At 37.2% G+C, this 53145-nt stretch overlaps 3 protein-coding genes, 1 non-coding gene and 1 pseudogene across 4 annotated transcripts; 3 read left to right on the top strand and 2 right to left on the bottom strand.

Annotated features, from left to right (window-relative positions):
• Nucleotides 1–2776: 2776 nt before the first annotated feature.
• On the bottom strand, nt 2777–12794 carry LOC131332072 (uncharacterized). The gene is made up of 12 exons (XM_058366129.1): nt 12410–12794; nt 11132–11216; nt 10308–10359; nt 10204–10224; nt 10057–10110; nt 9371–9421; nt 7501–7563; nt 6528–6593; nt 6312–6350; nt 4162–4284; nt 3926–4018; nt 2777–3344 (listed from the first exon to the last, which is right to left on the bottom strand). The coding sequence occupies exons 1-12, from the start codon at nt 12687–12689 to the stop codon at nt 3000–3002; spliced, it is 1272 nt and encodes a 423-aa protein (XP_058222112.1). The 5' UTR covers nt 12690–12794; the 3' UTR covers nt 2777–2999.
• A 14891-nt stretch (nt 12795–27685) lies between these two features.
• Nucleotides 27686–27796, top strand: LOC131334982 (U6 spliceosomal RNA; annotated as a pseudogene).
• A 4107-nt stretch (nt 27797–31903) lies between these two features.
• LOC131332073 (ethylene-responsive transcription factor ERF105-like) lies at nt 31904–33315 on the bottom strand. The gene has a single exon (XM_058366130.1). The coding sequence runs from the start codon at nt 33194–33196 to the stop codon at nt 32255–32257; it is 942 nt and encodes a 313-aa protein (XP_058222113.1). The 5' UTR covers nt 33197–33315; the 3' UTR covers nt 31904–32254.
• Nucleotides 33316–34568: 1253 nt separating this feature from the next.
• LOC131334922 (small nucleolar RNA snoR100) lies at nt 34569–34676 on the top strand. Its single transcript, XR_009202326.1, has one exon. It is a non-coding gene; the product is annotated as a small nucleolar RNA snoR100 (small nucleolar RNA).
• An 11508-nt stretch (nt 34677–46184) lies between these two features.
• LOC131332074 (ethylene-responsive transcription factor ERF105-like) lies at nt 46185–47452 on the top strand. The gene has a single exon (XM_058366131.1). It carries the CDS (start codon nt 46329–46331, stop codon nt 47256–47258), a length of 930 nt encoding a protein of 309 aa, XP_058222114.1. The 5' UTR covers nt 46185–46328; the 3' UTR covers nt 47259–47452.
• Nucleotides 47453–53145: the final 5693 nt, after the last annotated feature.

Here is a 53145-nt window from a genome sequence, read left to right on the forward strand (position 1 = left end):
AGATCAAAGTGGACCCAAAATTTGGGCACATCAGCGCGCTGCTGCCCCAAGGGGACAGCAGCCCCCCGCCTCCGAGAAACCAAACCCTAGCATAGCACTGTCGCAACTCCCTTGCTGCCGCCGCCCTTGAACACGAATGCCAATACCAAACTGCACCTCGCTGTCGTGGCCCCTAAATGCCGCGGTTGCAAACCACACCTTGCCGCGGCCCCAAACTGCACTTTGCTGCTGCCACACCTTGTCGCCGACGCCTATAGCCGCCCAAATCTCCCTAAGCAGCCGTGGCCGTGGCCGCCGCTGCCCCACTCAACCATAGTGTTCAGATTATGTGGACGAAAAAGTAATAATCAAAACATTAATGTTTGGGTGACCACATTGGGGTATTATTCCGACAATGCTGATCGAGTTCTAAAATGTGGAGCCCATTCAACTAATGTGCAGACATCATATGAAACGGTTTCCAAAATAAGATCATTGCAGTATTATTATTTTTACAAAAAATATTTAAACATCGTGCAATTTGGCTAACATAATCGAACGGATGGAGGTTCTCCTTTACAATCCTGTTAAGAAGCGGGTAGCCTGTTTCAAATTGATATTTCAAATTTGATGGATGCACTTTAAATTTGGAGCTTGATCGTATTCACCTTTACATGTACTGTAGCATGGAACTTGATGAGTATGAATTTTTACCACTAATACCGAGCACTACGGGTATGACACGTGGCTGGATGCTCGGTAAGACTTATGCTGGTAGACAGGCTCGCGATAACGAAACCTATAAAGCGGTTGGGTCATCCCACAAATCACGACACAACTCCCACTAAGTCAATATCCTACAACTCCCACGAATGTTGACGATCCCATGTCAACTCTCATGACCAATCCCATCTTTAACACGACCATGGGGAAGTGGCTCCATGTTGCACATCTGATGTTAGTATAAACGTAGGGAAGGTAAATGAAAAGGTAGGCATTCTGTTGCTTCTCAATTCTTACAGAGCACCTGCTCTCTCTTTTCCTTCTATTTGATCAATCTAACTTGATCGTCGGAGGATCCATGACCGGAAACACGACTGGTCCTCGGACTTATTTTGCAGGAGACCTCTTGGAGTGCTCAGCTGAGAACCTCTTGAAATGCTCGGATCAACCGTCCAGATTTTGGCATCAACAGAACTTATTTTTCCTCTCTCTCTCTCTCCCCTTTGAACATCGACATAAATTCTATGCATTTGAACGTGCCAAAGTATTTTTTTGTTACTTTGATGATGAATTCTACTACATAAAAAGAAAATGATGCGAGTGAATTACACGTCAAAAGAAAGCGGAAAGTTTGGGGCTATTAGTGAGTATGATACACAAATATAACTGTCACATCATAGCATAGAGTTCGTTCTTTATCGTTTTCTCTGGCCCTGTTTTTCCCCCTCTGTGGAGATGCATAACCTATGCGGCTATGCCTACTCCACTCCACCCTTGGCAAAGAAGAGACTCTTCAGTGGTAACTTGTTCCTGCTCTTCAATGGTAAGCTGTTTTGCTTCGTGAAAAAATCCATCAGAATGTATCCTTCTTCTCATGTCCCGAAGAAAAAGGGAAATTTATGGAAATGGTTCTCTTAGTTTCACCCGAGTCTCATTTTCGTCATCCAAGTATCAATTGCAACTTTTTTAATCTACAAGTTTGGTTATTGTACAAAGTTGGCCCAATTGATAATGTCTATCAGCCAAACTGGACGGAAAAAATTAGATTGTGAACAGACCTTATCAATTGGACCAACTTGGTACGAACTGCAATATCTAAACTGACATCAATATGATTTTTTCCGTCCAATTTGCTTGACAGAAGTTATCAATTGGACCAATTTGGTACGAAAACCAAACTTGAAGGCCAAAAGAGTTGGAATTGATACTTAGAGGACAAAAATGAGACTCGGATAAAACTAGGAGGACCATTTATATAAATTTTCCGAAGAAAAATGCTTCACGCGGGCAAACTACCTATGTGCACTGTAAAGCTAACTATGACATATCCTATCTGGCGAGTGATAGTTCAAGAAAGGCTTAAAAAATCAAGTATGATCAAAGAGTCTATGCGCGTTCAAAGCTTTCTTCATGTTGTACAGGTCAACACAAGCAGAAAAAACCGAAACCCGAGACTGCTTACGGCTATGTGAAATTCATTCGGGCCAGGGTGTTTTTTAGCCTCTTCTGAGTGGCAGGCATAGTTCGGGTCAATCTGGCAAGGGTTGTATCCTATTTTTTGAAATGGAGTGGTTCCCGGGACTCTTATAAATGATAGTTTGTCGAGAGTGTGTTCTAGTGCCACGAATTGAACTGGTTCTTCCAGTGATAAAATCATCATAGAACTGGATCCATTGGTTTTGACTGTTAGAACAGGCAATTAAGTGGCTTCATGTTATATTGTGATGGTAAATTAAATTTTGGAAGATTGCTTTGCTCGAATGTATTCAAGTTTAATTTTTTGTCCTGGCTTCGGTGCCAATCCCCGCAGTACAACATTTTCAGCGAGCAGATGCGTTTACAGAGCAGTTCCCCAATTACGGTCACCAATCCACTGGGAGTTCCAAGCATAGATATTCATGTTTTACTAAGACAAGGCATCTGCGTATGAACTGTATGCATGGTAAATTTCAACAGGTTTCAAACCCGGTTTTATATTTTCGACACTCGACCCGAAGCCTGATAAATAGATTTGTCCTTCCACATACAACACATTTGCACGAGTAAACCCTTGGAAACACAATAAAGACATAGATTTTGTTTTTCTTGTGCTTCACAACATGAAATATAAATATCTTTTGATATAAACAACAATCCTTTGAAATACTTGTCCGCTTGAAAAGCAATCCAATGACACAAACATCGCCACAGGATTATGCTACTATATTGCGAGGCCAACCTTCTACGTATTGTACAATCTATTCTGGCCGTGGAGTTCTAACTTTATTGTAGCCATCTCTGTATCAAAAGTGTGGAGATCACTTGTCATCAGCAAACCCAAGTAGTTCTCCAAAATAACTCGAAACCGATGCTGGCCAGCTGTGAGATGACCCATCGATTGCCATTTTCGCGGATTCTTTGTCATATATCTGATGAATATGTTGCTTTTCCTTGTAATGCCGTGAGACTCGGGGAACCCCAGAGTCACCAAACTTTCTATGGCTGTACTTCTCTGATGTATTATCCTCCAAGTAAGGAACAATGTACTTTTGGGCATTACTGCTTGAGATTCCAAGATGATTTCCTGGTACACTGACGTACTTGACCCTCCCGGCATCGTCCAAGCTTTTCAAACCAATCCAGTCTTCTAAATACAGTTTAGTCTGTAATAGAGCAAAATGCAAACAATAAACCTAAATACAAAGTGTTGTACATACTAAAATATGATTTGCATATTTGTGAATAGCGAGTTTTTATGCCTTCCGTGCATAGGTAAGACTGAGAATGCTCAGACTACATCTTGAGGCATTGCCTCAAGCAACGAGCTTGTGCCATTGTTTTGTCACTAGCTTGAGTCATGTTTCTTCCTCGCCTCCTTTGGAAGAATAAAGGTGCAAAGAAGAATAATAATGATTTGAATCTTTCAAAATCCCATTCATATGATTAGTCATGAAAAGAAGTTGATCATGCATTACCAAAAGCCTGAACTGAATTCTTCCAGGGTCAATGCTTGGGGACGAACTATAAATCTGTTGGCAATCTGCCATTGACTAGCTCTGAGAGTCCAGCAATGGTTTTTTAGGGATGGTTGCACCTAACGGTCATTGTCAACTGTCTGTGCTAGTGTCCATGTGAATTGAAACCAAAAATTTCCCCATGGACATCATTCCACCTATGTCTAATAAGATTAAGATCCTCTCCATCTTTGTTTCCTTTCCCCAAGTATTTGTAGTAGAGAATATACCTGTTGTGGAGGCAGAACCGGATCAAAGGCCCCCTCTGGATAATATCCAAACCAGGCGGTTTCTTTCGGAATCAGAACAGTGTCATGTTCAAACTGTTGATATAAGCAGAGACAGGATGGAGAACTAATAAGAGCGTGCATCACCAGCCAAATTAAGGAAGTTGCACATTGTATAAATAAAAAATACACACAAGTTAAAGAATCATCTCAAAAGTCATGTAACCATGCCAACTTACCATAATAAGCACCAGGTTCTGTAAGCTAGTGAACCGTTCCTTGTAAGTGGCATTTCTCTCATCAGGGAGTTCGTTGTTTAGCTTTGGGAGAAATCTACATTTCTCTAAATATGCAGGAATATTCTAGAAAATTGAAGTAGATTCAGAAGTCAACCAACCAAAGAAAGCACTTTAACGAGATGAATATATTGGATTTGGCTACCACCTAGAATACTGAAATGTAACATCACGATTCCAACAAGGTTGTTTTTAGTTATGCGCACTTAAATCCAGCCACCACAAATGCCAAGTATGATAAATCTTTCATACACAAAACAGCAAGGAGAAGCTATTGAGATCTACTCGGCTATATTATTATAAGAATGAAGCATTTATGCACAAAACAGGGTGGAAGAAGGAGCTATTGAATTCTACCCGGATATATTAGTTTCATTCACCCTAAAATATGAGCAGTTATAATCTAGCATCCTCAAGCCGTTGTCGCTCAGCTATCAGATTCTATTAAGTTGTTTAAAGAAACACTGACACTTGCACAAATCAGCAATGGGAGTGCACTCGGCCAAGAGGGCCATAAAATCACATTCTTCATCGAAATGCATAATGACATCCAACAAAATACTCCCAGCTATGATGAGGAATTCACAGATGGCCATATCTACGTTATGAAGAATATCTAATTCTGTTGCTTGCACAACTAAAATTCAATCTGTCAGATTTTGGTTGATGTTCTTTTGCTTAGTTGATAATCCAACCGATGGCCTATTGACTAAGTCGCCCTAAGTGCCAAGCATATTTCTACGAGAAGAGCTCAGGGATGAGTAGGCTCCCCCTTTTGAGTCACAGAATGTGAACTGGGCCACAATGTGAAGTGTGACAAGTTTCTCCAAACAAGTTAAATGACATCCGGCATTGTAGGCGCTTGAGTCCTTTGACTCCTTCTCATTCACTTCTAAAACATGGACTTTGGTTTTTGGTAACTCAAAAGAAAACTACATGCACAAGCATTGCTTATGAGTTATGATGTTCTGTAAGAGGCCTATACCTTCTTCCTTCATTTTTTCAATAAGCAAGAACAGTATTAGGAAATGAGCCGTGCTATTTACAGAGACTTGGTTGCACAGATATGTGCACAGATTTTTTTTTGGGACCCAAAAGCAATCTGATCATTAATTTGGAATTTTTTTTTGAGCAACTCATTAAAAAATCAGCTCAATAAGATACATGTAAGTGCTTGATCTGATCTTATAACTTTTCATTCCGAATTCCAGATTAAAATTATGAATGAAAAGTTGTAGGATTTGATCAAGCACTTATATGTATCTTATAGAGCAGATTTTTTACGGGGTCACTAAAAAAATATTTTTAAATTAATGAATGAATGGATCATTTGTGGGACCCAAAAGTGGACCCCACAAAAAATCTGTGCACAAATCTGTGCAACAAAGTCTGCGTTATCAGTGTTTTAAGCCATAAATGCCATGTTAACCATTTTGCACATTCGGATTACAAGCATGTACAGTGCTAAAATACACATGCTCTTTCTTCATTTCTTCAATATTCACAACATTTATTGGCAGTAGCAGATGTGCAGGACTCTCTGTCGCCGAAATGTATTTTTATCCTCAATATCAACATTGTGCTTGATGAGAAAAGTGTATGCTTGAACAATTTGACCCAGTTTTTGATTACTTGTGTTCATTGTTTGACCATTGTTTTGCTTGAGAGCCTCATGGTTTGAATGGAGACTAATTCTTTATTTAGCAACACTATTTCATTCTAATCATTTGTTCTGTAATCAAAACCCGAAGATTTCAGCATATCAACGGTCAAAATAAAATACATACAAGGCATGAAAAATTGGGTGATTCTTTGAATCAAATCCTGAAGCTTTTCGCAGCATTATCTTATTCATAGCACTTGTTTGCCAAGGACTATACTACTAGCAGCATTATCTTATAGATAGCACTTGTTCAACAATCAAATCCTGAAGTTCAAATCTTAGAAAGAAAATGAGCCAGATGCATGGAAAATGGGTTCAATGCTTTTAAGCCTCTACTTTTGTAATGAAACAATAAGCTGGTGTTGAGAACACAGCATTAGATCCTCAAAAAAAGGGCGGTGCACATACTATCTGCGTAAAGTTTACTCACATTTGGTAGTTTGAGATAACCACTGGGTGCCAAGTGAGCCTGCAAATTGCAATCCACAAAGTAAAATCCAGTATGTCAAGCCTCATAAAGGTAACAAAATAATGCTTAAAGTAACTATATGAAAAGAAGCATACAAAAAATTTGCTCTTCAAGACTTCCCATGTAAAGAAAACTTCCAACTAATAACTCTTATTAAGTTCGAGGAGAGATCTTTACTTGGATATAGTCACTGTAGATCTCTGATTTGATTAGGTTATCAACCAAAATGCAAAAGAGGCCAGACTGCACAAACAAACAAAGTAGACTTAAATCAAGAATTTTTGTAACCTATACAACATTTAGCTGAAAAAGAATAGTATGTGATTGAGAAAACCCAGACATCATTCCAGTGGATAGGACTAGCCTAAAGCTGAGCCAGTTGCCCAGGCAACTGACCTAGTAGAAGAGTTGAATCATCTTACTTCAGTTTTACTGTACCAAGTGTTAAGGAGTTTCAGATTTAACATGCGAAGGCAATCATCAGACCATTGATAGGTAAAATGGAGGAGGTAGAGAAAATAGAAATTCTATAAGTACTTCTAATATCACAGAAAAAGTAAATCAAAAGAGCATGACTTGCAAAACAGGTTTCAAGGAAGAAAAAGCAAAGAGAAGACTGACGTACTATTTGGACTATGTATGCACTTGGTTGAAAGGGAAACGTGATTAGTGGTATAGGAAACTAGTTACTGGGAGTACACTAAGAAACTTAAAATGGAGCATTCATAGAAAGAGTTGGTAGTGGAATCTAGCATTTTCTTCTTTGATTGGCCAGAATGGAATCTAGCATTGTCCATGCCAGAATGGAGCTATGCTGCACTTAGCTATTACCTATCTATAAAAGTGAGAAGCATTTGAGTTTCTTCTCCATTCTGCACAAGTTCAAAGAACATAAACACCTTTGCAACTGTGACACCTAAATCGCTAAATGAAATGTTTTACCCATCTAGTTGTCACTAAAAAAGGTGAACAATCACAACATGCATCCTCTACTTGTACTATAATGATAAAATCCATTAATCACAATAAACTGCCACTTTATTTTTCTCTCCAACCTTGTCCCACACCGTCTCCGTAGATCACATACCAAATTGGTTTTAAATTCTTTGAGCATGAGTTATGATGGTAAAGAGATTATAGCAACACTTACACCACAAAGAGGAACAGAAGCGGTTCCAGCGTGAGGTCCTCCTAATGAGACAAAATTCTTGACCTGTCAATAGAAGGTAGAAAAATGACTGTCAAAGATTATGAAGTTCAGGAAATAAGATACTTCAAACATTAGCAAACAATATATTGTAAACGCAGAATGAGAAGTTGCAGTGACCGTAATGGAACTCTTGAAAGCAACAAGTAGAAATGTGCTTATTTGCTAGATCCAGATATTAAAATCTAATTGGAGAAGAAGAAAGACAAAAAAAGAAAAAAACAAAAAACCTATGCCTAAATAGAGGAGAAAGAGTTTTGAAAGAGAACATCAGGAAGACATCAAGGCTCGTCTTTGGACCTAGGATTTGTGGAGGGAGAAGAACAAATAAGCCCAATATTTCCCTCATCTTTCCTTTTTCATCCAGAAATCCAAATACAGCAGAAGAAAAAGCTGGTTGCCCCCTCCTTCACTGTACTTTCAGCATAGGCACAATGACTTGCAAAAAAGGTCAGACGCAGAAGTAAGGGGCTTCTAGTGTCCATTGGACTTGCAATTTAGATTGCAACATTTCGAAAAGGAATATGGGGGATATGCACACACATCACAATTGTGCAGCTACTTGGGACCAGGTGAGAAAGAGATGGAATAAGATTATTGACTGCAAGGATCAGGATACAGAAGGAAATAACAAGGAAAATTGTAGGTTGAAGCGAACTTGTGGTATTGTCCATCCATTTTTATTTTCCAATGCTGCCAAATCTATTTCTCCAAAGACCTTACACCACTTGTGCCAACTTTCAGCGTCAACTATAATTTGAAATGCTCAAATACTATTTAATGCTGCTTCAGATATTAACATTATAAATTAACACCTTAGATAAACAAAAAGATGCTTCAGATGCACGGGTGTGCAGTGTGCGAAGTTTTATCTCCCCCACACACCCCCCCACCCCCCCCATTTCCAAGAAGATTACCCCAAGTCCCAACAATAGATAGTTGTCTTGTCATCCTCCCATATATTGTTACACCAACCCCTGATAGAGCACAAACTTAGGCCTGCAGTGTCATGGCACTAGAAGTTGTCTTCATTGTCCAGTTTTCCATCAGATTTAATAAAATGCTTGCCTCAGAATGGGGCAGATACATAGGGAAATAGATACTAAACAAAGTGCCAGTTAACGGACTTGTGCAACAGTAATTATACCGACACAGATTTTTCAACACAGACAGCCTGCACAGATGGAATTTGGACCCGTTTTGGGTCTCACAAAGATGATCGGAGCCGCTCATTTTGTTCAAAACATCTTGTTTAAGGTCCTCGTAAAAAATCAGCTCATTTGGATATCGATAAGAGGGTTTACGAAGCATCCAACTTTGCCTGTTTTCTGAAGCAAAGCCTGTTTTCTGAAGCAAAGTTGGATGTTTCGTAAACCCCCTTACCGACATTCAAATGAGCTGATTTTTTATGGAGACCTTAAACAACATGTTTTGAACAAAATGAACGGCTCCGATTATTTTTTTGAAACCCAAAATGGGTCCAAATTTCATCTGTACAGGACTGTCTGTTTTGAAAAATCTGTGCGTATAGCACAGTTGCTTATGCAATTGCTTCTGTGCATGCTCATCAATTCATCAGTTAACATGTCCAATCAAAGTCACCAGCTAATTAGCATTAAGAACTCGACCACATCCATGATGCCGCTTGAACCCCAACTACAGTCATATGCTAACTAATGAATTGATGAGCATTCACAGAAGCTCATAACTCATACAATTACAAGCTCAAATTCATTGTGGAGAACCATCTGAACAGTTACAATGCTATTGAGAAATCGGTGAAGTAGCAAACAGTAATTAAGCTGGTTCTTACAGGGGGCCCTCCTTCACAAAACTCTACTACACCTCGGCCTATTACATTACCCTGTCCAAAGAAAAAGTTCAGAATGTGAGCATCTCTGAGGTTAGTCAAAACCACATGGAAAGTCGTAAACAAAGTGAAAGACGGTGGTTAATTGTAGACACGAAAGGAATGACAGATTGAGAAAAGCTATTTGGTTTTATTCCTCTCATCTGCCGAAAACCTTGCATTGAGCCACAACATAAGCACACAAGCACAGCAATGGCACCTAAAACTTGAAAGATCAAAAATAACCAAACATTCGTTAATCGTTTTAATCCGCTAGACCATGAAAGGTAATAGCCGTTTCTGGTTTGAACTATTCATCATAAATAGAAGTCGACCAATGCCATCTCCCTCAGTCAAACTGTTCATGTTCAATCCTGTAGATATCAGAACAGCAAATGCCTAAAATATATTGCACTAGCCACCAAAGCATTCTCCTGACTAGCATAGGAATAGCATTACCAAGGTGCATGTTGCACGACAATTGGAAAATAACACTTAGTTCTTTTACAAGTTTTGAGGAAAATTTTTACTCTGCCTAGTTCTCAATAAGTTTCTCTGTCTATCTCTCTCCACTCATTACCACTCATTACATCAATATTTTTTTCTCAAAACTCAAAACCAAACAAAGTGAATATCTCATCATTGATCACCTGGGAAAGACCAACTATGTTGTAGCCATCCCTGAGTTCTTTCATTTTCTTCACCTGTGGATTTAATCATAAAGTAGTCACTCGGGAAAATTAAACTTGAAAAACTGGATAACTGAATATACGAATGTGGCCATGAAGATTCACAACCTTGTCACAAACTTCTTCAGCCTGCAAACATAGGCACAGTTCACACTTAGAATAACATGTTAAGATGACAAGTGAGAGCCAGATAATTATCAGATTTGCCCTACCTGATCCTGTAGAGGCATAAACCAGGAGTCCCATGAGCCATCTCCAATTTCTCTACATTAGGGGAATAATCTAAGGACATCAGTGATTTAGCAAACTTTACAGGATACACAGAGAACACAGTTCAGCTTAGACATGAGTTATTTCCCTGATGTTCAAATAAACAGAGAAATTCATCTGAAGCATCCAGCAGAGAAATTGAAAACAAAGCTAGGATGGCCGTTAGTATTGAGAACGAAATATATGCGCATCATCATATCCCAGTTGTGGTTCCAAAAAAAACTTGAGCACCATAGATTTCCCGAATCATTTACCAAGTTTAAAGCTGTCTAAAATGCAAAATTTATGAATGTTCAAGGTAAATGGGATTCAAAAGGTAAAGAGAAGGTCAAACAGAGCATGAACCAAGTGACAAATCAATCTAGTCGCACACCACAGTAACACTCCAGGGAATGGCAAGGCCCATTCTTAGCAAAACAGAAGTCTCTACTATTTCCCACCTATCAACCAAGCAAGTAAGAAAAGAGCAGAGCATCAATCTATTTTCTGAGAAGTAAAGATATGAATTTGTCCATCGTAAGTACTGGCAAATGTGTAGTTTTCTCTGACTAAAGGATTCTATAAGCAACACATAACTGTGGAATCTTCTCACCAGTATGCATTCAACCACTTCAAATCAAATAATCCCATATTAACATGAGTGCATACCACTACAATTGCCACCGGTTTGGATACTAAAATTTAGCTGCTAAATGTAATTTCAAAAATTATCCGTGAGCAATCACAACCAGGCTTATTTATGGGGTGAACTAGAACCAAGTCATACATGCAATATCCATCAGATTTTGACCAGTTGCTCAATTGCTCTATGAAGTGTTTAATTCCTCGATTGGTGCATTGATCTCCAATTCCTGCTTAGAGAAAATAAATTATCATTAAAAAGAGTGAAAAATGAAAGGAAAAAGCTTAATATTCTGCAATCAGCAAAACTCAATAAATGTAACCAAATACAATCTTCTTTTGCATATACAATCCAAACAGAACGAAAAACACATCATGGCACTAACCTCTCTCCACTACTATTCCTACGTAGATAACAGTGAGTCTCTCTCTCTCTCTCTCTCTCTCTCTCTCTCTCTCTCTCTCTCTCTCTCTCTCTCTCTCTCTCTCTCTCACACACACACACACACACACATACTGTTCTGTTAGTTACAAGATCTGCTAAGCCGCACAACATAGGATAAATGACAACAAACTAGAACAACCCTGAAACAAATAGAAGAGCAGAGGAAAATGTTGAAGACAATGAGACTTTCAAGGGAAATATACAAGGATGCATTTTCAGACAGAATGAAATGGCAGGTGCCGTGGGGAAGTGTGGTGTCACATCTATAATCCTGAAATTATATGGAAACAGAGTCTCCAGTTTACCTAGAAAAGACAGTCTCCATTCAAGACCCTTTGAACCATCAGACAAAAGGCAAGTTCATGTACCAAAGATCTCTTCATCCCTTGGCTTAGTGGTGATTTCACACCATATAGGAGAGAAAATAACCTCTCTCTCTCTCTCTCTCTCTCTCTCTCTCTCTCTCTCTCTCTCTCTCTCTCTCTCACACACACACACACACACACACACACACACACCCACGCACGTACCCACTGTGTGTGTCTGTGGGGTTGCTATATGTCTTAATCCTTCAATTAGCACAAGTCACAATAACATCTTGTGACCATGTCAAGCGAATTCCCAGATTCACATTGATGACCTTGCACTACCTATAGCAATCAGTTTACCCCAATATAAGTCTACATATCCTTACACCACTAACTGAAAACGGCTATCCAGATTCAAGGCACCTAGTTTTCACAAGTCAAACTCAAACGCATATTCAATACGGCAGAGCTTATATTCCAAGAAATCACATCATACTCCTTCGATAACCCGACTGCACGATCATCAGCAGTAGCAACCAAACGCCACAATCTAACGTCGGAATGCAGAACACGACCTTCTAACCTATTAGCTTATCGAAAATATCAAGTTAACTGAATAAATACATGGATATTGAGTGAATATAGACGAGTAAATGTTGAAATAGATTACCGTGGAGCACAATGAAAGGGAGGGAGGATGAAATCGGGACGAAAGTGACGGCGATGAGGAGCGTGGAGATGATTGTTGAAGGTGACGAGGAATGAGGAGCCATGGAGGTTGCAGAAATTAGGGCTTTTTTTTTTTTTTTAAACTTCGTGCGTCCACCTCTCCTCTCCAAGAACTTCTGAGGGGGGAAGACTGAAGAGGGAGGGACGGGGTCGGACGAGTTTAATAACCCGCGTAGGTGTAGTGTAGAAATAGAAATAGAATATGCTTCCTTCTTCATCATCCTTCGTTACTCGTGTTTTCTTTCTTATGAGAGGAAGCTACCTTGGTGTCCTTGGATACTTTTTTATTATATGAAAATGGTGAATTTGATTAGGTGGATCATAAAGTTGTGATTCACAACTTTTGTTTGGGAGAACAATTTTGGAAGTGGGTGAATAATTGCTTTTTTTTTTTTGCGATCATGTATTCCGACCAGCTTACGCGCGAACTTCGACTAATTAATCCGAAGCCCTGAAGTTTGTTAAAAAAAAGTGTATTAGCAAGAACCAAGCTTTCATTAAGATTGTATCATTGATTATGTCTAAAACACAACCTTAACATGCCAAGATTAAAACCTAGAAATATTGTAACATTTACATTAGAAATATTTTAACGATGAGTCAAACTTGTAGCCTTTTATGGGCAAACCCTTTAGTTGTTTTTTCAAACTCCCTTGGGACAACTTTGTGTCTCATTTACATTAGCTTTTAATCATTGATTAAATTATTTTATCCGTGTACGTGTCGTTTACATTGGCTTTTATTTTATCTTGGGGGCAAAAGCCTTTAGTTGTTTTTTTTTTTTTAAAGATTTGACTAAATCAAAGTAAAATCCGGTATGAGCTGCATAAAAAGTTTTACCTACAAATTTTCACTTTCAGGAGTCACCATCTCAATTTCTTAGCAGGTAGTAATGGAATATATTTTGAAAAATGGAACAATACCCCGATTGGATAAAATTATACATCTATATAAAAGGAAGTTTACAAGTTTTGTCAATATACGTCAATAATAGCCTCGTCAGCTACTCAAACTAGTAAAAATTTGAAGATAATAGTATTAATTAGTAACACATCCTTTTGTACATATAGAAAAACTGAAATTAATTAATTCGGAACACATCCGTTCGTTCATATGTATGTGCATCGTCTCTCAAACCTCAAAAGTCAAAAGCGATATCAATCTCATTTTTGATACAAAGGGAGCACATTTTACAAATAATACTTTGATGACCACCTTTGAATATCATGAAATGTGTCAACAATATATCAGTAATAGGGAGAAAGCTTTAAAGAATATTGCGGAGCGAGAAGAGGGAGAAATTTCGGACATGGAAGACAAATTTTTCCCTTTCATCGGAGTTCTAAGTTCCGTTTGGTTGCTTTTCGGGTTTTGCTTACGTTTTTGGTGTTTTGATTTTTGGCTTTTCGATTTGTTCGGATTCTTTTTCTGGTTGATTTGGTTTGGCTGCTGGGGGTTTATTTTTTGGTCTTCAGGATAGCTTTTCAACAAACAAGATCATCCCAGATATTATATATAAAAAACACAATATAATAACAGCGGACACTACCAGTTCGAAAATAGAAAATAGAAAATAGAAAAAACAACAAACAAAAACAAAATACAACAAACAAAACAAAAAAAAAGAAAAAGAAAAGCCACCTGGAACCGAGACGCTAGAGTCGGACCCGTTGATTACATTCGTGAAGGGGTTGGAGTAGCCAATACTGGAGTGACCAGGTATGGACACAAAGCAAACTCTCTTGGATGGACTTGTCGCACCAACTTGAGCTCGTTCCTGCCACAAACTAAAGGCTGAAGTCGCTGCAGATGCTGTCACCGTCGCCATTGAACTGGTTCTAAGAAACTAGATCTAGAACTCTAGATCTGGCTCCTGATTCCAAAAATGACGGGGAGAGTGGGAGATCACATCTTTCTAAGGAGAAAGTCTCAACCACCTTGCAACCATGGACTAGGAGAGTTGAGGAGAGAATAAGAGGGAGTTTGGGTGGTGGGCGACTGAAAGAGGAAGAGAAATGAAGAGATCAAAAGAGGGGAAAAATGAGGGGGAAGTAGAGAAGGGGGGAGGCGGAGGGGTGGGGGGTGGAAACCCACCCCAGACTCTCTCTCTCTGGACTCTTCCTTTGGTTACACGTCTTCGGGATAGTTAGGTCTTTGGTGTGCTGTCTCTTTGGGTTTTTGTTAGGTGTTTTGATTGTGATGTCTTTTTGGTGTGTTTTGATTGGCGTCTTGCCTTTTTTTCGATCTTGGATGACTTCTTGCCGGTATATCTTTAATTCGTTTAATCTTTGTAATCCTTTATAAAGATTAATAAATTTCTTTTGCTGAGAGAAAAAAAGAAAAATGATATTGACACTTTAAAAATTAATGCAGGCACTTTAAAAAACAAAGGAAAGTAGTTTTGAAATTACACTGATTTTGGAGTGCGTGCATTAATTTTTTGAGTGCTAATATCATTGGCCAAAAAAAACTGATCTTACTATATTACTAACTCTTTGTCTAGTTAGTTTTGTTGTTAGTGAATTTTTTTATAAGTTTTTAGTCAAAACATTAAATATTTCAAATTTGTCTCGAAGAGATTAATACAAAATTTAAACAAAGAATAGTTCAGCCTTGAAAAAGTTAAAAATGACAAAAAGAGTCAAAAAGAATTTGTCTACTTTGATTTATTTTTGTCGTTATTGAGCTGGTTTAGTTTTTTAAAATTTTGGTCATAAATTTTACTCTTTAGATTCTTTTAGTCAAGAAGAATAAGCAAGCTGTGAGGAAGGTGAAACATTGCAGAGGTAGTTCAAGTAGTTGTAGAATTTTCATAAGTACACTCGAAAAATGAACACAAAGGATGTGAAACAATCGTGTTTCTATTCGCTTAGAAACTTGGAATGATTCTTTCCTGCTTTGGTGCATTATTAGCATCGTTTTCTTATATTTCCGTTGCATATGGATATGCTGATATTCATTCGCAACGGAGAAGGTTTGTGATGATTTTTTTATCTCTTCTCAAAGTTAGTGATATGATGGGATGTCTATGGGCTGAAAATCGAAATGATGGGTCTTAAACATCCTTGGAGGATGAAGCTATTGGATTTCCGCAATCTAATCAATTCATGTTTGGACGAGTACTTGAATAGCAATGGATCAAAGTAAACATTTTGGCTTTGTTTGACAACAGTGATATATGGATGAAATTCATAAGGAGATAATATTAGGATATGAATTCATAATGAGAAGGGATTGGTAATGAGAATGGATTAATAATGAGTATGTTTGTTTGAAATGAGATTAGATGATGAGGTTATTAATATCATGCTTGTTTGAGGTGAGATTGGATGATGGGATTGAATTGAGAGAATGAATTGATAATGAGAAGGAATTGGTAATGAGAATGAGTTGAATTTAGATTATTAATGCAATCTCCCTCAGGATATTCCTAATACCCCCTAATCCCCGGCTTGCTAGTCCATTGGATTCATAGTCCAAACTCATTTTTGGTTACCAAACAAAATATTAGTAGTCCTTTAGGATTCGTAATCCAATTGTAAGGGCTAAAAGGGTTAACAAATGGGACCTTGGGAATACGACACTTTTACATCATGTTTTCTTGGACACTTTGAGTTGCTTTTCAAACCTCAATGGAGCAGATCTATGTGTCATTTACATTAGCTTTTAATCAACGATTAAATTATTTTATCTGTGTGTCATTTACCTTCGCTTTTAATCAACGATTAAATTATTTTATCCGTGTCATTTACATTGCCTTTTATTTTATCTTGGGGGCAAACCCTTTAGTTATTTTTTGTTTTTGGAATTGACTAAAAACCAAGCCCTCTAAATCAACGACGACGATGATTGAAAGTTAAATCTGGTATGAGCTGCATAAGTAGTAGATAATGACTACCTACAAATTTTCACTTTCCGGAGTTTCCATCTCAATATCTTGGCAGGTGTTAATGGAATAATCTTGATAAAATAGAACAATACCACGATTGGATAAAATTATACATCTGCATAAAAGGAAGTTTACAAGTGTTGTCAATATACGTCAATAATATCTCGTCAACTACTCAAACTAATAAAAATTTGAAGATAATATAATGAGTGACACATTCGTTTTATACATATATATAGAAAATTTGAAAATAATTAGGAACACATCCGTTCGTTCATATGTATGTTTTTTGGGCTACTTAAATAGGAGAGTTCTGTACCCTATGGATACTTATGTCCCCTCTTGTTGGTTTGAATATTTATGTTCTCATCTTGACTTTTAAAAAGCCCCAAAACATCATTCATTTATATTTGACCTTGTTTTTTTTAGTTTATAATTTTATTGGATAACCCAAAAAAAAAGGTTGGTGGCATGATCCCGGGTATCACGGCTTCCATATATTACTTCATTTCCCAAATTGAACCATTTCAGAAAAAGAAAAAGAAAAAGAACCCCTTCCAAAAATTTGACAAAAATCCACACTCTTGATCTCCTCTGTCTTCTCTCAAGATCGATCTAGTCTCTTTTTCTAAACCCTAGCCACTGCAGCCCCTTCAATCCCCTCCGTCGTTGATTTTCAGCCACTACAATTAGTCATTCGCCAGTCGTTGTCGAACCAGATTGATCTCAAACGGCATTTCTATTGCACGACGTTGATCTTCATTAGATCGACGTCCATCTCGAATGGCAGCGGCGTCAAAATTATTTGAACACGTGTAGCGGTGAGAGATCTTCCTTGTTGGTTCGGAGATGAATACATATTATGATCTTCCTTTGGTTCAGAGACCTTCCTTCATGGTACTTTCTGGTCGATTGGAGATCAGCGAGTGAATGCGGCAGTGGAGTTTGAGATCGGCGAGCATTCCCACTGCTCCCTAAGTTTCAGATGACGGCCCATTGCTCCCTCCTTTTAGGGGAGTTCCTTAAGTTTTCCTTTTTTCTTTTAGTATCACTTTGTTGTTTCTCTTGTTTAAAGGGATCTATGATCCAAGTGCTATCAAGTCATGTTTTTTTCGCTTTTCATAGAAATGGGTTAATTGTAGTTGGGTATTTTCATGGATTATTCTACAAGAATAATCCATAAAAAACGTGATCAATTTGAAATAATTCATGTTTTGAAACATGATTCATGGTCATTTTGCAGAAATAATCCATGAAAAATATGATCGATTCGAATACATGATTGATTTTCAAAAAATATCTCATGATAAGTATGGTCGATTTTAGTACGTGCATGATTTTGTGTAGAAATATCTCATGATAATGCATGGAACATTGGTAGAAATTACTCATTAATTGGTTGTCTAATTGCCATTTACCATAAACACAAAACATGATATATTTGTGAAATATGATGAATTTTTGTATTGGTGGCATTTGTTAGGGTTAGGAATAGTTGAGAGAGAGAGAGAGAGAGAGAGAGAGAGAGAGAGAGAGAGAGAGAGAGAGAGAGAGAGAGAGAGAGAGAGAGAGAGAGAGAGAGAATTAATAAGGGCAAAACGGGCCAATAAATCAATTTAAGGATGAAAACATAAGTATTCAAACTCATTAGGATGGACACCTAAATAGGATGCCTATTTAATTTCTTCATATTTTTTTTATATAAAGGGAGCACATTCTGCTAAAAATACTTTGGTGACCACATTTGAATATATCATATAATGTGTTCATCAATGTATCAGTAAAATACTATAATGTGCTCTCTTTGTTATATAGGAGAGCACGCATTTAACTAGTTGATTGGCACCACATTAGATGATTCCTATAATGTGGCCATTATAACATTGCTCTTTATTATCGTGTCATGCTTGATTGGGTTTCTAATCCGCCTCTGTAGTATATGTTTTGTAGTTGCCTCTGTGAAGCCCCCTTGAAAAGTGTTTTTTTCTGTTCAAAAAACAAAATTCCATTCCCTGTCTCAAATCTCCCTTGTCTTGAGAAGGCACCAATAGTAATATAATGGGGCAAGAGGGAGAGTGAAAAAAAAAATTAATCAACATTCCTCGAATAGTTTGCCCTTGACATGATCTAGCATGCATCACCTGTCTATGAATCATGTTATTTTTGTCTAGATCTCTAGATTGATGCTCATGACGTACCATCATGTGGTGTCGTAGCACAATCTACTGCTACATATTCATGTGGAGGCATAATTACTCTGATCTCGATGGCATAGAAGTACTGATGCTGTCTAAAGATGAATAGTACTTGACCCATCTTATCTGGCATAATGAATTTAGAAAATTAGATGCCGCCCCAGTTTTTTAGGTTCGGTTTAAACCCAATCCTGAAATATTTTTCCGAACCTGTACAGCCTCGATTATTTGCGTACTGACTTTTATACCCTCAATACAACGCTCCTTCCTCAATCACGCTCCTTCAAAACCAGAGCCACCTCCAGAGCGCTACCTCACCCTCCGACGCCGATCTTCCCACCGATGCTCCCATTCAGCTCGTCGAATCCGACTCCGACACGTACCACCGACGACGACGACGATTCCTTCTTCAAAGAAACGCCAATGCGTCAACACCGCCTCTCCTCCACAGCTGCCGTCATCGACGACTCCACCACACACTAAAGCCACCCCGCCACCCTCCGCCGTTCCGCCTCTCACTTCGGTTTCAGTTATGTTTGGGCGTGAAGTTTCGAGATCTAAGGCAAGTACGGTGGCTGTGGAATTGACGCCCTATAAAAGGCTCTCGATTCATTTTTCTTGAATCTTTTACTTCTCGTTCTAATGTCCGTCCTCGTTTGAAGTTATACTTTGTAATACAGGTTGTTTTATTCAGGTTTGGTTCTTTATGTATTGCTTACTGTTTGATTTTTGGGAAAGTTTTAAAGTAAAGCTATATGAATACAGTATTTGCATGTGGGATACGGGATGAGGCTTATGACTACCATGTATTTGATGTAAGTCCTCACTGAACTCTACTGATTGTGGATTTTTATTTTTGGGGTAACATTAAGCTATGTGAACTATTTGAGTTGTATATGTGAACTGTGTATTTTAGTGTATTTTTTAGCTATGTGAACTATGTATTTTTTTATGAGAATTGTGTATTATCTATGAGAACTGTCTATTTTTCATGAAAACTATGTATTTTCTATGAGAATTGTGTTATTTTTTATGAGAATTGTTTTTTTTTCTATGAGAACTGTCTATTTTCTATGAAGACTGTGTATTTTTCAATGAGAACTGTGTAATGTTTAAGAGAACTATTTGTGCGAACTATGTATTTTCCATGAGAACTATGTATTTTTTATGAGAACTGTATATTTTCTATGAGAAATATGTGAAGACATGACGGTGAGAATATTTATAACTATATTTGATTTGATTACATTTTTATTTTTGTTCAATTTTTATTCGTGTAGTGTGTGTTTTCTATGAGAACTGTGTGTTGTTCATGAGAACTGACAATGAGAACTGTGTATTTTTTTATGAGGACTGCGTATTTTTCTATGAGAACTGTGTATTATTCATGAGAATTGTGATAAGCACCCGAGAATGTAATGTAGGGTGCGCTAGTGCCTAGTTTTAGTTTAATTTAAGTTCTAATTAGTTATTGTTAACAATATTTGCGTGTAGAGTGTTTTAGTTCTGTTTTGTAGGTGAATTGTCAAAGAAAGGAACTTTAAAGGCCAAGGCAGAAACAAACCAAGATCAAACAGAATTGCTCAGGCAAGGATGACCCGATGGCCAAGGCAGAAGCAGATTTGCCCGAGCAGAAGCAAAATTGCTCGAGCAAGAGGCAGGCAGCCAAGGCAGAAGATGACGGCCAAACATCGAGCTATTGAGCTTGGCATCGATGTCAAAGGAGAAGGTCCATCGATGCCAAGCCCCTTAGTGGTCCAGTCCCTTAGCCATCTCGGCATCGATGGGATGCCATATGTTACATCGATGCCGACCCCTATAGTAGAGCACTCTAAGGCCGTTGCCATCGATGCCGAGGAACTTAAGAGCGAATTTTCTGAGCATCTTGGGAATATTCCAAGCGCGGATCTTCAGGATATAAAACCTTGTGATGTCATTTTTGTAAAAACAGGTAGATAGATTCAATAGTACAATTTTCTAGATCTAGATTAGATTTCTTTGCAATTCAAATTATTCTTGAGTGTTCTTCATTTTCAGTTTTAAATATTTCAATTTCTGTCTTTAGTTGTTAGTTTTTGACATTGTCTCTTTAATTAAAGTTATTTATTTTCTCCCGATCTATCTTAATCTCTAGTTTAATTCAAGTCTTGTTATTTCATTATGTTAAGTAGTTTTTCACTTGCTCTTATCTCTCTAGATATGGATGAGTAGTTTCCAAGGTTAGGTCATGGGATGATTAGCATCTCATGGCTCGGGCGAAAATTGCATTTTGCACCCAATAAAGCTTTAAACTTTGATTTGAAAATTGATGTGGGGTTCGGGTTTGTTTGACAAATTACCGAAGTGTTAATCTCTTTGATCATGTGTAGGTGGGAGCATTGCCTACCCACCACACATGATGCTTAGAGCTCTGTCGCTCGAGGTATTTGCCAAATGAATTCTAGAGCTAACTTGGTTCTCAAATCATTTTATCTTCCGATTTGAGAACTTTAACCAAGTATCTTAAATTGTGTAATTGGGTGAAGAGTGTGATTTAGCTCGAGTCTTGAGTGTTAATAATTCCTAGACCTAACCTATCTTTTCTCTAGTTAATTCGTTTTTAATTTAGCCTTTTATTTCCACCGTTTAAAGTAAAACAAAGTTGGCTGTCTAAAGGCCGAAAGCCCTTACTTGCATCTACAAATCCGACCAAGCCATATAATTATTCCCTTGGGTACGATCCCGGATTTTCGATTTATTATGCTTCAACTGACGTGTTAAGCCCTACGCTTGAGGTATTATTCCACATTATCTTGGAGAACGAAGCAAATTGTGTATCAAAATCGTGTATTTTCTATGATAACTATAACTATATAATTTTGTGTGAGAAATGTGTATTTTAGTGTATGGTAAGACTGTGTGAAATATGTATTTTTTAGTTCACATAGTTCTCATAATAAGTTTACAAAACTAGTTCTCTATGAGAACAATTACTTCTCATAGCCAATTCTCATATAACTGACTATGAAAACTAGCAGTTTTTATAGAGCTGACTATGAGAATTGGCAGTTCACATAGCCAGTTCTCATAACTTAGTTCACAAAGTCAGTTCTCATAACCAGTTCACATATCTAATGTTATTTTTGCCCGAAATAATATGATTCAGGAGTTGATTCTAAAAATATAGCTCTTATAACCTCAATTCTCATAACCATAGTTCAGAGATACTTTCTAGGAGATTTGTGTATTTGTCCATGAGAACTGTGTATTTTCTATGAGAATTGTGTATTTTTCTGTAGAACTGTATATGAGAATTGTAAATTTTTCTATGAGAACTGTGTATTATACATTAGAACTGTGTATTTTCTACGGAAATTGTGTATTTTTCTATGAGAATTGTGTATTTTTCTATGAGAATTATCTATAAGAACCGTGTATTTTTCTAAGAGAACTGTGTATTGTCCATACCAACAATCTATGAGAACTGTGTATTTTCTATGAAAATTGAGTATTGTCTATGAGAACTGTGTATTTTTTATGACAACTACATATTTTCTATGAGAACTGTGTATTTTAGTGTGTGCTGAGACTATCTGAACTGTGTATTTTTTATTCACATTGTTTTTGTAGAACTAATTATGAGAATTGACAGTTCTCATAACCAGTTCACATAATCAATGATATTTTTGTCCGAAACAGTTCTCATAAAGACAATTCTCATAGGAACAGTTCTCATAGAAATAGTTATCATAGACACTTCTCATAGAGACAATTCTCATAGAGAGTTCTCATAGCAAATAGTATTTTTTTAATCTTACATAATTTCATATTCAATATGGATTTTGTTTAGTAGATGTCGTCAAGTAGGTTCCAAAAATATAATTTTTTTAAAAAATGAATATCTACAACAAATGATATGACTTTTTGAAATTTAAACAATGTTTTAATGGTGCACCAATGTTCATGGAGTATTGGATAATTTTTCTATACTAGATGCTCTTTAGTTCCGTGCGCTGATGCGTGTGAAGGGACATGGTTGGAATAAAAAATACAAACAATTGTGTAGGACTAAATTAAGTCCGAAACTAATTTTTTGGGCCGGCCTAAAAATTCCCCTAATGAATTAGTACTACTTTAAAACTCGGCCCATCAAAATTCATAACAGACTAGCTCGCATTACTTTTAAAACTAGGCCCATCAAGGTTCATAAACTGACTAGGCCGAGCCTTTTTCGCGCGCTGTCTGTCACACGGGTTAATAGGTCCAAATGAAAGCCCATTAGCTACGGAGCTACACGGTCCCGTCCGGTCCCATACATTTTTATTTTTTACTTCATATGCATTTGAAAGGGGAAAAAAAAAAAAAAAAACTATTCATGAGACAACAATAATAAAAACATGACCAAGTATAATAAAAAGTATGGGGTTACTTTTATAGAATTAATTTGACTTTCTTTCATTCATAATTTACAATTAGAAATTGCAGATCCAAAAAAAAGAAGAAGAAGGTCTTAGAAATCAGCAAGAATCATCCAATCGGGCCGAGGGCCACAGGCCAGAATGGATTGTCTTTGTTTGTATATCTCTGACTAAGATAAAGCTTCTTCCTTTCTGTAAAAAAAAAAAACCCTAAGAGAAAGCACTGATCATAGAAATAACACGCGTACATTTTTTTTTGGGTGGAAAAAGTACATTTATATTTATACCATAAAGAAGCAATTAATAAACGGAATTGATGTATAAGATAATAATAGTTTTCACTTGTTTTAGCTATCTTCTTTATTGGGATGGAGGAGGATGGCTTGTCTACTTGATTATTTCTCTCTTTAGCTATTAATTGAGTTGAGCTTATACAGGTTATGGACTTTTTTCAGTTTGATGTAATTCTAATACTTGTAGTCTTCTACCTCTTGCAATACAAAAAAAGTGTAGTGACCAATAGTTTTTTCCATCTCTCTTGAATCAGGCTATCCTTTTTTTTTTTTTTTTAACAGCAAAGAAATCTCGTTATCATAAAGATAAAAGAATGAGATCATTATATTGGGGAAAGCAAATACTCGTATTGAATCAAGGTATCCTATTATACAGATTTCTACCACAATTTCATTACCAACTAGAATCTTGGAAAATAAGGTGAACATACAGAAAATCCCAAAACTAATTTAATTTACTCGCTAAACTAAGGACAAAATGCATATAATTGCATCATTATTGACAAAGCCATTTTCAGAGAATCGAGTTCAAAAATGTAAGAAATAAGTCTTTTTTCCCTCTTCTTTTTCTTGCTCAAATCACCATATTTTTTTAAATCTAAGCAGTATTTTTTTCAATCTTTTGTCTTTGTAATCAAATCAAAGATTAATTAAAAAAAATTCGCCGTTCAAATTATTAAAGAAAAAATAGGTTTATGAGAGCTGCAAACTGCCCCGGTCAACGACAGGGGATAGACTTCTTCAACCAATTATTATGGTGTGCCAAACAGGAAAAGCAAAAATAAGTCAACATCAATTTGGTCAGCGGGACTTTTATTAGTCTACGATTTCTTCAAATAATGAAAAATGCATGCCAACAACATAGTCAAAACTACTGCACAAAGGACAATACATGAAACTGGCTTGCTAGTTTTATGGTCTTTTTTTTTTTTTCTTCTTAAAAATTTCCCTCTTAGGAATATGCTTGTTTCTAACAACACGTTAAGACCCCGTTTTGCTAAAGGTTATTTTTTTAAATACTTATTTTCGTTTTACGAGACAGATAATTCTCTCACAATACATCACCTTTAATTTAAATAATAAGTATTTATTTCCCACTAAATGGAGCTAACTAGACTTTGTTATCCGAAAATGCAAATTAAACCTTATTACAAGTCTCGTGATGATTTCAGTTTTTAAAATAATGTTTCAAATGCGATGAATCCACTGATATATGTAGCTAAGCATTCGATCATAATTCGTAATTGCTCTGTGTGCATGTCCTCCATGACAAAAAATCGAAACAATCTAGTAATCCTAGCTAAATATATGACTTCATTGGAAATAAACGAGCAAGGAGTAATAATTTGGTGGAATCCACATGTATCCGAACACTACCGTTCAGTCCAATATGGACCGGAGACAACCATCTCCTTTTTTTTCTTTTTCTTTTTTTTTTTTTTTCTTTTTTTTGAGTTGGCAAATGTAGGCATTGTTAGAATAGTTAGAGAGCATATTAAAAGAGAAGTCGAACTCATGACTTCATTTTTTTTGGCATCTAATTACAGTACTCTCTTGATGCGGTTGGATCGAAGGTATCTGGACTTGGACAAACGATAGTTATTACTCTCAACGTACCGTTGACTGACTGTGCCTCAGCAAACCATAAATAGCTAGTGATCATTGACTGAGTCTGACTGTGTGAAAAGTCACCCCTGGTTAGCTACTATTAGGTTCTGAGTCTTTTGACAAATAGTCAAATAGTGGATTCAAATACTACAATTCAAGTTATGATGAAAAGTACTGGTAGCAAGTTTGGATCATTGGGAATTTTCTCCAACGTACCATAATTAGGGAGGAATAAAATGACAAGATCAGCAGGCATATTCATAGGGTAGATTCCTGTGAGGAGAGACTGATGAATACTATTATTCAAAAACTGGAAGAATCTATCTAACTGTCTACTTCACTTCATCACTTTCATCTGGTGAGTAAAGTAAAGGAGGACCAAGAGAAGAGTATTATTCTACGGTTAACATGGCTTCAAAACAGCGCTAGCCCGCGTTTACTAGAATAATCATCTCTAAAATAGACGCAGCTCAATAAAACAAAACATCATCTCCCATCTTGACTTTAAATTTGGAGTATCATTTTTTCGAGGACTTCTTTGGAAGTTAACATAATCTTTACATGTTGGCGTGGCTTCCACCGTGGTCACTGTTAGGTGCCACGGTCCTCGCCTTACGGCATGGGTTGAGCTTCCGCGGTATAGACACCTCCCAAACGGGGCATCGCCATACAGATTGATCACGCTTGTTTGGTTTCATTTCATAAACCAAGATCGTGGATATTTCCATGGCTAGAAACATCGCCACATGATAACGATTATCATCAAAATAGTGTCGTTACGTAGTTTATTAAAACTAGGAAAAATAGATAGAGATTCCGGGTACGGGAGCCAAAAGTTCAATAAGGGGAAGGTGTTAGGCATCCCTCTTTGTCTAGTCGTGAGACTGGCCCATAATTATTCAACATATGATTAATGCTTGCTCTATTTGATTCTAAACATGTAAATTGGTTTTAGCCTTTAAACAATTAATATGGTGAGCCAGGGCAGTAAATAAAACATGCATCAAAATAAATAAGAAACAATGGACTGTCCCAGTAAATGGATTTCACGGCTGGTGAATGGGTCTCACAGTTCTGGAATCCCACTAGTTCAATGTATCAGCCGTGGGAACGATGTCTCTGCCGATGTTCTTTCTCACACCAGAACGAAGAGTTAATCAGGAATTAAAACACTACGATTAAAGTATAAAAACATAAGATGAATCAAACAGTAGGCCCTTGGGCCCCACCACCTTGATCCCTCAGTGCTTGATTGCTTCGGATTGAGGGTGATTGACTGATCTTCTTCTCGAAACCCTAGGATTAGGGTTTGTACTTCGGGGTTTGATCACTCAGGATGCGGCTGCTCACAAAGGTTTAGGGCTTTTGTAGAGAGAATATGAGAGATGATTTCTGTAGAGCTTGAAGGTATGAGATGGAGGAATTGAATGCTAATTTCGGAACCCTAAGGCCTCTTTATATAGGCATGGAATGACTCACTGCGGCCAATCAAATGACATGAATCAATAAGGTAGTATGGGGTTAGAAGATCTCTGCTCGAATCTCTTTTTGTAACCCTGAAGAATCAGAAAAAGGCTGCTAGGCTTTTGGTGCGTCGATCAAACGACTGACAGAACATTCCAACATTCCAGAATTCTGGAAAAGACGATCTGGCGGCCAAGAAATGGATTTGACGGTTGAAGAATGGATTTGGTGGCCGAAGAATGGATCTGGCCGCTGAGTAATGGATCTGGCCGCCGAGTGAACGATTAAGTGGCCGAAAGATAGACCTGGCGGCTGAAAGATCAATCTCTCAGGGAGATTTTCAAGCAACAAGTTTCACGGGTGAAGAAATGATGTTGAGGCCGTGAGATCGATGTTACGATCGAAAGATAGATTTTCCAAGAATGCTGTATTTCTGTTTGAGAGGCTATATGGCTCTGGATTGGGTCCTCTAAGTGTCTAAAAGTACTCACCATAAGTCCACGGGTTCCGGATTGGGATGTCTACACGCGGCAGCTAGGTTGTTTGGTGCACCGTGTGTCCCTCCGTTTCGGTTAACCAGTGGCGGTTTGGGGGTTGATGGAGGTGGCTGTGCGGTGGTGGTGGTCGGTTGCTTGATTGGTGGTCAGCGGTGCGGGCGGCTGCACCTGAATTGTTTCATTAGATTAGGGCTTTGTTTTGGGTTTTTTTGGGCTGGGCCTAGCCCAATTTTGTGGGTTTGGATTTTTTTATGTGCTTATTGTTTTATTTGGGCATTTTAGGCCCACGAGTGTATTGGACTTTGTCTTTCTAGGTGTGTTTATGCTCTGTTCTCAACGGGCTGTAATTTCCAACCCTTGGTTGGAATCTCCATTCCCTTCCCCCCTTTAATAAAATGTTATTTTGGCGATTAAAAGAAAAAGAACTATCTCTCTCCCACCTTAGCTTCAAATTTGAAGTTGTCAAATATTTTTAAAAGTTATGTTCTCAAGTGATCAATTTTTAAGCAAAAACAAATTTGACCCTTACTCCAAAATTGACCGGCCGTTTGAGATGCCACGGGGAGTTGACAGCCTCCGTTGCTATAATATACAACTGTTCAAACAAAACTATAGGGAAGACCTTGGGTTTTGGCTCAGTGGTCCCTTCCTTTGGGTTTCAGTCTTAATTGTGAGGTCGTGGGTCCGAGTTTAACATCTTACCGTGTGACACAAAAAAAAACCTACAAGGATAATTAAAACACTTAAACATGGTCACACAGACAGAGAGATGATGAAGGAGCCATAGGAATGGATCCGTTCTTTGTGAGTCTTGAGACTATAGGGAATTCTATATTACTTGGAGACTTTGCAATTCTGGGTTCGAGATTAATATGCTCCAGTCTTTGGGGACTTTCAATAAAATTGGAACGATACAAAGAAGATTAGCATGGCCGGCCATGTGCAAAAGATTAAAATGTTCTCAGTAGATGTGAAACTGGATTTTCGAAAAACAGGATTAATTTCTTTATTGCATTCAAAAGCTTTAGGCGATAATTTACTGCTGGAAGATCAAGATTGGTATGATCTATTTAATTTTGTGGTGGACTTGAAAAACAGTGTAATTTCAGATAGGTTGAATTTCAAAATTGTCTTCGGCGAAATTGTCAACTCCAAGCGCACCGGAGAGACCGGAGTTGAGATTGCTCCTTAATTAATTTTGGGCGCATGGACTTTAAGAGTTTGAATTTTGTTCAGCCATTTTGACAATTGAAAGGACAATGCTAATTACCGCCCCGACGACGACGGCGTGGATAATCTGTAAAAGGTGTTTTTTACAATTAGAAAGACAATGCTAATTACCGTCCCAAGGACGGTGGATAATGTGTAAAAGGTGCATCAATGTACCGCGCCGGGCCGTCTCCGGCCACCGGACGGTCGATCCGAGCCGTCCAAAAATTCTATAAAAAAAAAACGGCGGGGCCGGGGGGGGGATCAACGGCATCCGAGGTGTGTAGGGTGGTTGATCCGAGCACCCATTTTTCGTGTATATATGTATATATAGGCCCCCTCGTTTTTTTTTTTATAGAATTTTTGGACGGCTCGGATCGGCCGTCCGGTGGCTAGAGACGGCCCAGCGCGGCCGTCCCTACGATTTCGGTACCGACCCCGTCAGTACTTGTAGCACTACTCGTCTAAAAAATGTGTACTAATATTGAATATGTAGTGATATTCATAAGATGTGCATCGGAAATCTAACTTATTTGGAATTAGCATCTACCGCGTGATCAGAGATGGTTAGAAAACCCCAATAAATTAAAAAAAGAAAAAGAAAAAGAAAAATAGGGATTCAAAAGAATAATCTAACACTCATATCGATGTTTTTTTTTTTTTTTTTTACAACAAACTCCAATTATATAAAAGTTGTAATTTCGTTTGGGGAGTTTTTAGATTCTAAAGTAGCTAGTTGAATAACTATCCCATATCATAATTATTCCATTCCAATACGAATAAATTTTATCTCTCTAATACACGCAAGCAAGGAATCCAGATCCACTATGAGAATTTCTCTGCTTTCTCCTTGAAATGAAATTCCCAATTATTAATTATTCTGTTCCATTTGTGCACCACTAATTTTTTTTTTTTGGAAGTGTAACATCAGTGTTGCTATTTCATCCTGCAAAATTGGTGTCAAAAACCAATAATCGATCTTTCTATTGTCAGCCTAGTGGGCTAACGATAAATAAATTAGAAGACAAGAAAAACACATATTTTTGTGCACTTTATACACCTTTTAGTACATATTCACACACTTACTATTGTCAGTCCATTTGGCTGAGAAAAGAAAAACACGTATTTTTGTGTACTTTATACATCCTTTAATACATATTCACACATTTATTATTGTCAGTCCATTTGGCTGATTTTAGAATTTTCCTTCCAATAATTGTCACTTTGCATAATGAGGTTTGATGATTATATTTTTGGACACTTGTAATCCAACATCGACAGGCGTTCGCGTGTAACAGACAACTGCCTTATTAAACCCTTCTGATCGGTCGATGAGCCTTGCTCGGGATAGCACAACGTCTGGTTGCATCGACATGACATCTACTCGGCAAAGTCTCCCACGTTTGCTCCGAGTTTCGAGCATCATGGGGAGCCGCCATAACTTCTCATGATCCCTTGATCAACAGTTTACGGGTCTTGGGATTGTCAATCCCATCCACCCGCAAAATAGCCGCGGCCCACGACCAAACAAGTGCAATCTATCCCCACGATCTAAGTCCATTATTCTTGAGATTACGAGACACGGCGAATCACCTATAAGTACCAATGAAACAGTAAGAAAAGGTACATACTCTGTTTTTCCCCAATTCATCCACGACTGGGGAGACACCCCAAGTCATTGAACGTTGTTTTGCAGGAGCTCCTTGAAGACGGAGCTCGTATAAACCGTCCATTTTTATACATCAACAAGGTTCACATGCAATATATACTATATGTTACCGTTTATAAATTGGGTGACATATGATATCACGTGTGCATGATGCGATGATTTCAGCGTTGTACTGAAATCTTTACTCGTGAAGAAGCATATCATTAATTTTTGTAACAATTCGGTAATATAAAGTAATAGAACATGGTATATAGGATGAGATCAGACAAATTACTAATGAAATTTTATATGCGTTCAAACCCCTGTATAAATATAATCGTTGAGTCAAGGTTTTCTCAATAAACTTTTTGCCTATCAAAAAAAAAAAAAATGTAATAGTTAGCAGTGTTTGACTGGCTTATATATTGGAAGGAGTTAGTCAATTGAATAAGTAAGCATGATAATTGAATTTTTTTTTTTTTATCTTTTTAAGAATGACGTCCAAATTAATACTTGAACAAGCTTCCGTTCCATCTTGGGTTGAAAAGCTCTCATAATCCCAATATATATATTCTACAATCTTACATGTAAAGTGGAATAATAAGTCAAGCTATGCACGTACATTGCTTACGACATGACATGACAGGGGACATTGAAAATTAATAAACATGTTGCTTGATCGTGCACGTTCCTAGGAATTCGTTAATTACCAGAATAAATTCGTAACCTAGGTCAATTGATCTGTTTTATAATTCAAAATGTTGACCATATTTGATTGACCGGTCTAATTGCGAAGAATTGGATAAGACTACATCAACTAGAATTTTGGATGACAAGGGAGGAAACGCCTGAGTTACAACAAGTGCATGAAAGAAAAGATCACAGAGAAAATACATATCAACTAGAGATAGACCGGTGAGTTAGGGTTTTGGCGGTGAGCTCCCAGTGTCTCTCTGTGCATGAGTAACCTCGAGACTCACTCTCCCACCTCTTTTTTGAGTGCCCCTTTTCTGCTACTGTTTGGAGACAAGTCTTGGGTAATTAGAATGGGGTTTCCAGGGCTATGCTTCCTCTCTGTCAGAAAGTTGACTGGGCTAGCTGTTACTCACCGAAATGGGAAGGCTTTCGAAGAATGCCATTTATAAGCTCTCTCTGGCTACATCCATCTATTTCCTATGGGGGAACGGAACCTTCGAATCTCTCAAGGTAAATCAAGGACTGATCAGGCTGAGTGTGCTGGGGCGATCTTGGAAGCTATAAGGGCCAAGTTGAGTACTTGGACCTCTGTGAACTTCACGGCGAAAAATAGAGGATTATGCGATTGGCTCCTTGGTTCGAAAATTTTACTCTCGAATAATATTTGTGGATGATTATTTATTATTATTATTATTTTTTTGCGCTGTTTGGGTTAGGAGAGCCTTATGCTGTTAGAGCATCCGCAATGGGAATAATCAAAATCGATAACCAAAATGTGCCACGTCAGCATTTGATTATCCATTTAGTTCATAATCAAACCTAACAAACTTGATCTCCACATTGGTTATTTTTGTATCCCTATAAAAAAAAACCCCTACAATACGCAATGCATCTATGTTCAATTGCAAACGAGTTCCAATCACGCACCCGGTCACACCAAATTATTCGTCTCGATGAGACGATTCTAATGTGAGGTGTTTTTTAATTTTTTAGTTTTGAATTTGGTTATTGGGTTTGGTTATTGAGTTTTGGTTATTGGTAAAAGTTGTTAAGTTTGGTTATTCAAATGTCAAAATTTGATGAGTTGCTAAGAGGTTGCTAAGTTTGGTTATTACAATGTGAGCACTTTTTTGAACAAATATACTTTAGCAACCTTTTAGTTTTGATTATTACATTGTGGATGCTCTTAGCTCTTCTTTTGTATAGATTGTTGACGAGTGTATGCCTCTGAAATGTTGTAGCTTTGCGCTATTTGGTGTTATATAAAATGTACTTAACAAAAAAAAAAGCATATTATTAGAACTTTTGTTTATTCTAATCTTTATACAAAAAATTTGCTTATCATCATGTTTATTAAAAAAAATACACTAAATAAATATCCTTTGCTTTGCTTTTGGCTAGGAAAATGAAAAGTCGATACTTCACTTTTTCCCCTTAAATGAAGTTACCCATAGAAAATGAAGAATTGATTTCTTTCTGTCTACCCTTTCTTTGAAATTCTACAGTCAAAACAGTGTATTAGAAGCACAAACATAAGAATAAAATAATTAATGAATTAATTACATTGCTGAAATTTATATGAAAGTCTGTCATTTTTACAAAATTAACAGATTGTTCTTACCATCACAACTTTTACACACACCTCCGACACTCGGAATTTTTACAAAATTCACAAATTGTTCTTACCGTTACAACTTTTACACACGCCTCCAACGCTCGGATAGATTGCACATGGTCCTATTGTACGTCCTACGGTAACTTAGTATTTATTTTTTTCTTCACTTTACAAACTTTTTATTTCATCATCTTATATGCACTTTGTTCATTTTCCAAAAATTAAACTATAAACAACTACGACTCATATGACTGACCCCTTCCAGAATTCTTCTCTCATATGACCACGACTTCTGAAAATCCCAACATTGCGTAGGAAGACAACGGCGATAACAGCGGCACGTTAAAGATACCACCTCCGTTCCCGTTTTGATCCCACACGGCCGTCCAACTTGACGGCGTCAGGGGACTATTAGTACTACTAATCTCATAAGCATCGCATTCCGACGACGACACCTTCTCCTTCTTCGCCGCCTTCTCTTCCTCAACTCCTCTCTCCCTCTTCCTCCCGCCGTCCACGGCGGCGACGGCCTTCGTCGCCTGCACCTCCCGCCATTTCCCCGCTTCGAGAGGGAAGTTGAGTATCGCCTTACTCCCGCGCATCTTGAAGGCGGCCCTGTCGTAGGCCTTGGCCGCCTCCCTGGCGGAGTCGTAAGTCCCCAGCCAAACCCTAGACCCGCGGCGCTTTGGGTCCCGGATCTCCGCCGCGAACTTCCCCCACGGCCTCCGCCGCACTCCCCTGTAGTGCTTCTCCTCCCCCGCCGCCGCCGCATTCGATGTTCTCTCCGCGAAAATCGGTTTCTCCGGCTTGCCGAACTCCAGCAACTCGAACTTCTTCACCGGTGGCAGATCTAGCTTCAGAGACGGCCTCCGGTTCGATTTGCTGCTCGAAATCACCGGTTCAACCGTAGCGAGATCGACACCTTGAGTCCTGGTTTCGAACTCGAAGAATTCGGTTCGATTTTGCCCGAACACGATCGGGTTAGGGATGGAATTGAAGAAGAAATCAGTGTTGTTAACTTCGGTTAGGTTTAGGTAGTCGGGGTTTAAAAAGGGAGAGTCGTAGTTACTCGACGTTTGTGAAGAGAGAGAATCAGATTGATCAGAAGTGGAAATGTCGGTTAGGTCTGAGAACAAACTGTTCCCAAAAGGAGAGAACTCGTCGAGTAGGTGGAGCCTGATGAGCTCGAGTGCTGAAACTTCGTCTGCTGTCGCCATTTCTGCAGTCGAGCAGCGCGTAAATTGGCTTTTTAGCAGACGAGTGAAATTTTTGGTGAAATCTAGAGAGAGAGAGAGAGAGAGAGAGAGAGAGAGAATTTGGGGAGAAGGGGGGGTGATGGGAGTGAAAGGGGAGTGGGAAAGGTTTATATAGAGAGAGAGAGAGGAAAGGATTTACCCAAAAGCGACCTTCGGTTGTTTACCCAAAAGCGACCTTCGGTTCTTTAGTTCTTGTACGATACCAGACACGAAGCTTCGGTTATTCCTTTGATGAGTCAGGACCGTTGGATCCTCTTCCAGCTTTGAACAAGAGCAAGTCAAATGGGTAATCGACGGTTGACATTTAAAGTAAGTTAATTCTGCCACGTTTTTTTGTTACGGTTGACAATCCTGAGCTATCCATTAAATTCCAAACCTTACACACGGAAAGAAAGATTATTTCTACCCCACAGGACTCGATCTAATCTAGCCAACCCAAGATCTAGATCTGTACTTTAATTAAGCGAGCTCTAATGACTCTATCCAAAATAGAGACCAATTTGTCTCTCTACTTTAACATCACATTCACACCCTACTGGATTTTTAGGTGTTTCTTTTTTGGGTTTTTAGGTCTTAGTTGACTTGTCACCATCCAAGCTAGGGCGGTTATTTTCCTTTCTGGTTTTTAGCGGCGTTTGATTGTCGAAATATGGGGGGTGTATTCTTTTGTAGGTTCGCTCATACTTTGCTTTCATGCTTTGTGTTTTTGATCACTTTAATCTTTGTAATTTGTTTCAAAAAATTAATAAAATTCTTTTTGCTGTTTTAAAAAAACATTCACACACCTTCTTCTATCATTAGCAGCTAACTTTTCTTCTACGCTAGCTCCTCAAGTTAGGTTGATCAGATTTGATATGTTTCATGTTGATAAGGATGGGACCGGGGGGTCTAGTGGAGGCGGCCGCACGACAAGAATTTTAGAAAACGCAATTATTATATGTGAAAAAAAAATTTATCCCAAACTTATATAGTCTCGCCACTACTAAATTTTTTTCTTATTTTTTATTATATACTAGCCATAAACCTTCTATTTTTTTTCAAGAAAGTAAACCCAAAAAAATATTCTAAAACTAAATTCAATGGGCCAAAGTGAAATAATATAAATGATGATGAGTAATTAAGAAAAAAAAACTCCACATTAATTCTAACCCTAAAATAACTTAACCTAAAAAATTAAGAAAATTTAATTATAATGTCACTCCTTAAATTTATAATGTCACTCCCAAAAGGGAGTGCGGTTATCAATTTGGGAAATCCATGGAGGGATCTGGGGAGTAACATTATAAATTTGGGGAGTGACATTATCTTTGTGCATACCGATGCTCCGGACTATCAATGAAGGAAGCATGGTAATGTACACATAAATTGAATTCGGTCTCTAAGCCTGCCCTCTCTGATGCCATTTAGCTTTGATTTAGGGGCATGGTTCCGCAGCAAAACACATATAGGGAGGCTACTGTTTAAGTAGTATTATGAGATTAGCCACTTTGTACATATTGCCAAAAGTTAGGTCTGTCTCCAATCCTCTCCCGCTCATACCCCCAATGATTGGGACTACATGGGTTCTACTGTTATTGTTGTTGGAGTGGCATTATCGATGCCTAAAATTAAAATTAGTCTTTTTTCGTACTCCATGTGCAAATGAAAAACATCATTTACTGTAGTTTTATTATATTATTTTAATTTTTTCTGGAGTCGATGACTATTAATATTGTAATGCATCTTCTTCTTTTTTAATATATCTTTCGCCACTGCTAGAGTAAAATCCTGGTTCTGTTCTTGCATGTTGAACCACGATCATATTTGAGGGGTTCCAAGTTGTACCATGATAATGGGAATTTTTCCAACTCAATATCCATATCTTTTCAGGATCCGGCAATTGAACTTTTATGAGATAGACACATGACATATATAATGGATGACGGAATCGCTTTATTGGATCGGAAATTTTTTTTCTTAATTACATCACCATAAAATGATAGTGCTTGTCCTTTTTAAGACATAATTTCTCACAAAATCGCTACTTAAGATCCTTTGGCTTACTCGGCGAGGGAGACTCGTCTTCAACTGATTATATCTTATATAATTTTGTTAGATTACTTTTGAGTCATTATGCACCAAGTTACACAAGTCTTCCCCTCATCTGTTACTCAAACATGCACGCAAATGAGGGACCTCGGCAGAACTTCGAGGTCCATTTAGTTGTCTTACATGAGACTCGAGATATTCCTCACTCCATGGCATGACACCTTTCGCTCATCCGTTACACCCACTCATCCAGACGCAGCACCCTTTCTCATTATCATTTACCGCCCTTTCTTTCCTCCCGACTATTCATGCATCAAGATCGTTGTATGTATGCTCGACTTTCTTTAGCCAAATAAATATGACAAATAATGAAGCATAGTTTGAGATAAATTAACCTCCAACAATATGTAATAAACTTGACGTAACTGAATACAAATAGATATATGCAACATAAGCATATATTCAGTTTAGGTTTTGTGAGGCATTCCCCGTCTATTGATCCTACCGACAACAACAGTATCTATTGATTATACAGAAGCATCGGCAAAAGAAGGATGGTAACGACGTATATATCTACTTTTATATATATATATATATCGCCTAACTTTTTGTGTACATTTAACTTTGTGTTATGCTTATAAAATACATACGAAGTAGTGCCGTTCACAGCTATTCTGTTTTGTTTCGTGGGTATCATGGCCTTTATGTTAGTTTAGGATTATACAAATGTTCCCGACAAAAAAAGGAATAAATGATCCGAATTAAGGAAACAGGATGATGATATATAAACTGGAGATATTGTTGGTGCTTTTATGACGGCGTTTAGGTCATCAAGAGGAATATTAAGTAAAAGATAATACAAATGGCATGCTTCGAAAGTGTACACGTACGCATATGTTCCTTCATACACACACCTAGCCAGGAGTTAGACCGATGGATATGCAAGCAAATGGAGTACTATTGGACCTACGAACAAGAAATGACTCATGAGGTTACATTTGATGAGGATGGAGTCATGCGACTGGTTGTTTCTGATAATTCAGGTGAAAATAATAATCATGTAATTTTATATCACTATAAAACACAAAAAAAAAGGAATGCATTTGGTACTTTATGGTGTTGGTATACGAGAATAGTTTAGTTGAAGGAGTTGCAAACTACTATCAAAGCTACACGCAAGATCAATACGTTGTTCTTTGACTCATTAATTTTCATCGCCATTGGCCTGGTTTTTTGCACATTAATCTTTTTATTTTTGATTACCGCTTAATTCTATATTTTTTTTCCGCAACTTGCAGGGAGCTCCATATAGAGTAGCTCTAAATGAGTTGAAAATAAAATGTGAAAAGTTCCAAAGGCTTAAATTTCAAGCCTTGAACATATGACTAAAAGACGTAGAGTTTGCCATCGCATTAGTTGTTGGCTTAAATACTGTACTACGAGATGAGGGAGAAGGACTACGACATGAAGCCTAGTCTATTTAGAAACCTTCAAAGCATCTTTCTTTTCCTCTAATTTAATGTGGGTTTTGATTTGTTCGTACATTTGACCCCAAGACTTCGTTAAAATACCTCTGGGGGTGCCTCCAAATGAAATGAAATTATTGTCCTCAAAGTTTGGCCTTGTCCTCATATGGGATTCTTTGATAATGTCGTTTTGATTTGGTATCATAGTAATAGTTAGTTGCTTCGTTGTCTGACCCACTATTGCCCTGTTTTTTTTTTTTTTGTCTTTTATGCTCTATTTCCCTTCATTCTTTGGAAGTAAATTAATACGTAGTACTTCTTTTTTGGAAGCAAAAAATGACCTAACCAAAAAGTTTGGCCTTGTCCAAATGTACTTATTGAATCTGATAATTTGTTCGACGAGGAGTTAAAACTCCTGAGTGTGTCATATATGTATCAATATCATCATAATTTGAACATTTTTCAGTATCTCAAAACCATTCTCATCATTCTGCAACCTATAGCTGGTCTGGTCCACTTTTTCGTACTTAATTAATTGGTTATTTTGAAATGCTCGCGAGTGTGTAGGTTTGATCATTGATCAAGAGATATTATACTAGATCAATATTAATCGATCAAATTTTATTGCTTGAATCGAATTGTATATATTATATGTTAGGCAGGCAGGGAATATGTGTTTATTTGGCCAACTATATATTCGTTCGTAAGTCAAGATCAACCTAAACCTTAGAAACTTGAATTTCATGTTTGTATTTTTAAGGGTGGATTAAGCTACTAAACTAGTACCAATTAAAGAGTTTTATTGGTGTATTGCATTAGCAAAAAGTACCATTATCTTGTATTTGTGCATGTTTCGGCATATGCCACTTTTGGAAAACTAGTTCTTTACGCTAAGGAAATATTTGTGCACCAACCAAATTCGATATGTCCAAGGACCACTTTTGCTCTCAAAAGTTCTGAGAGGGGCCACATCATGACCAACCTTTTTTTGATAAGCCACATGATCACGAACCTTTAAATTTCAATTCAGAATACCTATTGGTTATCTATCTTGTCCAAATCGTCAATTCAAATGGAAAGTTACCAGTAAAACAATTTGACTCCGTCGTTGGAATTTCATATCTGACCTTTGAATATGAATAAACTTATACATGTACCTAATGAAATTTATGTAACTAGTACATGCATATATAAAATTTTAAAAATACTATAAACTTTGTATTTTTACATGTTTTTATATAATCTTATATATGTCCGTATGAACCTATTTATGTACAAAATATATAATTTATTTGCAATCCAAGACTTGTATGAGGGTATGAATATCTGGTATTTTGGAGTCGTTAAGGCTCACGAACAAGCTCAAAAGTTTGACTCAAATCTAGGCAAGTTTGTCTCGTCAAATTTCATTGAGCTCGAGTTCAAATTTGTTAAAAACCAAAGGAACAAACTTGAACACTATAAAACTCGATTCGGCTTGTTGGATGTTGATGCGGGGCTCTGAGAACCCTCCACTCTCCAGAGCAAAAGGACATCCTTTTGACTTATTGTAAAGCATATATAGGAGTATTAGCTAGCCGTTAATAGATTTGGTGCAAACATACTTCCTTTGCGTAAGGAACTGGTTTTCTAAAAAGGGACATATATACACCCAAACTTGCGCAAGTATATATAGAATAATAGTACTCCTACCTTTTTACTAAAATAATACACCAAATTAGCTAAATTAAATCCGCTAGTTTGTAGCTTAATCCAGCTTTCAATAATCATGAAATTCGAGTTTCAAGGTCTAGCTAGGTTGATCTTGATTAATTTACGAACAAATCTACAGTTAGTCAAATTATAAACGCATGTTCCCTTCTGGTTAACATAATTATAACTCTGGCAGTTAGCTTGCATTATCGAACTTACACAAAAGAGGATAATGCTACCATGTCTCCCCTTGAAGTTGAAGATACGGTATCCCTCATATATATAACATTAACCACTCGAAGGTGTACCAAAAAATTAACCACTGATCAACGGCATAACATTTTCATTGCAGCATTCATTGCGGCATAGCATTAATTACCACTCGAAGGCATAACATTTACACAATTGAAGGCATACTATTTTTAATATTCACTTTTTTTTATGGTATCCCCTGTTATAATCTTAACCACTCAACGGCATAACATTACTCACTTAATGGCGTAACATTACCACTCAAGGCAATATCGTCTCCCAGACAAGGGGATATCTTAGTCGTTCCCTACACAAAATATATCATGGACATTTCAAAAGAATTACATAATTACAACATTTCAAAAGAATTTACATTACTAAGAAAAGGTTGCAGAATGAACAGAATATATAAATATTTTTTGAACGGAATGATTAGAATAATTTTTTGCAGACGATAGGCTGTTAGTATGTTTAGTTAAGTTAGAGCGGCACCTAAGTAGTGGTACACAAGGTACACAACCAACTAAACTAGAAGCCCTCATCGAATGTTTTTGAGATACTGAAGATTAAATTCTTCTCGTTGTTTGTTTTCCCCACAACATCTAATTAAAGTATCTGTATATATATTCTATCTATTACTTATTAATAATTGTATTTGTCATCGATGATTGTTTTGTGGGTCTTATTGGTTTTGTGGACCTCTAGAGAATCCTTACCTGTGGACAGTGCCTTGAGTGAAGGTTCTTTTTTCCTGGGTGAAAGTTTGTCTTCTGTGATCTTGTATTTATGTTTGTAAGTTGTAGTCTTACATGAACAATTTTTTTTTAATAAATTATTGATTTGTCCCGATGAAATAAATTATAAAAATTCTACAAAATTCACTAAATATAAAAATAATCCAAATTTACTGAATTTATTTCTCTTTAGCAAAAAAATTTTCAAAAAGGTTACCATAATTTCATACTTTTAAGTTTAAATTCTTTTTTTCGAGACGAACCAGTAATCCACCTAAGAAATTTGATGAAAAACTAACACAGGTTCATATAAAACAAAAGAATTCACAAAAATTATCTAATAATAAAGGTATGCCAAACCTAGCTTTATATTCTACTTTTTGTATGATTGCTCAATAGTTTAGTTTATGCATTGATACCCAATTTAGGTTAATTGACTCGTTCGTGGACTTAGCACGTTCGTGGACTTAGCACTCGTTGTTTAATGTTTATCTTTTACATTCATTTATTTTGTGGAATAGATGACTTGCTCAATTTGTTCAATTAATATGCATGACAAATAAAGTGACAATATATCTTGAGCTGTTATATTTATTTATTTAACAAGACATAGGAATTATAATTATTATAAGTGCTTATGAATTGAATCTTTTTGCTATCTAAACATTACAGGATAGTTTTTTTCATGCTATCTAAACATTACGGGATAGTTTTTTTCATGCTTTTGCATATGGGATCTTCACAAAATTCTCTTTCAAGAATTTTAAAAAAAAATTACCACTTCCTATTTAGCATATAATTATTTGCTATATAAATGCATCGTGACAGTATCTTTTGAACAAGACGAAACGTAAAAATCAAATATATTTGCGTATGTAGTACTGTATCAAATATTTTGTCTATTATTTGGGACTAAGAATATAAAATTCCCATAAACCTCATAGCTTCAGATACTGGCGCATTCAATAATTTTAGAGCACAAAGAAAATATGGGAGTATTTGCATGAAAAAATTGATATTTGGGGTGTAGTAATAGATTCATGTGAAAAATATTATGGGGAAATTTCCGATGGTTTGACTCCTTGCCAACTAGAGAATTTTATTTGCTTGTAATAGGACTACAAAATATGCGTTGTACATTTTCACATTTCCCCTTTTTTACATGCACTCTTTCATATTTGTCTTCTTGTCGTGTGAATTTACATTGTTGTCCTTTCAAGTGTAAAAGAGTATAAAAATGAAAGATTAATTTGGTAAATTCACATCACAAAATGATAAAAAGGAATGTGGTTATAAAAAAAGGGAGTGTGAAAATTAAGCTAGTGATCAACAACGGAAGCAGGATTTCAATGTTGGGTACTGGGCATACATTAAACTTGATTTCATCTGTCATGGATGAAAGGTGATATAATATTTTCAATAACTAATACGAAACCAGTATATATAAATAATTAATCGCAGACGTATTCATTAATTCAACCGACACTCTTTTTGTTAATACAGAGTGTTTTGGGTCAACTTTCGCAAACCTCAGACTAATTCCTACAGCCCCTCCCACGAACAACGGTTTCATACCCTTACGCGTGAGATGATGTGACCCCAAGAGTTGTCGATAAGGAGAATCGAACTTGAAATCTTAAGATGAAGCAAGACCACTTGATCAACCCCGTGGGGTTACAATTACAACATCATACATACCTACAATTGCAGATACATACAACAAATCTTGTGCATTAATTCATAATAATTCAATTCAACAGAAATATGCTTGGGTTTATCTGTTCCTCGGTCCATTCTTGCAAGTGATTAACTGTCACCACAGGAATTAATCTGTAGTTATTTAACCTGTGATTTTGACTCAGTATCGATCCACTTCACGCTCTTTGATTTAGTAGTAATTGTTTACGTGGATGCTTTAATACACATCTAACGGATTTGACTTGGTTTTTTGGAATCATTCTATTCTGAAGTTGACAAACATCAATTAAAAATTACAGAGTGGTTGAGCTCTGGGTAAGACAAAAGACTTGGGAGTACTTTTTAATTGGTTTAATATTGCAATTACATTCCAACCCTTGACTGCTTCAATGACTCAACAATCCATAAATAAATAAATAAATAATCCAGGCAAAAGCAAATGTATTTATAACAAACTCCAGCCAAAAGCAAATTTGTTGATAAGCATTGATTTTATCCTTTATTTATTTGGAAAAAGCACTCAAATTTCCCTCTACACACACACACACAAGAGGGGGATTGGGGTGTTTGTTTAATTAAAGTTAGTAGATCAATTTTCAGTTTTTCCTCCTTTTGAAACTCACAACAATTTGTTTGGCAGGAATTTTTGTCTGTCCATGGGACAAAAATAACTGATAATGCTTCATTTTAATACTTTTGACTTATGTTTTTTTTCACTAGAATTAGCTATTGCCATTTTTTTTTGTAATAAACAATCAACCATACGCTTGCCAATTTGAGATTTCCAATTTTGTGAGTACTTTGTTTTTAGGATTGGCACCTAATATTTGTCCGAAACTGGATCCTCTCCAATCCTATAAAAGGACTGGGCGGTCCAGCTTCAACCTGTTTTGGATCTTCTTCGGGCTCGCGTCAATGAACATCATATACCACGGCAAAAATCAAGTTGATTGGATGCCGTTTGAGATAATTTTGAAATGGATTTATTGTGAGATTTCCCACTCTTTGTTGGACAAGGTAAATGCATTTTAAAATAATATCAAACGGCATCCGATCAACTTGATTTTTGCCGTGGTATATGTTCTTCATCATGTGTTCTTAAAAATGAACAGTTTGAATCGTTGACACAGGCTTGGAACGGGCCGAAATAGCAGGACCTTCTAGTCCACCTATAAGAGGATCGAATTCGTATTTGGCCGGCCTTTTGTCAGAAGTTGTGTTATTTGTCAGATCAAAAGTTAGGCCCCATTCCACATTTCAAAATAAGTACTTAAAAAATAAGGATCTATTTTCAAGTTTATAAATAATGGGTTTACGAAAATAATTTTTCAATTATTTTTTTGCAGGGTTTGATAGATAAACAAGATCTATATAGCATATTTTTTTATATTTCAATAAGCTAATTATTTTTAAGTTTGAAAATTGTAAATAAGTACTTATTTTTTAAGAGGATAAATCGGAACACCACCTGATGTACTTGTGTGAATAATTATTCGGAAATTTCTTTCACCAAATAAATGACATTTTATCTTTGGATAAGAACAAACAATAGGGGATGGCGGAAGAAGTAGTATATATGTACGTACGGATGAACTAGTCTTCTGGAGCCCGACGGTACTATTTATTACGGAGTATGAACTTGAAACCTTCAAAGCCAGCCAGCTAGCTGCTACCTTCTTTCTTATACTCTCTCATTAAATGTCGTTTTGATTTGTTCATACATATATGCGTGCACTTCTTTCTCATATATATGCATGCACTTGACCCCATGACTTTGTTTACCATGCATAAAACTGTATGGAAAAAGCTGCATGCATGCGTTGAAAAATTAAAACAGAATTTGATTACATTAATTAGTACAGAAATTACAGAAGACGATAAAATAATAATAATAATAAACAATTACCGAACAAATACACAATTTGAAAAAGTAAACAGTTACTGCAACAAAATTCAAAGAAACTGAATTAAACTTATAAGACAGAAACTGTAAAGGAATAAGGAATCGCAAACGTGTTGGAGAATTCTCTAGGCGTCTATCTCTCAGGATACAACGGCAAAAGCTCAATCTCAGAAGCACGAAAAAAAACAACTAATCCATCCTAATATTTGCTAGCATGTCATTTGTCTTTGTTTACCTTGATCCTTTTTCTTGGTACTTTTTGGGTAAGTCTTTTGGGTACTTGGCATAAATGTTTTGCTTCAACTGAATGCAATCAATCGGCACACGATCGATGATTACACGTGGCACATCTCATTGGTCAGACCGATCGTAGTACGGTCACGAACACTATCTCCATTTTATTTATGTCGTCATCCTTTTTCCTTGGGACTACTTCTTTTATTCCTTTTTTTGTCAAGATCAAATATTTGTGGAACCATATCTAACATAAAGCCCATGCTATCCACGGCACGAAAGCGCGCAAATAATTGTGAACACTACTTTGTAGGTGTTTAACTATAATTCCAAGTATATATTCTAAGGTTATTAAAAAATTTACAAAATAAAAAGTAGATACGTCATCCATCCTTAGCCGATACTCCATAGATACTAATGTCGGTAGGATAGCTTGATGGGAAACGATTTCACCGATTCCAAAATGGATATGCTTACGCGTTGCATGTCTATATCCGGTATGAATTGAGAGATGTTGTTGTACAGTGGTGTGCAGCACACCTCTAAGCTGTCGGATTGTACATCTAACAGTTCGGATCTTATCATGATAATGGACGGCTCTCGATTGTTGATTGCCAATATGAGATCTGAGCCGTCGGATGCATAATCCGACGGCTCAAAGATGCATAGCACCAACCCGAAGTTCATCCAGTATGGTGAAACTTCACGTGCAGGTTAAATTGTTATTGCCTTTTATTTTTCTGTTTGAGTAAAGGACGAGGGGAAGAATTAATGAGGAACTAATTGGTGCATAATGACTGAAAAGTAAGCTAACAAAATAAAATGTAAGATATCTAACAAGAAATTTAATTCTTTCTAATATATTGATGGTGATTCGATACGATCCCTCATCATGTAATATGCACCATCTTAAGCAGTGATTTTGCGCAGGGACGGATTCATAAATGTCATTTAGTGGGGGCACATTATTAATCATAGTGGCGAAATTTTATTTTTCTAGTTAATCACAATAAGATCGTTACATAATTAAGACATGCAACACAAACTACAAAAATATATAACACATACTTTCACTTAAATTATGTAAAAATAAACACAAAATCTTAGACAAAATTTGAGAGTATGTTTTACATGAACATTGACAAGTTTTAGAATGATCGATATAATTTTATTAATGTATTATTTAAAATTTTGTTCTTAGACGGTTAAAAATAAGTATAATTAAGAAAAAATCGATCCAAGTAAATAAATAGTTCGAAAATCAACAAGTATAAATGCACCATATGATGAAATTGAAACATAAAACTAGTTTTATATATATATATATATATATATATATATATATATATATATATATATATATATATATATATATATTTTTTTTTCAAAATATATGCACTTGTTTATGTGTAGTAGTATACTTAATTTCATAATTATACAAAATATATGAAAATATAACAAAATTATTTTAGTTTCGAGCGGGAGCACGTGCCCCCACGTGCCCCCCTTTCCCTCCGTCCCTAATTTTGCGAGAGATTTTGTTGTAAGAAAATCAATGATGTCGTTTTATTGTGATGTAAGCAGTTTTTTATCCGATCGAGAGCCATTTCGTCATGGATTATGTCTTGTGACATTCTTATAAAATCCAATTAAGGAATCTTGAAAAGATATGGATATTGTGTTGAAAAATTTCCCATAATCGTGGTGAACACATCAAATGTGATCAGCCTAACCTGAGGAACACTAAAAAATTAGTAACATTTCTTGCGAATCTTGGGTTGGCTAGCTAGATCGTGTACTATCCTATTGAATCCAAATTTGACATAATTTTTTCGAGTAAACGGTTTGGGCAGAGCTCATGATTAGAATTCATCCAAGGGAATCCAAATAGATCGAGTTAGGATATTATTTCAAGCACAACATTTTTGTATGTGATTTAATTTCTGTTCTTTTTTCTGTTCTTTCTTTTCTATTTTTTTTTTCAATCGACAAGAGAGATCATTTTATCATGTATGAATTACAAAGTATAAATTGCAAATTACGGGAAACTATATCAATTATGTGGAAGTCCACGAGATAAACCCAACAACTATAATACTCAACCCAACTACAAGTCCCCATTAGAAGGAGAAATAATCCTAACGGAAAAACACTTATACGCAGATGAGAAGATTCGAACTCCTGACCTCTTAACTAGTGCGATACAAGAGTTATGGCCAACGGAGATAGTTCCAGTTGATTTATTTAATTTCTATTCGCAAACGTAAATACTTGTCCTATTTGGTTCGTCGCGCTAAATGTCGAGAAATGGAATCTCGGAGGGGGGAAAAATATATCCGACAGACGACTAGATAACCAATAGATTTAGAATAGCTATTTAAATACTTCTACAATAAGTTTGTTGCTTTCAAAAAGATTTTAATAAAAAACAATTTCAATTAAATATAATACTTTGCTTTTGTTTTTTGTTCTAAAGCGTAGATATCGTTATCGATCAAAATTGTTGGCTATAAAACTAATTCTTTTCGTTTTTAAACATGCAGTATAGAAAAATCACATAAACTATAAATCAACCGCGTTATCCATTTCCACACATCGGGTTCCGTATTATCTGACGTCTAGGCATTAACGTCCGTTGGCACACATGCGAAGGTGCTGGAACTCGGAAATAGTGAATACTCCACTACGTAAATAATAACCGGAAACTAAAACGTGACAGAATTAACTTGCTTTAAATTTCGACCGTCGATTTCCCACTTGACTTGCGCATTTTCAAAGCTGAAGAGGATCCAACGATCAGGACTCGTCAAAGGAAGAACAGAAGCTTCGTGTATGGTATCGTAGGAACTAACACCCGAAGGACCCTTTTGGGGAAGCCGTTTTCCTCTCTCTCTCTCTCTCTCACTCTCTATATAAACCCCCTTTCCACTCTCCCTTCCACTCTCATCTCCCCATCTTCTCTCCAAATTCGAACTCCTCTCTCTCTCTAGATTTCTTGAATTCTTCTCACCGTAGTTCACCAAAAGGGTCTACGCGTGTGCTAGAAAGCCACAAAACCTAAACAAATAGCTCCATTTTTACCATAAATGGCGACAGCAGACGAAGTTTCGGCACTTGAGCTCATCAGTCTCCACTTACTCGGCGAGTTCTCTCCTGTTGAGAACAGCTTCTTCTCAGATCTGAGTGACATTTCCACTTCTGAATCTGAATCTCTCCCCTCACAGAGCTCGATGGGTTATGACTCCCCGATTTTAGCCCCCGTGTACCTAAACTTTAACGACATTAACGACACCAATTTCTTCGATTCCTTCCCTGATTCGGTCACGTTCGAGCAAAATCGAACGGAATTTTTCGAATTTGAAACCAAGCCTCAAGTAATCGATCTCACTGCGGTTGAACCGCTGATTTCGAGCAGCAAATCGAACCGCAGGCAGTCGTTGAAAGTTGATCTGCCTCCGGTGAAGAAGTTCGAGGTGCTGGAGTTCGGCCAGCCGGAGAAACCGATTTTCGCGGAGAGATCGTCGAGTGCGGCGGCGGCGGAGGAGGAGAAACACTACAGGGGCGTGCGGCGGAGGCCTTGGGGGAAGTTCGCGGCGGAGATCCGTGACCCGAAGCGCCGCGGGTCCAGGGTTTGGCTGGGGACTTACGACACCGCCAGGGAGGCGGCCAGGGCTTACGACAGAGCCGCCTTCAGTATGCGCGGGAGTAAGGCGATCCTCAACTTCCCGCTCGAAGCAGGGAAATGGCGGGAGGCGGCGGAGGTTGCGGCCGCCGTGGATGGCGGAAGGAAGAGAGAGAGAGAAGTTGAGGAAGAAAAGGCGGTGAAGAAGGAGAAGGCGTCGGAAGAATGTGATGCTTACGAGATTAGTACTACTATTAGTAGTCCAATGACGCCGTTAAGTTGGATGGCCGTGTGGGATCAAAACGGGAATGGGAATTGTATCTTCAACGTGCCGATGCTATCGCCGTTATCTTCCCACGCAATTTTGGGATTTTCAGAACTCATGGTCTTATGAGAGAAGTCGGGAAGAGGATCGTAGTTATTTTTACCAGTTGGGTTTCAAAAGAAAAGGACGAAACTGCGAATATAATGATGAAGTAAAATGTTCACAGCAAAAGAAAATGAGACAGTCTCATAGAAGTTAGCTTAGGACAATAGCTTCATGTGCAGAGTATCTCTAGTTATTATTGCATTTTACATTTTTCCTCATGGCTGATGAGTACTGTATATTATCCGATAACCTGACTGCCGGAGATGTATGTGAAGGTTGTGCCAGTGAGACCGAGTTCAAAGCAAAAATTATACTATGCCCTTGGGGCATGGCCATGTGGTGCCCCAGGGGCTCTTTGCACCACACAAATATGTGCGGGCCACATATTTGTGTAGTGCAGAGAATCTCTGGGGCACCACATGGCCATGGCTCAGAGGCATGGAATAATCTCTCCATGTTGTTTGGATTCGGAACTTTTTCAAAAGGGAATTGGGTAGAGAACGAAAATCAATTCATTTATTTCGATCGACAACTAAAACGACCATTCTACAATATATCACACCTACTTACATAATTATTTACACACCCGTACTCACAAGGTTGTGGAGCCACTCACAAGGGTGTGGGGTTCACAACCTTGTGAGTATGGGTGTGCACTTAGGTGTTTAAATGGGCATGGTTCTAGTATTTTTGCAACTAAATACTAAAGAAAAAAATTACTTCTCTCTCTAACTCGCTGAACATCTCTCTCTACAAAATGTTGGAAAAAATTCGGCAATAACAGAAATTGCAGAGAACAATCTCATTGATAACAACATGATTACATGATTGAGTCAAATTACAGAATACAAAAACAGTAGACATAGTGTAAGAACGAGATACAAACTGAATTTCTAGAACATCAAACCGAGTTCTATGTAATACCACAGTTTCCTTAAGAAAGATTCGCCTCCTACCGTGGGTGTTGTAGGATCTTGTTCGTCGTCTTCCTCCCAAGGTTGGTTCGGCTAAATCGCAAGTCGTCGGAACACCACCGTCGACCGCCTTGGCGAACTCACTACTGCCTGTCTCTCTCTCACACAAGAACAAATTTGAGAGCTCTTGAAGCTGTGAATTTGCTGGTGCAGAATGAGGAGAGGACTGCCGATTATATACTGCTCAGGAGCCTTTGAAAATGGCCAGGAAATGAATACGGGAATTGAATTCTCAGCCTTGAATAGAGGAGAATCAATACACAAAACTGCTTTTAAAGAATAGCAGGTGCAAATGCCAGCATTAACCTCTATTCATGGGGTATTATTTTGCCAATAACTGCTACAAAATTATCATTTATTAATTCTAGAAATTTTCCAACAAAAAATTCTAGCAGTCTCCCCTTCTTCTCCTCCTCCCTCCCTTTAGGATTTTCCTCACCCTCATCCAGAGGTCGAAGGGGATGGCTTTGTTGACCTTGTTGGGTGTTTCCTTCCTCCATAAGAACTTTAAGTAGTCAACCAATAAATCTTGGTGTTCAAAACTTAATCAGCAGTAGTTAACTGATATACATGCTTGACGATTTTCTAATCCTAAATTAATTGATTGCCCCAAGCGTAGGGCGGAGACCATAGCACAATATCCGATAACACTGGAGTCGAATCTACAGAGACAATGATGTTTGCTGACTAAAAACTTGAGTTGTTATTGATTAAACTGGCTCTTAGATAGCCACCCCTTTGACAATTGATTGAAATTAACTAAAACCTAGAAATTGTTTGTACTTTTCAAATAATTAAAAGAAAGGTACGGTTGTAGGGTTCACAGCGCTCGCAATCGGCTTGGACCCATCTACTCCAATCGGTGTTCTTTAAAACGTTTGATTTTAGACTGAAAAAGATACCCCGCAAGATGTGAACCTTTATGGTTGCCGTTTACCCATGCGCAGCGGAGAATGAGTTTTGGACCCGCATTACCCCGTTCACATGGGCTTTGACAATGCCCAGATTCGTCTACGGGAAGTATTTTACCAATCTGAAATTGTCGTTTTCCATTGTTTGAAAATAGAAGCAGCATCCGAACTGGTCAAGGCATGCTAATCACCCTGCGACCCTACCTATACAACTACTCACTATGCATGGAATAAGAAACGTGAGAAACTCTAATTTGAAACATGCTTCTAAATACGAAATAAACAAAAGATACAAATTAAACAAGTACCAAAGAACAACTTTATTAAAGAATCAAAATTAATACGAGTTACTGGCGTGCAAATAATTAAACAAAGCGTCAAAAGCTTGAAGAAAAAGAGCTCAAAATAAAATTAAGTATTCTAAAGCTGCAAAAAAAATCAATATTCGGAACCCCGTTCCTCGTTTTTCCCTTTAATATCTTATTGTAGCCGACTCATGTAATAGCCCTATGTTTCCCTTCTTGTTAATTGCCAGTCGAGAATTGCCTTTGGAAGGCCCACCATTTAGTCAAATTAACTATGAACCATTGGGCCCACCTAGCAGACATAAGTCCAAGTCCAATTCTTTTACTTCGAGTGAACATTAATTCCGCCAATTTGACTTGCGAATAATTACTCCGATTGCAGTCCAGACCTTCCACTTGATTGAATTCGAGTGGGCCAACGTTGAACACCCTTTAATATTTCAACTTTGCATATTTTTATATCAAACTCTCCGAATACCTACAACACAAAAATTAAGCATTAAAACATCAAGTAATAAAATGAAAAGACTTAGCAATGATAAATTAGGAGGCGTTAATGTGAATATTTATGCGCTTATCACACCCCCCAAATTACACTTTGTTAGTCCCGAGCAAAGAAAATAAAATGCAACTAAAGAAAATAAATTAAAATCGATCGTTCTTTTAAACCCCCAGGCGGCCTCTGTAGGACGAGTGAAGTCTCGTGAGGGTCTTCAGCAGTGATCACCCATAAAACACCAAGAATCTTTTCACAAGGAACCCAAAACCTATCATACAACTTACTAGTCCATCAAGCAAAGAATGTGCAGCTACCACAAAGATATAAGAAGGCACAAATAGTTCCAAACGCTATCAAGTCAAGAAATAAACGATGACACCTAGGCTTAGCGTGTGTGTGATATGGGCCTCAACCAAAAGTGTCTAATAACTAACCACTCTCTCTGAATCGAGTCTTGACTTCAATTCTCACTATGTCTTGCACTCACAAATAAAATTACTCAAAACAAGGTGCATTATGAACTCTTAAGTGTGCGGTTAGAAGTTATGTAAATGAAAAGCAAAGTACCTCGCACATAATACACGAAAAGAACGCTTTGTATGGTGAACACACGGTCTCATGAATAGAATACCAAGTATTGAAACTCTCTCTCACATCCATCAATCCACTTCCCATCACCTTTAGGATCAAATAGGACTTTAATTTTGGTTGTAACGTTGGGTAATTGAAAGTGTGTAAAGGCTAGGATAAAATATCACGTGTCTGAGAATAAGCAAATAACTTGGGGCTAATTTAACAACGCATGCCCATTTTTTCCACTCTTTTCAACTCCACCTTATCTCTCTTTCTAACCTTTTAACATTTTTCAACAAAAAAAGGACGATTCCTCCTTTTCATCTATATCGGTGCCCCTTTTATTTTTCTCTTTCTTTTGTTTTTATTTTATTTTGTTCTCTCTTTTTTTATGGGGCACCACCAATTCAAGCACAAAAGTTCACAGTTCATCCAAAAATTACACATTTATACTTTTGTCTTTCTCCAAAACAATATGAAAAGTGTAGCTAACCAAGAAAAGACGAAATATATAAGGCTCAAAGTGGCTCGCAAGAGATAAATGGAAAAACAAAGGAACGAACTAGCTCGAGTATCAAAAAAATGCCTATAATCCTCTCCCAGGAGTGTAACATCCATGTGACTAACCAAAATCTAAGAGATATTGTTATGCATTCAAGTTCCAACACTAAATCAAAAATAATGAGACCACAACAAATAGATTCTTTCCATGACAAACTAAGAATTATAGTGACACCACTCCCATTAAAGATAGGGCCCAAAAGCTCACTAGGGCATAAGACTCTAGCCATCAAGATTGGTCAAGTCACGGCTCACAAGTGGTCAAGGCCCAAATAAACGTGACGTGCAATAGTGCAATACAAGAGTGCCATGATCAACTTCTTAAGACAAACTAGCAAGTAGAACTACCAAACCAAAAACAGACATCACTATGGCAGGCAATACACCTCAACTCAATTATCCAACAAGTAATCACAATAAATGCCAAATCGTATGCAAAAATGGTCCCACTTTATTTTAGATTTTTCAAAATTTTCAATTATTTTGGATTTTTCTAAGTGTGAAAAACTTACCAAAGTAATCCCTCCCCCCAAACTTGAACCATTCGTCGTCCTCATTGAATGCAAAAGAATAAAAATATAGGACATAAAAGAAAAAAAAGAGAAAGGTATCACCTCGGAACGATGAACTACGCAAGAAATAAGATAGCGGGAAGAAGACCCCCCAAATTCGAACGAAAGCGTTCTGCAATGTTAGTCCTCACAATAAAAAGAAAAAATAATAACTAACCTAAAAATAATTTTAAAAATTAAAAAATTAAAAAAAAAACTATATATAAAGGTAATGTCATTCACTCCCATCACGAAAAATTCAAACATTTATCACACTATGAAACACAACAAATAGTAACATCTCATCCCACTTCAAGCACTCCGTTAAAAATTATACGCGACCATGCCACAAAATCAAATACTTAGAGTATCTCAATTGCTTTTGTCGCGTTTGAAATTTAAATTCTACCAATTGCATAGGGCGGAGACCAGCGTAGCACAATATCCGGTAAGACCGAAGTCGAATCCACAGAGACAGTGATGTGTGCTGACTAAAAACTCAGGTTGTTATTGATTAAACTGGCTCTTAGGTAGCCACCCCTGTGACAATTGATTTTTTAGGGAGGGCAAAAGGATAATTTCACATACTAAACTCACCTAGGTAATTGCTAACTAGAGAGAGGTAGATAAGTCCCTTTGACAATTGATTGAGATTAACTCAAACATAGAAATTGATTGTACTTTTCAAATAATTAAAAGAATACGGTCGTAGGGTTCATAGCACTCGCAACTGGCCCGGACCCATCTACTCCAATCAGTGTTCATTAAAACGTTTGATTTTAGACTGAAAAAGATACCCTGCAAGATGCGAACCCTTATGGTTACCGTTTACCCATGCGCAGCGGAGAATGAGTTTTGGACCCGCATTCCCCCCGTTCACATGGGCTCCGACAATGCCCACATTCGTCTACGGGAAGTATTTTACTAATCTATAATTGTCTTTTTCCATTGTTTGAAAATAGGAGCAGTATCCGAACTGGTCACGGCATGCTAATCACCCTGCGACCCTACCTATACGACTACTCACTATGCATTGAATAAGAAATGCGAGAAACCCTAATTTGAAACATACTTCTAAATACGAAATAAACAAAAAATACGAATTAAACAAGTACCAAAGAACAACTTTATTAAAGAATCAAAATTAATACGAGTTATCGGCGTGTGAGTAATTAAACAAAGCATCAAAAGCTTGAAGAAAAAGAGCTCAAAAGAAAACTAAGTATTCTAAAGCTGCAAAAAAAAAATCAATATTCGAAACCCTGTTCTTAGTTTTTCCCTTTAATATCTTACTGTAGCCGACTGATGTAATAGCCCTATGTTTCCCTTCTTGTTAATTGTCAATCGAGAATTGCCTTTGGAAGGCCCACCATTTAGTCAAATTAACTATTAACCATTTGGCCCACCTAGCAAACATAAGTCCAAGTTCAATTCTTTTACTTCCAGTGAACATTAATTCCGCCAATTTGACTTGCGAATAATTACTCCGATTGCAGTCCAGACCTTCCACTTGATTGAATTAGAGTGGGCCAACGTC

This window comes from Rhododendron vialii, chromosome 7a (genome assembly GCF_030253575.1).
Source record: "Rhododendron vialii isolate Sample 1 chromosome 7a, ASM3025357v1".
NCBI lineage: Eukaryota > Viridiplantae > Streptophyta > Magnoliopsida > Ericales > Ericaceae > Rhododendron > Rhododendron vialii.

What these genes read in the sequence shown, in the direction of transcription:
- LOC131332073 (XM_058366130.1), bottom strand. Translation starts at nt 33,196, where the DNA reads ATGGCGACAGCAGACGAAGTTTCAGCACTCGAGCTCATCAGGCTCCAC.
- LOC131332072 (XM_058366129.1), bottom strand. Translation starts at nt 12,689, where the DNA reads ATGATGAAGAAGGAAGCATATTCTATTTCTATTTCTACACTACACCTA. An exon ending in CCCTTTCATTGTGCTCCACG is followed by an intron (nt 11,217 to 12,409) that starts GTAATCTATTTC and finishes TTCTCTAAGCAG; the next exon opens with GAATTGGAGATCAATGCACC. An exon ending in CGGTTCTGCCTCCACAACAG is followed by an intron (nt 3,345 to 3,925) that starts GTATATTCTCTA and finishes GCTCTATTACAG; the next exon opens with ACTAAACTGTATTTAGAAGA.
- LOC131332074 (XM_058366131.1), top strand. Translation starts at nt 46,329, where the DNA reads ATGGCGACAGCAGACGAAGTTTCGGCACTTGAGCTCATCAGTCTCCAC.